This window comes from Haemaphysalis longicornis, unplaced genomic scaffold (assembly GCF_048455015.1).
Source record: "Haemaphysalis longicornis isolate Haplotype H1 unplaced genomic scaffold, Haemaphysalis longicornis Haplotype H1 scaffold_7, whole genome shotgun sequence".
NCBI classification, from domain to species: Eukaryota; Metazoa; Arthropoda; class Arachnida; order Ixodida; family Ixodidae; genus Haemaphysalis; species Haemaphysalis longicornis.
This window is the reverse complement of record NW_027526422.1, coordinates 147,379,358-147,451,446: the sequence shown is the minus strand read 5'-3', so window position 1 is coordinate 147,451,446 and position 72,089 is coordinate 147,379,358. Positions and strand designations below refer to the sequence as shown.

Below are 72,089 nucleotides of genomic sequence, written 5' to 3'. Positions count from 1 at the left end.
AATCCACCCAATTACATGAGGCACAACTCAGTTTTAAGCTTGTTAACGTGAACAGTCCATAATGGGTGCGAAACCTGTCTAAGTAAAATACCTTCATATTTTGCATCGATGTCCTTGCAGTCTAGTTTACTTACTGGTTGAAAAATGATATACATAGTTGGTTTTGGGTGTGTTAAGGCTCAAGTCATCCTGCTGTAGCCAATACGACAATTTCAGAAGATAATCGTTAGCTGTTTTTTCTAAGCATTGTTTTGTTTGTTCCGAGAAAGTAAAATGTTGGTGTCATCAGCATACATTACATGTATATAAGCGCCTGTTATTTTCGCAATATCATTAATATAAACAAGAAATAACACTGATCCTAAAATGGAGCCTTTGGGAACGCCGTATTGTATTTTCAGTTTGGAGGAGGTTACATTGCCTATCTGAACATATTGGCATCGGTTTGTGGTGCAATCCCTAAGTAAGGTTATAGCTATGCCTCGTATGCCTATTGGCTGAAGTGTTCTTAATAAAATGTCATGTTGAACAGTGTCAATGGCTTTTCGCAAATCCAAAAACAGTCCGAGCGTTAGTAGTTTATTTTCAATACTTTCGATTATTGGAGGATCATCATCATCGTACCGCGGAGAGCAGTCGCACTTATACATGGGCTCCTGCATTTCTACGCAATTTTTTGGGCTATGTATATCTAACAACCGGTCAAGTGACATCACCAGAACCGCCAAGTGAAACGGAACACGTGGACACCAGGCTTTGACCGGTACGTGGACGCTGCTGATAAGAATCGCTGCTGGAAGTCATCAGCGAGTGGCGAAGGTCGCTAGGCCTGGTCGGAAACATACCCCCAGCTGCTGCGCAAGGCGCAAGGCGCACGTGTCTACGTGTCGCCCGATCGTGCACTAAGCGGTGGTGGGCGGAGAGGACTATGACCGGCAATGAAGAGCACGCAATGGAACAAGAAATCCAGGAGATGACAGTTCAAAATGCGAACACCAACACCCAGGTCGTCCATGAAGCGCATACTGGAGAAGAAGAAGAAGAGATGCGAGAAGAAGCCGCGGAGACCATGATCCAAAGCGGGAATAACACCACCCATGTGAGCTATGACGCAGACAGCGGAAGAACAATATATCATTCATTGTGGATGAAGGAGGTTAACCGAAGGAGCGCTGCCAAGAAGAAAAAAGAACAGGAGGGAATGACCGCAGCTGCTGCCCAGGACAAGGAACTTCCAGAGGGGAGCACTTCACCTGGCAACAACATGAAGGAGCAAACAACAAGGAAGAAGAAACCCATGGGCCTCAGGTCACCGGCGCTGCCGGAGACGGACTACAAGATCGTGTATCGGCCCCAAAACGGGTTACACCTAGCAAAATGGAAAGACTCGGACGCTGCTATTGCCATGTCGCAGGCAATGAACATGCCCCTACGAGACTTTGTGAGCAAGATCACTGTCCAAGTACAGTGGACCCAGAACCTGCTTGTAGTCAGCACGGCCCATGAGGAGCTGATCAACCAACTCACACCAATCCGCCAACTACAGGTGGGCCCGAACATTCACAATTTCACTCCATATCTCAAACCATTGCCAGACACGAGTGCGGGAGTAGTAGTAGGGATCACCGATTGGCTGACCAATGAAAACATTATGGAATACATTGCGGCAGAACGTCACGAAATTGTATCAGCAAGACGCCTGGGAAACTCGACGGCAGCGGTAATACATTTCAAGGGACCGCACGTGCCCTTTTATGTAAAGGTATTGGGGACAATAGCCCGTTGCCGCCCGTACCGCAAATCCATTCAGTACTGTAAGGCATGCGGTGATATTGGCCACAGACAGGACGTATGCCCATCACCCAAACCGGACGTATGCACCAAATGTGGCACTAAAACAGCCGCTGCAGATCATACGTGCAACCCGAAATGTAAGCTATGCAATCTAGCTCACGAGACGGCCAGTAAGGAGTGCAAGAGGCGTCTGAAACCAGCCCCACCACCGTTGCACGTCAGACAGGCTTGGGCACAGAAGAGGGACAATGCGCCGTGGTCGACACCCTCCTCAGACCGCAGCTTTACCAGTTCAAAGAGCAGCGTAAGCTCCGAGCCGTTGCCTCTGAGCATTCTAAAGGCAACCACTAATGGCTCGCCTACTTTCTTAACCTCGGGGCGCAGATCGCGATCCCGTTCAAAGTCGGGGACCAGAAGAAACTCGAGGTCCAGGTCGCGGTCGATTTTAAGAAGGGACTGCAGTAGAGGTGATGAGCAGAACACTAACAAAGTTGTGTTCTCGGATAAACATTTCCCGCCTCTGTCTTCTGCTACATCCTGCACTGCAAATAACATCAAAGGAGGGAAAGACACGCCTGACTGGCTAGCCCCTTTTGAAGCACTCCGGCGTTCCATGGAAGAGAATACGCGAACAACCAAAGAATTGATCAAGGACAACGTTACGACGAGGAAGTACTTAGAAGAAATAATGAAAGATATTCAACAAATCAAAATAGAACAAGCCCGACAAGATAAAGAAATTGCACACATGAAACAAGATCAGGCCCAAACGAAGCAATGCCACGCCGAATTTCAACAAGCGGTCTTAGAAACTTTCCAAAATATCCAAACGCAGATCCAGAGCATAAACGAGTCTCTGAAGCAAACCCATGAAACGCAACAGAAACTACAGGAAACTATGGCAGCAATAGTGACGAGGATATCGGAGCTAGACAAACGAGTCACCGCTACCGAGGAGAGAGACAAAGTTCGCAAGAAGCCCAAGAACTACCCAAGCAGAGAAGCAAGGATGGAAGAGATGCTCGAAAGTGATGAGTAACAACTCCCAGAAAAAGAGAAACAAAGCAAATCAGGAGCATAGGCTCAAAATTTGGCAATGGAATTGCAGGACCATTAAACAGAAGCGACAAAATTTGTTACAATTCAGCGAGAAAGAGAAACCGGACATTCTGGCCCTGCAGGAAACCCAAACAAAAACCCTTAACTTCAGAGGTTACGATACCCACATTGCCGAAGGCAAGACCCGCACTGCCATCCTCACCTCGAAGAGCCTAACGACGCAACAGCACCTAATTCAACACAGGATGGAACACACGCTCGTTGAAATAATACCAGCGAAGAAAAATCTACAGAGCCTCTTTCTACTCAACATATACAGTCCACCCGCCGACAACTTGGGAGACTTGAATGGATTCTTTCGTACGGTCCTCAAAGTGACCAAAGGACATAGAATTGTTGTTCTGGGCGATTTTAACGCTCCTCACGTAGCGTGGGGATATTGTAGAACACTAAAGAAAGGAGAGCAAGTCCACAACTTTGCCCAGCAACACCACCTGACCCTTTGGAATGATGTCCAGTGCCCGACAAGAATCGGCAACAGTGTGTCTAGAGACACTACTCCAGACCTGACATTTTCGAGGCGAATTCCCTACATAGAGTGGATGAGGTTGGATGAAACCCTGGGAAGTGATCATTATATTATCCAACTAAGCATTGACCACCACCATACCCGGACAATTACCAGGGTGGGGAAGGCACGAATCACGAATTGGAAAGCCTTCAGAGAAGAAGAAAAGGAGGTAGAAGAAGACGATCAGTTATTTGATCTCGAAGACTGGACCAGACGATTGGTTGAAAACGCCAACAAACACACAAAAGAAATTCAACTTACGACAGATAATCCTAACGCGGATCCCCACCTCTTACACCTTTGGGAGGCTCGACGAAGCCTTACCCGAAGGTGGAAGAAACAAAAATGCAACAAGAAATTGCAACGTCGCATCGCCCTATTATCAAAAGAAGCTGCAGAGTACGCCAATCAATTAGAAAAACAAAATTGGAATCAACTGTGTGATAAACTACAAGGAACCCTGAGCACTCGGGGAACATGGAACATTTTGAGGTCGCTCATTCCATACAATTCGGAGTCAAAGTCCACGACCCGAAAAAACTTAGAGCGACTTATTCACAATTTTCCGGGAAAAGAGAAAGATGTCCTTGAAGCGGCAAAGAAGAAATTTTTGGGGGAAACCACGTTAACAGCCGTCACCCACCCGGACTACAATGGAAACCCCAACCCAGAACTTGATCAGCCATTCACGCGGGCAGAACTTGATGCTGCACTGGCCAAGCTCACGAGAAACACCTCCCCGGGAAAAGACAAAATAACAAACAAGATGCTACGCAATACGAGCGAAAATATGAAGGTTGATCTCTTGGGGAAAATAAACCTGATTTGGGACAGCGGCAGGCTTCCGGCCATGTGGAAACACGCAGATGTCACCATGCTTCCAAAACCCAACAAACCCTTGGCCATATCGAACCTTAGGCCGATATCTCTGACTTCGTGCGCGGGCAAACTAATGGAACACATGGTGCTAGACAGGCTTACATCTCACATGGAGGAACCAGCAGAGGGACGAAAAGGATTCCCTGACACCATGTATGGATTCCGCCCCAACTTGTCCACTCAGGACATCCTCTTACAAATTAAAGAAGAGGTTATCGACAACCTAAGCACCTCACAAACAAGCGCCATCCTCGCCTTGGACGTCAAAGGGGCTTTTGACAACGTGTCGCACGCGGCCATACTTGAAACCCTGGGGACTACCCATTGCGGAGAGAAAGCCTATAATTACATCAGGGATTTCCTCTCGCATCGCACGGCAACCGTGGGACTTGGCAAATTACGGAGCGACAAATTCGACGTCACCGCGAAGGGCACTCCGCAGGGCTCCGTCATCTCGCCATTACTATTCAATTTATCAATGATGCACCTAACTGACCAGCTAAATGCTATCCCAGGTCTCAGGCATGCCATCTACGCCGACGACCTGACCTTTTGGACTACCAAAGGTCCAGCAGGCATACAACAGGACGCCCTGCAGGAAGCCGTTAACTGTACGGAAACCTATCTGAAAAGATGTGGGCCCTCTATTGCACCGGAAAAATCTGAACTTCTCATACTCAAGAAGCGAACAAGAGGTAGACCCCCCGCCGAGACCCCCGACCCAGAAGTGACGCTACATGGCGCTACCATCCCAAAGGTCGATACACTCCGAGTATTGGGTCTGACGTTTCAAAAAGACGGGGCAGGGGCTGCCACCCTTCAGAAACTACAAAACACTGTCACCCAGTTAACCCATTTAATCAGGCGAGTAACAAGCAAAAAACACGGGTTGAAAGAAGAGGACACAATCAGAATGGTACAGGCCCTGGTAATTAGCAGAATCACCTACGGTACCCCTTACTTGGGGCTCAAAATTGCTGAAATAAAGAAACTGGACATTTTAATTCGTCAAATCTACAAATTAGCACTGGGACTACCAGCCAAGACCTCCACAGAGAAACTTTTTCACCTAGGAATTCACAACACATGGCAAGAACTCACCGAGGCGCATAAAGCCAGCCAAATGGAGCGACTCAAGCTTACCCCGACCGGCCGAGCTACCTTGTACCGCCTCGGTTACGAGCCAAGCGTGGGACCTCAAAACCAAAAACGACGCATCCCCCATGCCTTGAGGGAATACATCATGGTTGAAAACATCCCACGCAACATGCACCCGGTTCACCACAAGGGGCGAAGGGAAGCCAGGGTTAAGGCCTTGCGAAAAGCCTACAGCAAGGACAGCTCAACAAGATACGTCGACGCTGCGAGGTACCCGGCACGAACCAAGTGGGCGTACGCGGTTAGTGTGACAAGCAGTAAAGGAGATGAGTTGTGCTCAGCAACGGTCAATACAGATGACACCGACTCTGCGGAGGAGACAGCTGTCGTGCTTGCCACCACCACAGTACCAGATACCCAAGGCCGGGTGACAGTCATCACCGACTCGCAAGCGGCCTGCCGTAATTTTCAAAAGGGCCGTATCTCAGCGATGGCACTTGATCTACTACATAAGGCTTCAAAAGCACGGAAAACCCCACTGGACATTTATGTCATTTGGACACCAGGACACGAGTCCTTAGAGGGTAATGAAGCGGCAGATACCGCAGCCCGAGGCCACTCACACCGGGCTTCAACCCTCATAGGCACTCAGCACTCTGCCGACAACCACCCGTCCATCCCCAAGCGCAGCAGAGACATATTAGAGCACTACAGGTTATCAAGAAGACGATACCCGCCACCCCACCCGAAGCTAACCAAAGAAGAAGCCACACAATTCCGGAGACTGCAGACAAATTCATTTCCGCACGCCACACAGCTGTCCAAAATACACCCCACGCTCTTCAGCTACGACTGCAACTTCTGCTCTGGGACACCCAACACCCTGTACCACATGGTGTGGGAGTGTAGAGGCGTCACCGAACTACCTAAAGTCATCGCACCGACACAGGAGCAGTGGGAGGTCCTGCTGAGTAGCGATGTCCTGGAAAACCAGCGTGGCCTGGTTACCAGGGCCATTAGCGCTGCAGCTGGCCATGGCATCCCGGACTAGGGACGCCACCCACCATGGATGACCGACAACCAACCCGCGCTCCTTTCTTCCCGTTCAATGGGAGCAATAAACGTTTTTTCCTCCTCCTTTCGATTATTTCTTTCTTTACGCGCACGAGAGCTAATTCAGTACACTTAATTTGCTGGAAGCGATATGGGGATTAGCTTATTACTTGGTTTTCTTGAAATAGAACGGGCTATCATTATTAACCTCTCAAATATTTTTTTCAAAAAACGGGAAGATTTCATTTATTGTGGCGTTTAGAGGAGTACTGACACTAAAGTAGTGACACTTTTGTGTTACGCTTTTTTCGCTGCTATGGGTGCCTATTAGCCCACTAATCATAAAATGGCACATTAAACGGTCTATAGCTGTGTAAACAATGATTAACGGCGTCGTTTATTCATGTCAGTTTCGGTTTCGACAAAACGACCACCGAGCGGCCGCCATGACAGCAGGTAGCACCTGACGTCACCATTCTTGTCGCCCCGCTGCCGGTCTAGACGCGCGCGCGAGCGAGCGACGCGCTCGCCCAAACAGGCCGATGTCTGCACTAGTGTCACTGGATAAGGTTGCAGAGTATCGGCACTCTTTTCGCCTATTGTTCCGTGCCGCCGTCGGTATCATTGGTCAGTCCGCATCACGTGATATTTGTTTACACTGCGGCGGTTCATGGGCACCACCATTTTGTTGCTTTCTGCGTTTTCTGTCGGTCAACGGAGATAGTCTCAGCTTGTCCTCCCTGCTCTGCGGCTGCGCGAGACTGGCGTCGTTCCGAATGCGAATCAAAGATAGCGAGCCTCGCAGCAGTTTAGCTGTACAAGTGTGTCCAGAGATGCCGTGTTGCTGCGTCTTCGGCAGTGTTGAAGCGGCAATCTGGCAGCACTGATAAACACCAAAATGGCCGCCGTTGCCCCCTTCCGTGCCTCCGTGACGGTTTTCTGTATCTTATCTAGTGACACCATAGAGTTTCATACTAATATATACTAGAGGGAAATCTGGCGCCACTGTCTAGGGGAGCCGCGCTTCAGCGAGCGTGCCGTCATGTACCGGGCGGGCACGTTCCACTTGTCCTTGGCATGCCTCACGAACAGGCTGAAAAGTTGTCTTTGGCTGCGAAAATGCAACAATATTACTGCAGAAGATTAATCAAATTTGTTTTGTTATTATAAAATTAAAGCTCCAGAAAGATGTATTTGTCAGGGATTATTTAGAAGCCTTATGGAAGATAAACAAAAAAACAATGGTACCCCTTTTGACTTCAAGACGAAAAAGAAGCCATATGGCTAACCAAGCCAAGGAGGCGAGGAACGTGGCTAGCTGCAATGGCGCCGCCCACGGCGGCCCGCGAATGCCGCGCCAGATTTCCCTCTAGTATATATTAGTATGAAACTCTATGAGTGACACTAGTCTGCACCATCCCCGCCCGCCCAGGCAGCATGACGCCAGTCCCGAAACCATGACGCGTACACACGGTGTAGCAGCGCGCGCCAACCGTAGCCAGCGCGTCGCCTACGTCACGGGAGCCCCGACGTCAGCAGTTTGGGGCAAGTACCAGATGATGCCATGCTGACCCACTCTGGGCTTTCTTGTGCGGGCAGAGATTAAAATGGATTTAAAATATCTTATACTGAACGGCTACTGTTGAAACTTGTTGGGAGATATCTCCTGATAAAAAGGAAGAATTTACATAGTTATCTCAGCTTTGAAATTTCGTGTCACTACTCCTTTAACGCGCCGACGCTTCACAGGCGATGAGGCGCGCCGTAGTGGAGGGCTCTGGAGTAATCATAACCGCCTGGGATCCCGAATGTGCGCCCAAATCTCGAACACACGGGCGTTTTTTATTTTTTATTTTCCGCCTCCATCAGAAAAGCGGTCGCCATGGCGGGCAGTAGATCCCACGCCCTCGTGCTCAGCAGCTGAACGATTTAGCCGCTGAGCCACCGCGGCGGGTAAAAAACTGGGAAGAACTGAAATAGGTATATAATATTAATATCGGCTTCTACACCTCCTTCGTGAATGGGTGTGACTTTGGATATCTTTAATTCATCAGGGATGTCGACTGTCACAAGGATGCTGTTTACTATGTGAGTTATTTCCTCGGTAACGATATGGGAGGTATATTTTAAAGGCAGAAATTTTATTACGTCATCTCCAGTGGATTATTGAGCCTCTCAATTATTTTATCAATATCCGAGAACCTAGCTGGTGAAAGAAAAATTGACCCTTAAGGCTTAGTGGATTTACTGGGTAATTTCTGCTTTAATTTTTTCACAATGTTTCCCCACACTTATTAAGTGTCTGTTCGTTGTGTCAGCGAGTTTTTCCCCAGTGACATGCCGGGAATCTATACTTATTTCTTGCCCAGAACATGCTGTTGCTCCCCGTTCAATAAATCGTTAACGCTATTCCGCAATTTTTTATGCACCTCACGTACATTTAAAAATTTGCTTTGATAGTAATCGCTCTTCGCCTTTTGTAGATCAAAATTTACCTTATTCCGGACTTTCTTTAAATTCACACAATAGTGCAGGATCAGCGTTTAAAAGAAACTATGAAACACCGCATTTTTTTGTTCTTTTATACAGTTCTAAAGGTCTCCACGGCTTCCTAATCTTATCTGTTGTGCTTTGTAATCTTTAGGACAGAAAGCAGAGTTATAACATTCCTAAAATTTTGTAAAGAATTATTTGTATGCACGTTTTGGATAATCGTCTGCACATACACGACACCATTTTACTTGCAGTATGAGGCGAGCGAATTGCGTCAATTTAAGTATTCCTCGTTTATGGTTCGAAATAAAAACTTTGCCAGTTTTTTTTGAAGGACTATTTTTGATTGTCAAGCAGCCCATGCAGAACTTTGGTAGGTTATCCCAAATATCATTTAGCAGAACACCAGGTGAAACATTCTCAACGTCTAAATTAGTTATGCAAATATCAACACATGCAGCAGTGTTAGTGCTGATTCTAGTTGGTATGTTGATCGCGTTATTAAAGGCATGTGCGTTGACAAAATCTTTAAACGCCCTTGCCAAATGGCTTTCCGATATGCCATCAATATTTTTATGTTCAAGAACCATAAACAGATCAATCATAATTTGTACACAACGAAATGCACTTTCAAGAAATCGAATGAATTCACACACACTTCACGCGGTCGACCTCGACAAAGCGCCAACAACAATATAAATGTTATAATAAGCAGCTTTTGACAGTTTCATTTCTTTTGATTACATCATGAATAACTGATATTGTAGATTACATTTCAGGTATATCACTACACCACAACCTCTTTGATTCAATCTGCTGCATCTTTTGAGGTGGGGGTGTGAGGTCGGCATCTGCCTGCCGAGTCTCCCTATGAACAATTGCATCAAACTCCGTAGTGGAAGAATTCAATCACAGTTCCAGTTCATGCTTATTTGTTATACTTCGTATGTTTAAATGCAGTGCCTGGAAACCTGATTTGTCATCAAATCTGTCGTTGAAAGCCTTGTGATCATAATAGCAACAACCTGTTTCTACTGTGGCCATTCTAGGAAGAGTACCCTATACGGGTATTTATTCTTGCTCAGTTTGTCACCTTTTCAATGTAGCCCAGGCGTGCGTTCCAGAGCGCACGTGAGTCCTCATTGTTTTTAGCACTTTTTAGCACAGATTTTTCCCCCAGCGGTATAGACAAACGTCCAGCGGAGAGTTTTTTCTCTTAGATACTGCTTCACTGAGCAGCTTAGTCGATTGGGTAAGGTGTTCGTTCACATGCACTGCTGCCGTGCTTTTAACGCCAGTCAAGATCTGTCATTGTGACTTTCTGCTTTCTGCATGTCTGAACGAAGCAATCTCGCTTCGATCGCTGAATAAAGCGAACGATTACATTCTTATCAGTCGGTCGAAAAGTCGGGACACCGTGGCGAACGTCTATATCAGAGTCAACTATCGGCTCGTGTACTGGCTTCCGATTCTTTTGGGCACATCTATTACGTCTCCATCGTCAGGCACTGTCTTTATTGTTAGGTCATCAGCTCGCGAGTACTCCTCGAGTTTTTCGATTCTTGCATTGAGCTTGCTGTTTTCTGGGAAAAGTTCTTCACTTTGCTGTGAGAGCGTTTGCAGTTCTTTTCGGAGCTTCTTTAGTTCCGTTCTAATTTCGTTTACAGAATCACAAGTCTTACTGCAGCGCTTTACACTGCCCTTTAAGGTTCTAAGGTCAGCCCTTAACTCTCCTTAGTGGTGATAAAGCGCCTTTTGTAGTTTCTTCGTTCCTTGCTCATCGTACCCAGAATACCAAAGTTCCAAACACGGAAGCACAACCTCAACAACATTTAAATATCACGAATAGATCAAGTCAGTGCTGGGTTCGGCAGCAATGAGCTCAAATTCGTCGCAGTCACTACACTATTAGTACTGTGACCTGCAAAGCGCGCAGGAATCAGTGCCGCGTTCAAAATGCACCGCTGCCAAACAAGGGGCTGGGCCGTCCCAGGTCCTCCTTTTGTAGTAGATTCCGGTCGTATTCGCCGCATGATCGACATATAGTAGGCGACAGCGTCGTGCTGCTAGTCTGGATGCTCCGCTGAGCGGCCCGAGAGAATGCACGCTGTGGGCGCGCTTCGTGCCTTTTTCGCGCCGTATGTGAGCGTGAAAGGCGCAAACTAGAGTGGTATGCTGTATCTCGGTTCCTGAACGTTCAATGTATGGCGTGGAAGCGGCAAAAATCTTGCACCACTACATCAAAAAAGCGGCGATCCATTGGGAATGTCAGAACGGCCGAAACAATGACAATGAACATGTACGCCGTGGCTCATAGCAAGCTCGATTCTTCCAGACTATGGCCTTAAGCCTTGAATAAAATCATAAATACAAACAAATCAGGAAGCCTCGATCTCTAGAATTCAGTTTACAACGGAAGTTTCACTCGCTTTCATTGGTATCATGACGCATTCTTCATTTGTGAGATGCCCTGAAATGGCAACACCACGTACGTTCCCCGACATTTTTTCTTAGAGCGTACGATATTTTTTGTTATTTCGAAAAGCAACATAAAATTACTCAATTTAACCTGCGCAGAGATATAAATGCAGCCGTTCTAACGGGTCTTTTGCGCGCAGCTTCAGTTTAGTTTGCCCGCAGCTTTAACTTTACCTTAGTTTAATTAGTGGCATTTCAGCGACTGTTAAGGCAGGTTTGGTGAATAACGGTGTCGGATCCCTTATTTAATGCTTTTGTCACAATGAACCTGTGAATGAAGGTGGCAACGCGCGCAGTACAATCAACATCTCATGTTCAGCTAGACTCGCATAGTGACAAGCGGGTATACAGTGTGTAAACCAAGCTTCTGGGACCTCTTTCTGTTAGGGCTGCACTGTTGACCATTTGCGTTCCTTTTAAAATCTAACAGGTGCCTCGAAAAACGAGATGTGTCTGCATTCTTGCGTAATGTCACTTACGAACCATAGAGATGGCAAATGAAGTTGCTCTGTTGCAGATGTGATCAAAGGTTCTTTTTATTTCTCGTTACGAAACAGCGCAACGGGTTCCCGGTAACTGCTCTGTGTTGTAAACTGAACCTCGCGTTTGTCTCGGCATATAATCTTTGAGGATTGGTTAAAAAAGGCACGGATAAAAGTTGTGTGCATTTCGTATTTTTTTTAGTTTGGGGGGGGGGGCGTAAAGGGGGGATGGAAGGGGGGGTTTCGGCCAACGTTCCAAATGCAGCGAGAAGAAAACGCATGTAACGCGAAAGGTCAAACGTTAGCTATTAGTAATAATCGCTACTGACAGTACGCTAACCGCCGTATTCCGTAGCGGTGAAAAAGCAGTACTTCGACAAGTAGACGCCAGTATTTTCAGAACTGATTAGCCCCCCTTTTGGCCCAACGTTGTCCAGGAATTGTGGCTCGGCCTTTTCAAAATAATGTTTAAAGCCAGCATTGTGGGAAAAATAAAAATCCTAGCGAGTCGTGGCACTCATCCTCCACACATTTGGGCAACAACGGGCATTATATTACGCGATTTTTCCTCCTTTAAACTTAGGTCCACCTTACGAGGTTAAGACGTGAGCATATCAGGCATTCGGTTATGCTGAGCGAAACACATTTTTGTACAAAGTGATTCATGTCGTGATTTCAAAATGGGATACATAAAATTGAAACATAAAATGCCGCATGACAGACGCAAACTCACAAGTGCTTAATTGTACCGAGAAATCACCCTGAAATGCTCTTGCGCATCCGCAGAAACGTATTTGCAACGACTGTCTAAAAATGGTATTTATTTTCGAAAAGGTACGGGAAGAATTCGATCACAGAGGCGCTTGCTGGTGTAAAATATGGCGCCGGTAATGTATGGGCGATAGCGCACTGGTCGTGTGCAGTGTAATTGTTTTTGTTTGTTTCTTTTTTCCAAAAGTACACAGCGCAATTTTACAAGGGTGTGGCAAATGCACGGCTATGCACAGGTCCTGCCGCTTCTTACCCGTTTCATGTGGTGAACTTTTATCCTTTAAATAACCACCACGCTACATCCGAAAAGCAGCCTTTGACGTTCCCGAAACGGCAGACGGCTGCATTCATCAATCAGATAAGTGCAATGTGTGGAAGAAATGTTTATAACACGTTTCACACTCAAGTGGTGACAAGGGCTACGATGTTTCGTGGAACTAAACTAGCGCATTATCTCGCACCGGCCGCTGGTTATTGCGCTTCTAGATAAAATCCGCAAGCAGAGGTAAGTATGCCACTGCTTAGTGCCAAACAGGTGCAGATATTTGTTATTTATCGTGCGCAGCACGCGTCTTGCGCGGCGCGCAACGTGAACGACTAGACGATACCATAGAGTTCCATACAACAACTAGAGAGGAATCTGGCGCGGCGATCTTACGCCTCAATGGGCGTGATGGCTAGTTTTGGATTCGGATTGGTGCTCGATGGCTTGTGGAAGTTACTATGGATTGCAGGCAGTTTCGTTCTCGTTTTGGATTTACATGAACGCATTTGCCTACGCGGGGTGTTGCAAGAAGCTATCAAAAATACGTTTCTCCTTGAACTGCATGCCGCGAGCGCACTGACGCTGCCCTGAGTGGAATGTTTTATAACCAGAGTTGCGAATTGGGTGGGTTATCTAATCATTGCCGGCACAGCGAGCACGAAAACATAAATGACGGCGCTCTGCGCGGCGAAGTTGTCCGCGAATTAGGAGTTGTGGCGCTGCTCATTCGGCAGAGCAATGTATTGTCGAAGCTGACGACGGTTGCGAATCGCTTGGAACAGCCACACCTTCCGTGCGAACGCCGGCTCCTACGGCGTAGACCAGCAGTACTGGCGGCTGATAAGAACGCAGCTTGATGAATGTCACTAATTCAGTGAAGAATAACTTCCCCAAAAGTATTCGGTTTTTTTTATGAGCACAAAACTTTTCTCTTCTTATTACAAACCACCAGCGCCGACACTTTTACAAGTATTTTTTAAGGAAGTCCGCGTCCTGCTGTAGTTGGCGGCAAATGGCAAACCTGCTCCACAAACCTCCTCGACTCCGCGTCTGCCTCCATGGCGTGTGCTTTTTATTTAAATGGGCCGTTTTGTTTCGTACAAGACCGGTTTTTCATCACTAACTTTCTTGTTAGCCATGTAATTTGTAAACGGAGAACCGGGCAACAAGAGTTTTTTTGTCAAAAAACACAATTTGCGCAGCCAGAGGTCTGTTTCGATCCTACGGAATCCGGTTCCAGAACTACCCATCATTCCCATTGAAGCGTTAGCGCCGCTGCCATGTTCGCGTTGAAACTAGCGCCAGTTTTCCCTCTAGTTATTATTGTATGAAACTCTATGGACGATACGAGAGCGCCATCCACACTAGGAGCGGTTCGTCTCGCTGCTGCCAGGGGCCGACTGTGTTGGATCTCGGGGCGAATAGTGGTGCCTGTGTCCTGTCCTGCGAGTCGTGCTTGTGGCATTCCGTGCTTTTCGCTCCGTTGATAAGGCGATGTTGAACGGGCGTCAGCCCGGTCTTGCCAGCGGAAAAAGGTCACGTGTTGCGGAAAGGGGCAACGTGGTGCAGGAACTGCAAAGAGCGCCAGAATCCCTGCCGTGCTCAAAGTGCATCGCTTCCGAACAGACATGTTCAAAGTGTGTCTGTAGTACGTTTTTTTTATTTTCCTTACCACATTGTGCAGGTCATATGACCGCTTCCTCAATTAATTTGTATGTTCCTTCATTTACACAGATAGAGCTTGCAATAAACTTGTTTTGCATTAATGTGATGTTTGCACCATTTTTCACCTGTCTACATCTGCATGCGCGCTTCCAACATCTCAGATAATACTCCGCAATTCTATAAGCACGGGCACGCAAGTTTGTTTTAAATGTAATTTTGTTTTAATAGAAGAACATAGATTGAACTTTCCTTTCTCGCTCTCTACGTAGGTCTGCTAGTCAGCCTGCTGTAAGGAAGACTGCCTCTTTACCATATCATGATCGTAGGGTGTGCACTAAACTCTGCCTCCCTGGTTGCCTCGGCATTTGTACCCAACATTACTTGGATAACCATTACCGCCGGCATCATCAGTGGTAAGTGCGCGTTTCCATGATGCATATTATTCAGAAATTATCTCAGGACTACACAATCAGGTAAAATCAATTATAGTTTGACCTAGGGCTGCAGAGATTCCGCTTCAATTTGTGTACAATACCGTTGGGAAGCAAACTACATGCCGATAAAGGAAACTTGAGCGTTGACCATTAAAGACCAAATGAAGTATGTACTCGTTGCTCTTGGGCCTTAAATTTGTTGGCCCGTTGCTTGTCACCACCGACACGTTTACTTATTTGTTGACGACCGCATTGTAGCAGCTGCTAAACCTTAAGGGCATTCGCCGCAATATCAGGTCATTTTGTGGGTTCCTGTGGTATACTCTGGCGATATCTTGCTAGTTACGTTGGAATTACTTTACTTTACGAACGTGGTCTACGCGCCACATCGCTTAACTCGCTGCCGACGCTGTGGCCACTTCTTGTTCGCATAGCCCCCAATATCGGTATATGCATTCGGTGCCAGGTCGTTACCAGAGCTCATAAGGAGTGCTTAGGTGTTCTCAGACTTCATGCGTGGTTCCAGATATTACCACAATGGCCACATTAGGACAAAATGATTTTATGGCATCAACTTTATCATGAACATTTGTAACATCAAGTATACTGCCATCCTTGAGTATGGGTTCCGGAGTGGCATGAAATGCAAGGAAGGATATTCAACACCCGTTTCTCTCATGTATCCCTAAGGCACGCTTTTTGATCAGTGGCACTTCCTTTACTTACCATACGTTCTATTCTGTGCAAGCTTTTTGTACGTGCAGTTTATATTAGCGCAATTTAAAATAATTTCTACAAATTAACAAAAATTACAGTTCGACAAAAGTGAGAAACGATTCGGTGCAGCATATAAACGGGAATGTAAAAAAAATTGTGTTGTGCGCGCCGAAACTACAAGTTGTATATACAGGGTGATCAAAGTTAAGTGTACAGGTTTTTTTTTTTAATTGTGCGCTGAGATGTACGTGAAAACTGCCTCTACAGTGAGCTTATGAGCCAAGGGAGTCACAAAATGATGGGGTAATTATTGATGTTGTTAGATTAGTTAACTAAAATTGAATAATTCACTTTCAGTGGCTTCAGCAGGCAGGCATGTTTGTATTAAAAAGTTCGTCGCAATCGTGTTTCTACGCAGTTTCATTTGGCAGAATTCGTCTAGCGCATCCGTACTCTGAGATATCGAACTGCAAAATTTAATTGCCGTTCACATGATTATGCATGCAAGGCAGGGAGGACCGGCACTTGCACTATTATCACTTCTACTGTTCACATTCGCAATATTCGTAATACAGTATTTTGGAATGTAAGGCTCTAAAAACCCTTGTACATGGACACCTCTTGTATATTACCGATTATTTCTCCGAAACCAAGAAATGAGGCGGATTCAAAGACATTCTTAAGTGCTTTTTTATCCCTCCAACTCTCGCAACAATGCCCTAATTTCATTTGTGTAGCCTTACCGCGAGTTGCTTCACAACCACGTCTTATGGTCCTGCCGGAACATAAATCTCCGAAAACTCGGGAGCTTCCATTTGCTTGTTAGAAAAACACTGATCAGATTTATCCCTGTTCCACCAATTTCAGGGAAGTCTGGAAATAAATCTGACCAGAATCGTTTTCCGACATAACTGTTTTAGCAAAAGAGCTGTCTAGGCTCTTGGTTGCGCCGTCCATGAACAGAAATAATACCACAAAAACTAACGAGTACACTTGAGTGTGCGTCCCGTGAGGAGCGCCCAGCGTCGCCCAGGTTTGTGCGTAGCTTGTCCCACGTGAGGGGCTCGCAAAAAGAAAGAAAATGCCGAGCTCACGTGAGCTTGCTCCTCGTGACAAGCGCCTGGCATCGTCCAACTCTACCATGGAGAACACTCTGCCCAGTGTTCATAGCGTGATCTCTCGCGTGCTCTTCTCTTCACCGGTTCACGCCGAGTTCGCGAAGCCGGTGGCCACCGGTTCTAGCGCGCGCTAACACGACCCACTTTAGGAGAGATGTTAAAGCCTGCCCTGAAAACGATCCGGGCCTACCTGTCATGGGGACCTGTCAGCGGCAAGTTCGGAAATACATGTCAGGTGCAACAGCCGGGTCTCCGGCGAAGGGAGAGGGGCGGCCACCTATGCCGTTTCTCCAACCTTGCACCATTAGAGGAAGCTGCGCCAATTTTTTTACTCAAAATAAAATACACGGCTTGGCCAAAAGTCTTAATCTAGTAAACACAGCCATCGTTATATTTTTAACTGCAATACAATTTCCAACGCAATATTTAAATCTTTATCAATGATTCACAGAAATGTACTAGTGGGTGACCTGATAAATTCTTGGCCTTGAGACAGCACTGTATTTAGTGAGATGAGTCTTACCGAATATATATTTGCTTAGAAAAAATATTCCACCCAGCGATACGCAGCTTTCAAGAAGATGAATGAGATTGCTGTACATGCGTGACCACACCCTTCCCAAAACGCTGGTTATAAGAAAATGACTGTGTTGAAATTGCGACTTTACTGAAAACTGCACACGGATTCAACTGAAGTGTTTTGTACGTAGTACATAGGTCTCTAGTTGCAGCTCAAAATGCGGAGTACATTTCGTGCTCACCGAAACGACAATCACTTGTGGTGGGTCGTGACGGAAAACCAAGGGGAAGAACTTAACTATGCGGAATACAATATAGCAAAAACGCCTAAAAGAAAAACCTCTAGAATTGAAAACTTAATTCCTATGAGGAATGAAGCGCCATATCCCACTGGTGTTTGGTTTGTTGTCGCAGTGGCGTTGTTTAATTCATATCGAACCATTTTATTCTAGCCCGTATTTTAAACAAAACTTGAAGGTAGAGGAAAGGAATTACTTCGAAATGGTGGAAAAAATTAATGCCCGCTCGTATAGCAGACCATCACTGCTAATAAATAAACTGTACCTTGCTTGCTATAGAGTGACACAGTAGCGAGCATCAACCGATTAGATTTCAGCTCTAACTCTTTCAGGCCTTCGAGTTTGAATGGGTTTCTGTCTTTGTCCCTCTTTGCCATGGTGTATTTTGACAAGTATCGGGCTACTGCGAGCGGATATAAATACGCCGGCTCAGGGTTGGTGCCCCGGGTTCTTCCTCTGGCAATACCCGCTGTTCTTCAGGAGTATGGCCTCCCAGGTACAATGGCCCTTCTAGCCGCTGTCACCCTAAACTTGATTCCAATATCCATGCTTATGAAGACGCCCAAACCGATGTCACTTAGCTGCAAAAGAGAGGCTGGGAAGTCACGAAACGCAAGTGATGGCTCAAGCTACCGTATCAAGACAGTCGCTGATGCGAAGAATTGCAGGCCACAAGTACCACATGTCTTCGCTATCAGCAGCCACATTGCCGCTGTTATCGGAGTTGAAGGTGCTGTGAAAGTAAAAATCGGTCATGAAAGTACCATCATCCCAATGTCATGGATTCTAACTGGAAGCACACTGCTATCAAGGGAGTTTTTTTCGTTCGTGTAGTTCCGGAGCGGCTATACCAGGGAATACAAGTGTGTCTTACGTAGAAAAGGGTGCGGACAAATATTCTTGTTGAACTGAACGCATAGATGAAAAGAGTGATTTCAAAGAAATCACTTTGTTTGAGCCACGTTGTCAAAAGGGATCAAAGAAATGTATCCGTCTAGAATGCAACTTTAATGCATGCAGCCGAAACAGCGAGCAAACTTCGGCGATAGAAAGCACACCTTACAAAAATGAAGGCAGCGTCCTGAGTCTTTTCAAAACTCCCGCTTTCTACCTGCTCGTGATTACATTTACAGTAGCAGAGTACACACTCCAGACTTTTGAAACGACTGTTTTTGATTGCGCCATGGACAAAGACATTGAAAGAAGTCAAGGGGAGTCGTTCGTAACATACGTGGCTGCGGCTCAAATTCTTGGACAACTCACTCTGCCGTTCCTGTGGGAGCGCGCCGGCCTCCACCGCAGCATAATGGCGGCACTGTGTCTTTCAGTAGAAGCAGTGTTTTTCACGGCCATGCCGCATGCCAGTACCTTTTGGCAGTTCCTTGCAACAACCATGGTGTCGAGCTTTCCGATGGGCTGCCTGCTCCTGTTAAAGCCCGCGCTGCTGAGTGACCACTTGGGTGTCCGGAGACAGTCCGCCTGCTGGGGCATCGCTGAAATTGCCATGAAGCCGTTTGCGTGCGGTATGCTTCTTCTAATAGGTAAGGCTGCCAGAATTTACACGTTTTATGAGAGAAATCTCAGTTACTGAATAAGCATTAAAAACTGTTATAACATATCCCCATAATTATGCCTAATTGTCTACATTAGTGCGACTTTTTGCATTTGAATATAAATTTCAGTCATAAAATTGGTGCCGTTGTAAAATTCATAAAATTCACAAAATTTATGAATTGATAAATTTCGCAACTAATAAAATTGCTGCCACTGGTGCAAAATGGTTTTAAATCGCATCAAAGTGACTTTCCATTCTTCTGAAGTGTAAAGAGCGGGTTGAGAACTGTAACAGGTTGCAGTAAGAATAAGAAGACGGGACATCTCCGCTTTTGTGGTGTATGTTGTTGCCGCGAGAGAGTGCGGTTGCTTTGTGTTACTGAGTTTGTAGCGATATCATTGGAGGCATATTATCAGTGCAGCCTGCTGGCGCGCCCTCCTTTCCACACTTTCACTAGATTTCAGCTTGAGGCGGGTCATTGCTTTTGTCGACCGCTTTGTCGTTTCTGGAGTGGGGAGATGGCGCCCTTCTCTGGACACGTGATGAGCTCAGCTGTTAGCGCGCAGCTGGTGCTAAAAAATAAAATCTCTGAATGAGCCTTGGACCGCACTCACGCCAATAAATATGCTCCTTGTGAGGTCTAAACTAGTCGCCTAAAACACCAGCATTGTAACTAGATCATCTTTTTGATGTTGCAAGGACCCGATTTTTTTTGTCGTGGTGCTCCATCCGTGTGTTTGACCTCTTCCTAGGCATACTTGCGTTGGCATCCGTGTCCCTCTGGAACCGCTAGGTAGATACTACAGATTCTATCAATGACGAGTGAAAAGTGCGATGCAAGAATAAACGCACTCTCTATAAGCGGTGAGTGCGCTGATAGAGAGAGAGAGAGAGAGAAAAAAAGAGAGAAAAGAACAATGCTTTACTTATGGGCACAAGTGCTGATTGCAGGGCGCTCGCCCGGTGAACAGAGTCCCTACTGCCGAGTAACAAGACGACGGCTTGCTGGTCAGGCCCGTTTCACCAAGGTTTTCAGCGGTCGAAGATCGGTGTCGGCCAGAAGAGTCATCCAATGCTTTTAAGAGGAGGAGCTTATGAAAAGTAGTTTACTTGTTTATTAGCGCTCCCATACACGGTTGTATGGGGTACCGGCCGGGCGTGGGACATAAATTGCGAAAGGAGGGAGATTGACTCGGGTAGAGAGTATGGGGGAGAACATTGTGGGGATAGCCATTCGTGTGCAGCCTCCAGAATGGGGTGGCTGCTTTGTAGATAGCGCTGGATCAGATGCGGGAATGTTTGTCTGCTGTATCTATAGTGTGCCAGGAAATCTCTCTATTGAGAAAGCTGTTACGTTTTGGTGGCAGCATTGAGCGTTGGCTGCCCCTCTAGGGTGGGAGGGGCAGCCCAGTGTATGCATGCGTGGGTTGCAGAGTGAGCCGCCTCTTTACCGTCAAGAGATCCATGTCCATGTCCCCAGACAATGTGCATTGAGGGTAGCTCTTGGATAGCCCGACGGATATTCAACGTTAGACTGATGCGTCCTCGTTTCGGCACGACGCTTGCAAATCGCTCAATATTGTGATGGCGTCCTCGGTAGTAGCTGCGGCCAGAGCAATGGCAGCCTATTCTAGTAATTCTTTTGAAGTTGTATGCACTGCCAGTGTGGTAATCGTCACTTGTCCTTGTGCGTTAGCAACGCAGACGACGTGTGCTGAATTATGCGAACATGAGGCGGCGTCACCGTGTCATGTCGTTTTGTGATTCCGGAGATGGTGTTATTGACCTTAACCATTGTGATTTGGTGACCGCTGTTATACAGTGGGTGCATATGTAGGGCTATCGGCACTATATCAATGTGCTGCTTAACTTGTAATGGAACACGTATCTTGTGGTCTTTCATGGGTGGGGTTGCATATACCAGCGTTTTTCGGGCAGTTCATCCCGTGGGAATTGGTTTTAGTCGCTCTGGTGGGGAAGAGTGATGTGCCTTCATTATCTCCGTTCAGGTATAATGCAATCCCAGTTGCAGATTTTTCTGTTCATGCCTGGCAAAGAGAGGTCTTTTAAGCATGTCAAAAGGCGGCATCAATCTTGCTTTTTCTGTTGCTCTAATGACCAAATAATGGCCAAATTCATGGGCCAAATCTCAACGCCACCTTGGACCCGTCTTATGAGTATTGCGCGTGTGACACTTACGGTATTCGATTCCTCCAGGCAAAATATGCTATTCGATACACAATGTATAAAATGCCAGTGTCGCCGCCAAAAGGGAATTGGTTAATCGGCCATGACCTTTGGACGACAATTGTCATTGCCACTGGTAGTGTGAGTACTGTGAGTACTGGTTTACCGCCAATGAGAATCTTTGAATCATGGAAGGCTCAGGGGACGCTCGGTTTTTGGAGAACAGGCTTTTTAGGGGATCCAATCAAAAATCTACTCTGAGAAAGTATAGCATGTATTTAAATATCTCAACCTTGAAAGGCGTACGGCGACATAGAACAGTTGCCAGGTGCCCCTTTGCTATAATTACCGCAACAAGTTGTACTTCTTCGGTCCATTATGCGGGCAGCACAAAGGTCATTAATGCCTTAATGTCCAGACATACTGGAACAGTACGTCTTTTTGGGATGGGTAGACATCCAGTAATTCAACATCAGCATCAACAATGGCGGCGGATACTGCTCCGCCTTATGGATACCATACTCTATCACGAAGGGCCTCTGAGTAGCCTCCTCCTACTAGCTCTGCTCTGTAATAACAGCATGAGTGCGGAGACAAGCTTAGCTGTAGGAAGGCCGTGAGGGCATATCCCCCCTCTGTCTGTTGCTCCGTGTGCTTATGACGTCGATAACATTTTACACACTATGGCGACCAGAACTTGGAGGGAACAAACTAGTTTGTTATCACCGGACACAACGCGGCTCACCCGCTAGACATCAGACAAGGGAAGATAACATCTTTAATTCCGAGCACATTGGTGCGCGATGGTGGTAAATAATGAGGTAAACACCCAAACATTGCATCATTGGATTTTCTGCAAAGGAGCGATTTCCATCCCCTGGTGGTACTTAAGCGAGTTACAATAATCCGTAAGAAATGGTAACCTCCACTGTTAATTATAAGGTGACATCTGAACCCTTACTGGGGTATTAATTTGCGGCATTCTTTGACGGGTAGCCCCACAGCCAAAACTGTGTAATGCCCTGCACTTCCAAAACATGCAGATTTGGGGGAAGTATCAGCTTTAATCGTTGTTATAGCGTAAATCAACATGATTGGTCAGACGGAATTAAAAAAAACCAAAAATGAGAAAATTACAAAAATAAATATTTAACAGAAATAGTGTGACAAAATCAAAATATGCATCTTATACATCTCCCCCCGAAACCGGAGAATAAACGAAGAAAATCTGCAGAAAAACGTTCACAATATGAATGAAAAATTGCGAAAATGAGTGAACTTTGAAACGCCTTGCATTTCCACACAAATGTACATTTTGCGGAAGTAACACATTTAACCGTTACAATAGCGTAAATGAGGATAGTTGGTCTGATGAAATTTTGGAAAACCAAAAAATAACAAATTTCGCACATATCTATTTTCCACAAAAATGATCTGACAAAACCAAAAATATGCATTTAAACCGTCTCCCCAAACAACCGATGACTTTACAAAAAAGGGCCGCAGAGAAACGTTAGAAATACGCAAAAAATATAGCGCAAACGAACCAACTCTGCATCTTCGGGTAAGAAACGTATTAAGCGCAATAAAGGCACTTTATTGCTATAACGGAAGAAATTTATATCATTGGTGAAAGAAACAAGAAAAAGCTTAAAAATAACAAAATAATCCAAGGCCTTTCGCTACTAATAGCCATATTTTGCCGCAAAGGAGTCACACTGTATAAAAGCGGCATAAGAATGCTACGCATCACTAGACAATTCCCTGAATTTCTGCAGATTTTCTTTATAGTTTGAAATACACGAATTCCACAAACGGTGATGGAGGACGCCAGGGATGTACAGTAGAACGCCGCTGATACGTTTAAAAAAAAAACGGGAGGGGGAAATATACTGTGATGAATGCACACGCGACAGATTGGCCGCGCGACTGAGCCCCGAAAAACGACAAGAACGGGGAGCCGCGCGGAAAGTTATCGCTCAGGCATTACTTTCTCCATTGAAAATCAACATTTCGACAATCATAAAATGCCTTGTGAGGTCCCTCCAGCGCCTCTAACTTCCGATAATATTTTTACCAATAACGCCAGAATGATTTCGTGAAGATTACTCACATGACTACTGAACGACCACTTAGCGAGCTTGAATGATTATGTAATAGAGGCAACAGATGCATCGGAAAGTGAGGAGAGGGCAGGTGTGGGAATTTTTAGTCCATAGATTAACTGGTCAGTCCCGCTGCGTTTACCAGATTTCACTCCAATATTTCAAGCCGAATTCCAAACGGTATAATTGGCCTTGCCAGAAGTACCTCCGCAGCACTTTAGTATAACTATAATAACACTCACTAACCGTCTGTTCCATTTTCTCATCATCCGCAAATTCACCCCTGATTCGTGCATTCAACTTTCTAGGGCCTTTCCCTTTGTGGGACATCTGCCTCATTTGGGTTCCCGAGCACAACGGTTTACTACTTAATTAAGAGTCAGGTCTCCTTGGCGCAATCGTCTTTGGATGGTGCTTCGGTTGGCCTTTGCCCTGTTCCGGTTATTCTAGCAGGAGCGAGGTTCCGTAGGTATCAACGCCTGATGAGAACGCAGGAAGGCGTCATCACTAATTCTGAAGTGTATGCCCATTAAAAGCATAATTGGAATTCCCTTTTTTCTGAATCTCGTCAATGCGAGGTCGCATTAACCAGCTTCATATGTAGGCTTCCCCTGCTGAACTTCTATATTCACAGGTCTGGTATCGCCTCCTCCGCACTGTATGCTCTTTGCGGTGAACAAGAGAAACTAGAGCACTTACTATTACATTGCCGTGGTTTTTCAACGGTAGGAGAACGTCACCTTGCCAGGCTATTACAACGAATTGGACTTCCTATTTCCATGCACGACTTTCGCTTGGGTCACATCACTGGGATATTCCCACAGAGGGGTGGCTACAGCTATGCATGCATGCGTGCCCTAGAGCGGGCGTCTGCCCTGTTAGCTAGCTTTGATTATTGCGCGTACGTTTTGTCAATTTCAACCCCAATTTCAATTTTTAACCAATTTTGTCTTGTAATAATGCGCTGTTTCTGGGTGTCAATGGTTAGTTATCTAATTTTCACTTGTAAGCGGGCGCATTAACCCCCTTCATGCTCGATTCCTGGCAAGTCCTTCGCGTTGGTGTGCGCTATGGGACAAGGAACAGCAATGTAGCAACACCATCACAATCGTAATCATCAGCGCCAGAATCATCATCAGCGGTGCCTGCCCAGCGTCAGGACTGCCACGCGAGAGATCGAACATGACCGTGCAGTTGGGCGGTAGCTCGTCTTCGCCGCTCCCTACATGTTGTGACCCGGGAGTTCCGCGCCTGTTACCCTGCCAGCGGCACACCGACATGGTGACGTGGGGGGACCCGCCAATACCGGCGTTCGAGCCACGCTACCTCAGAGGTTGGTTCTTCAAGTGCGAGGCTGCCCTCTGGCTCAACCACGTCAGCATACAGCCTCTGAAGCACTCCATGCTCTGGGACACGCTTCCGCTATAGCTCCGCCGCATCCTCGCCACCCCCTACGACGACCTTCGTGCTGCCGTGCTCGCGCACTACGGCTTCAGCGACAACCGCTGTCGGCGCGCAGCAGAAGAGGTACACGCACGCTCTGCGCACGCTCCACCGCCGCCCATTTCACCCTCTGCGCCATCGCCTTCGTCTGCGGTCATTAGTGCCGGCCCCCTAGACGCCATCTCCAGCGCGGAAGCCGCACCTTCATTGACAAGACTTGCAGCCGACGACATCGCGGACGCCCACCAGCCACAGCCCACCTCGGCCGCTTCTAAAGCCTCATGCGAGGGCTCTGGTAAGGGAATTTGCAGTGGGACCACCAGTAGGCGTTTACATGTTAATTTACGGATACTTCCTGCAGCAGTTTTAAAGCAAAGCTTTCTTGCTCTACCAGCCGAAGGTTTTTCGGGGCGTGCGGTACAACAAATTCCCAACGCGGCGGAGGCGGTGGCGGGGGGTTCGGGGGGTCGGAGGGTATCAGTCACGTTTTTGCTCGGGTTCGTGACAACCCGTGAGGGGACACTGGGACTCCTTGCAGGACGGAAAGCTGTCTCGCTGTTTATTCACCACACGCTGGCTTCCTCTACGACACACCGCAAAGGTTGCACACTTCACTTGCAAACTCTTTCGGCCACATGCCCGGTTTTCTGTCTCAAAACGCCGGACCACCTCACTCGTCGGCGTCCGGCTCTGAACTCCTCGCTCCGGCGACCCCAGCCCGTTGCGTCTTCCCCACCCCCTTAGAACAAAACAAACACAACAAGCCTATGAACGGTGGCAACCCCGAGCGAGACTGTTTCTAAGAATTTCGGTGGTGCCTCGACCTTCACCCGCGGGCCAAGGCCGGCCGGAAGCCTCTGAGTTATTGCATTCCCCGTCTCCGGGGCCACTCCTACGCCGCCCCCCTGTCGCCATGGCGTCCTGGCAGGCGAGACCTCGACACCTTCCCCTTTCATCCTTTTTTCTCCCTTTTTTTCTTTTTTTTGAATCACTCCCCTTTCCTTTCCTTGAGTTTCTTGAGGTAACACGCGTACACAGTTGCAACACTTGAAAAGAGAAAAATGCACATTGAAAACACATGACCCTAGTAATCATAGCATCCAAAAACTGCCAAAGCACTGGCCGACGAAAAACAAGGGTTACATACATGCACGACACAACAAATAACGCGAAGAACAAAAATACTATACAGAGCAAGTGAACGACGCTGCTCCGTTGGAGCGGCCGATTGCCCCGCGCACTCAGGTCGCTATGCGGGATAAAGCGTCGGCAAGTATGTTTTGGGCCCCCTTCACATGCTGCACGGTAATATTGTATTTTTGCAGGGACAAAGCCCATCTGGTTAGCCGTGCGGTGCTCGAGGCAGCCGTTGCAACATACTGAAGTGGGTTGTTGTCCGTTCTCACAATTACCTGAGCTCCAAAGGCCCATGTGCTGATTTGGTCAAGCGCCCAAATCACAGCGAAAGCCTCTTTCTCAATGGTGGACCACCTAATCTGAGATTCAGTAAGCTTTTTACTGAGAAATGCCAGAGGGTGTTCAGTTCCGTCCATCTCCTCAGCCAGACAGGCCCCCACCGCTTCCTGCGATGCATCGGTCGACAAAATGAAAGACCGTGAAAAATCTGGAGCATAGAGAACTGCATCTGTCTTGAGCGCCCGCTTCATCTCTAGAAATGCTCTCTCCTAGTCTTCCCCCCATTGCAGTAGCCTTTCCCCATGGCTCCCTTTCGTTAGGCTAGTCAGAGGTAACATAGTCTTGGCGTAGTCCTGCACGTAGTTTCGATAGTAGTTGAGCACACCCAACACACTTTTCAGTTCGGACTTTGTTTGTGGCCGTTTCATTCCTTCAATCGCGCTTATTCTCTCAGGGTCGGGAAAGTGCCGCCCTGAGCCCACGACATGCCCCAAGTACTTTATACTAGGTTCGGCAAAACGGCACTTTGTGGGGTTCACCGTCAGCCCAACAGAGCGCAGTGTTTCGAGCAGCAACGTTAAGTGTCGCTTATGCTCGGCCACATTCCGAGAGAACACTGCAATATCGTCAATATACACGCATGCGTACTCGCGGTGCTCATACAAAACCTCGTTCATGGTCCTTTGGAAGGTCGCGGCTGAGTTCCTCAATCCATAAGGCATGACTCTCCATGCGTATTGTCCACTGTCGGTTACAAAAGCGGTCAATCTCTGGCTCTCTTCATCCAACGGTATTTGCCAGTAGCCTCGAGTAAGGTCCAGAACCGTTATACACTCAGCCTTGGCCACGGTTGCGAGCAAATCATGGATTTTATTCATTGGGAACGCGTCTACCTCTGTTACGGAGTTGAGAAACCTGTAATCAACACAGAGCCTGATGCTTCCATCGCTCTTAACTACACACACCACTGGATGGGCACACGGTGATTCTACAGGGTAAATCAGGCCCTGACACAACAACTCCCGTATCTGCCTCTCTACCTCAGCTCTCATTTTGATAGGAACCCCGTACTGGTAACGAGGTGCTGGCCGACTTCCCGGAACCATTCTGATCTTATGCCTTCCAACTTTGCTCAATCCTGGCCTCTCCGAAAAAACCTCTCTGAACTGCTGGACACATTCGTGAACCCCAGAAACATCCTTTCTTTCCCTGCTGGTGGCAGCGCCCATGTCAGGCATCTCCTCTACGTCCCCAAACTCTTTGTCGTCGAAAACGACACCAACAAGGTTCACGCCTACGACGTACGGTTTCAGGCTGTTGGCGTGGAGCCACCTTTTTGATCCATCTTCCATCTCAACCACGTAGCTATCTTTCGTTTCCTCTCTAGTATTTTGAGTGGCCCTTTCCATGGGTATTGGCACTTAGCTCGGTCCTCATTCCGCATTAGCACGAGGTCACCACAGCGGAAGCTTTTTGGCCTCGCTCTCAAGTTGTACAGAGTGGCATACGCCCGTTGGTTTGCCTCGGATGCTCCTTTTGCTATCTCCTCCACTGCAGCCAGGCGTTTGCGCAGTTCGAGCAGATAATTCTCCGCTGGCCGGTTAAGCGCAATGGGAAGCGACCACTCTCCCGTCCAACTCTTCTCCAGTATGGCCAGCGGCCCCGTGGGTTGGCGTCCGTACAACAGTTCGAAAGGTGCCACTCCCGTTGTCTCGTTAGACACCTCGCGATCAGCCCAAAGAAGACACGGCACCATCTTATCCCAGCCCCGCTTGTGTTCGTCTATTACGTGTCTCAACATTTGTTTAGAGGTGCCATTCCATCTTTCCACGAGTCCGTTGCTCTCTGGATGACCCGGAGTAGAGAACCTGGTCGACGCGCCCAGCCGAGAGACAAGTTCCTGAGTTAACTTGGCCGTAAAGTTTGTGCCCTGGTCAGACGAAATTGTCTCTGGAACACCCACCCTAGAAAATATTTCTACGAGGGCATCACACACAGCTTTTGCTGTTAGAGACCTAAGGCACACCACCTCTGGCCACCTAGTGCACACATCCATCAAGCAAAGAGCGTATTTGTGCCCTCTTGACGATGGGGGTTCTATTGGGCCAACGCAATCCATGACGACGACTTGGAAAGGCTCCGCCCGCCTTGTCAGGGGTTTTATCGGCACGCGGTCCAATTTCCTTGGGATCGCATTTCTTTGACACCTGTCGCACTCTCGACAGTATTTTCGGATGTCCGCATCCATCCCCGGCCAATAAAATGAGTTCTTAATGCGCTGTCGTGTCTTCTTTGTTCCCAAGTGGCCGCCAACCTCTCTGTCATGTGCCACCTGCAGAACGGTGCCCCTTCTTTCCCTCGGCAGTACCAACTGGGTGACCATTTTCCCATTAATTTTGTCACTGTGGAACAACAGGCCATCTCTACTCTTCATTCCATGACTCCCCGTTTTCGCATGCTGCCAGGAGACCGCCAGACTCTCATCTCCCAACTGCTCTGTTCGAAAGCTTATGCGAGTATCACCTCGATTTGTTTCTTCCTCGCCATCACTCTCTTCCTCAACCACCGCTGCTACACTCATCGCTGGCTTCTCCGCTGCTACACTCATCACTGGCTTCTCAGTAACGAGCCGCCGTTCTTCCTCAGCTTCCTTCTCCCTCTGCTTAACCAGCAGGTCGTGTCACTGACTGTTAGCAAGCACTCCACCTCACCGGTCAATTTATCGGTCACCGCACAAAGTAAGGAAACATGTGACCCTTGCCTGTCTAGCCTGAATGGCACATACGCGAGCTCTGCCTCGATGCTGTGCCCAAAAGCTCCCTTTAGGATCACTTTCCCCCGGGGCTCGATGCATTGCATCGGAAGCAAGGATCTCCTGACCACCGTTATGTCCGCGCCTGAGTCTAGGCGGGCCCAAATGTGCGACCTTTCTGATGTTAGCCACACATCTCCAGTTGGGGCTGGAGCCGCCTGCCGCACCTCAGACTTAAGGTTATCAACGCGCGTCGCGAGGTCCACCGGGGGGACCGGGCTCTCTACTACCCTAAAGGCCATTTTTGGATCTGTGTCAGGGCACTCTCTTATCAGGTGACCGCGTCGGCCGCAGCGAAAGCATTGGCGTGTGTCTCGGGCCTTATCGTCCGCATGGACACCATCGGGACCCATGCAGTCTCGGGCGAGGTGACCCACTCGTCCGCAAACAAAACACTCACGCGAAGTGGTGTCCACCTCGCGGGGCGGAGGTTTACTGTCAGGGGCACCATACTTTCTATCACCTGCTTCAACACTGCTTTGTGGTGTCCCGCCAGGTCCCTGTCCTGTTCCTCGCCATCCCTTCGGAGCATTAGAATTCGGCGGCAGAAACGGTGTACGTGGCTCCCGTCGACTTCCTTCTACCGCCTCCGCGACCTGTGCAAGATCCTCGAGACGCAACCATTCTTTGCTCTCTTGAAGTGCAACCTGCCGCTGAGCGTCTTGGGGGAGTGCAGCTTTCAATTTGTCGGCCACAACCAGCTCCTTCAGATCGTCTAACTTCTGGATACCTCTACTATTAATATAATAGGAAAAGTAGTTGTGGAGCCGCCGTCCAAACTGACGCCAAGACTCGTTACAGCCCTTTTTTGCTGTCTCAAACATCTTTCTATACTCGGCGGGGCACAAACGCAGTTCCCTTAGCACCAATGACTTTAACTGGTTATAAGGCAACATCTCCTTCATGCCGCTTGCCATTATCAACGCCCTGACTCTATCAGTCAAGTACGGCATCAGTGTTACCGACCTGACCTCGTCGGGAACCTTGAGCGAGCTGAACAGCATTTCAACTGCGTCGAACCATCCCGGTACCAACCCTTCATCCTTGGGCATGTGTGGCAAGACATTGCTTAACAATTTGGAGACGCCCGCGACACCAGACTGGGTCTCCCTGTCGGTGTCCAGCGCCACGCCCTGAGATCGTAATTTGAGCATCTCCAGCTCCACCTTGGCCCGTTCCAGTTTCGTTTGCTCGATTTCGAGCAACATTTTTGCATCTGACTTTCCTGCCGTCACACCTTCGCTGATCGTCCCCGCATCTGCTCCTAACGGAGTGGCGCTTGCAGGGGGTGTACTCATGTCGGAAATTTTAGATTCGCGCAAGCACTGTGTTTTCGACCTCGTAAGCATACAGGGCAATGGGCAAAGCAAAGTCGTCGTTCACTCACCCATTTGTTGCCGACCGCTCCCGTAGCAAAAGACACAGTGAGGAATTCCTACTGTACACTTGTAGCACACATATTGGTCCTCCAAATGTTCAACCGTTCGCAACACAATGCGGTACCTTGTTTAGTTCACACGCACCCCTCCCAACACCAACTCCAACCTTGTTTAGTTCACGCGCACCCCTCCCAACACCAACTCCAAGTCAGCCTACACTGGCAATGTCTCCAACGTCCTCCCCCGTTCCCGTCCACCCTCGTCAGCGCTCCGTCTTCGTTTCTTCCTGGTGGACGCCAATACACATCTTCCGCGCTCACTTTTCAAAGCTTCAGCGGCATCGGCGATCCCCTTCTCCAAAATTTCCTCCTCTTCTTAGATTTCTTTCGAAATTCGGCTACTCCTCACTTTTCAAAGCTTCATGCAGAATCGGCGATCCCCTTCTCCAACATTTCCTCCTCTTCTTCCAGATTCGTCTTTTGCATCAACATTTTCTTCCTCCCCTTGCGGGAAAACTTTCTCAGCCCGCTCAAAAGACCGGGAGCTCTGATTCTTCACCACTTGCCTTTTCGTTCACGATTGGGGTCCAGCTCCACCGTCTGCTGCGACGTCGTTCGTGGTCGTCGTCCCGCAGTCGCTGCGTGTCCCAGATGTCCCTCCGTCGAACTCCTGTCGAGGCTGCGCCAGTCACGTTTTTGCTCGGGTTCGTGACAACCCGTGAGGGGACACTGGGACTCCTTGCAGGACGGAAGGCTGTCTCGCTGTTTATTCACCACACGCTGGCTTCCTCTACGACACACCGCAAAGGTTGCACACTTCACTTGCAAACGCTTTCGGCCACATGCCCGGTTTTCTGTCTCAAAACGCCGGACCACCTCACTTGTCGGCGTCCGGCTCTGAACTCCTCGCTCCGGCGACCCCAGCCCGTTGCGTCTTCCCCACCCCCTTAGAACAAAACAAACACAACAAGCCCATGAGCGGTGGCAACCCCGAGCGAGACTGTTTCTAAGAATTTCGGTGGTGCCTCGACCTTCACCCGCGGGCCAAGGCCGGCCGGAAGCCTCTGAGTTATTGCATTCCCCGTCTCCGGGGCCACTCCTACGCCGCCCCCCTGTCGCCATGGCGTCCTGGCAGGCGAGACCTCGACAGTATCACTCACGGAGCACAATGGAGATGGCGCGGCGAATTTACCAAGCGTTCCCCGCGCGGAAGTGCCTGCTCGTCGGCGTCGGCGGTACGGCTTTGTCATCTGCTTTAGCGATGGTTGTTTTCGGCCTGTTTTGGCGCAGCTTCGCGTCCATTGCGTGCTTACTTCGCACGGCTTGATTGACGTATTCGACAGCACCTCCTGATTAACCCAGACCCGACTGAATTAAGTGGTCGTACGGCAAAGATACGTTAAGGACCGGTTTGTAGGGCGGGAAAAGAAAACGTAGAGAACACTTTCTGACATCTGGCCGCTAGAGAAACGCCACTTTTTGCGCATTGCTTGTCACGAATGAGACTGCGTTTTCTAAATTGGTGAATACCAAATCGGTTTTGTTTAAAGAAGTACTACAAAAGGCGAAGGTAGCAACTTGTTTTCGTAAATAGCTATTATAAAAGTTCCCTCAGCTTTCTCGCAATTCTCAAACTTACCAAACTACTAGTTTAAATTGGTTTAAACGGGAATCTCTAAGCTCACATCCCGAACTGTTTTGGTGTCTGCGCTTGTGTCGCGTGGTGGTGTAGCCCCAAGCTAGCACATGAGGATGGCTAGGATACGCTGTCTCCCTTGTTCTGTCTCCCGACTCACGGCCGGGCTAGAGAGGCGGCGTCCGCCACTCTAGCCCGGCCATGGCCGACAGTGCTGCTGCGTTCGGGACGCTGCCCCCGCGAATTATAGGGAACGGCTGGCAGAATCTCTGCTTTCACTCATTGTAGAGCCACGTGTATGAGTTCAAGTGACGTCGCATTGGCAATTGTTGTGCATAGGTGTCGTTTAAAGCTTTGCTTTCCAACCACCTGCACGGCGTGGATTAGAGCCATTTTTTTTTTTTTCATTCGCGTCAAGTGACAAGGACTGTGGGAATTCCAACTTCTGGCATTTGTTTTTTCATTCTGTTTCCGGTACGCATTCCATCTCACGCATGACAGCCTGAAAGAGCCGATGTATGTGAGCCGTTGTATTCAGTGTGTACTGGTGTACGGTTAATTTGTGCCCATGGCAAGGACCCGTGGTTTTCTTGCGGTAACTCACTACCCGTGTTCTGTTTGTGAAGTCAAACAATCCTCATCAAGGAATGCCTGACCTATGCGGAGATTCCTGACTGTTTTAGTACCCGCGATTCGCCTCACAGCTGCACCTGCGGTTCTTGTCATTTTTCGCATACCTTTGTGGCTGCTATCCCTTTGTTGTCATTTATATTTCTTTGCTGGACGCGTTCCGTGCAAAAAAAGCTGCTGTACGCCTCCTACGGAAATCTGTATTCTTCCGCAGATGCTGAGGCAAGGTAAGTAGAGCGCAAGATTCTAGTAATCACATGGGTACCTGTTACGCGCTTATTCCCTTTGTATGACCATGATTGTTCTATTGAGTGTCGAGTACAGTGAAGAAAGTATGAAAGTGTCATGTACGGCGGATCAAATTTAAACAGGAGAGCTGTCGAAATTGATTAACCGAAGTGAAACGAACGAGAGAGAGAGAGACAGAGAGAGAGAGAGAAAATACTTTTTAGTGGGTTCAAAAGTGAGAGTGGAACCCTAGTCCGGGAATCCATGCATTGCCTTAAACGAACGACATGCGCCTGTACAGCATCGCAGTGATAGAGGAAACTCGTGAAATTGGCGGAACTTTAAAAGCATTTAAGATGAAGTTGGCTGCTGGCAAAGATATAATGTACGCACTCAGAGATGAGCAAGGTAATGTTAAGCACAAAGTAGCAGAACGATTCCACACAAGGCTATATGCCAGCAACGGTAGGCCAGAAGAAACTACTGAGCGTACGAGCTTAGCTTGCGATGTCCCACTAGTAAGTTAAGAGGAATTAAAAAAAGCTATAAATTGCACGAAAAGAGGAAACTCTGCAGGCGACGGCGGCATAACTACGAATCCTTCAAAGCAGGGAGAAGATAAGGTGCTGGAAAGCTTGCTACACTATTTTGAGAATACATAAGAACTCTAAAAGTGACCATAGCATGGAAAAACGCTAACATAATTCTGATTCACAAAACGGGAGATACCAAAAACCTCACTAATTACTGGCAAATCAACCAACCCTCAGTTGTACACATGCTGTTTACTAAACTAGTAGTTAACCGCAAGAAGTGTCAGCCTGTATTCCCAAGAATCGAGAGCGCACGCTCGGTTTAGGAAAAGATACTCAATAGCGGATCACGTCTATGTGGTCACTCAAGTAACGGAAGAATCCGGAGAGTAAACTAAACCCCTTTCAATGACATTAACAAGCTCTAAAAACCAGTTTGATTTAATAGACTCAGAAGCACAGTTGAAACCGCTAAAGGACCAAGGAATGGACGAGACGTACTTAAGACCTATAGACGACGTACATGAGGTATGTACGGGGAGGGTAATGCTTCACGAGCAAAGCGGGATGTTCCCGTTCCGACAGGCAGTAAGACAGGGCGATAAAATCTCACCAAAATTGTCCACAGCGTGCCTTGAGGTCGTATTCAGTTAGCTTGACTAGGAAAACGCAGGGTTGCGGATAAATGGGAATACTTGAACCATTTGAGGTCTGCGAACGACATATTCTTGCTAAGTAAAGATGCAGAACTGCAAGAAATAGTTCTTGAGAAGTTCTTCATAACTACGAACCTATAATCCGAATGCTTAGACGACGGGCTAAAAATAAATAGGAATAAATGTGAAGTAATGAGCAACAATTTGCGGAATTTACCCTCTTGAGCGTAAGGAACGAAACTCTGGAACAAGTAGAAGAATATAAATATCTTGGCCAGATGGGCAATGTTGATCCCAACCACGAAAAAGAAATCAGGCGCAGAACAGGAAATGGGATGGTCTACATTCGGCCAGCACTCGCAAATAACAAAGTGTAAGTTCTCTTCATGCCTGAAAAGAATAGTATGCAACGAATACATGCTCCCGGTGGTGATGTATGGAGCGGAAACGTGGCGCCATAACAAAACAACTGGAAAACAACGGCAATATAGGAAATGTTTAAAGGGCTCTATTTAAAACGAAGCCGTGGAAGCCGGAGAAAGGGTGTGTGCTACTTACACATTCAATGTTGTCGATATTGGGTGTGCATGGCACTACGCGACTTTGTGCACTTTTTTTTTTTCTCGTCAATATTACGACTCCAAATGAGCGCTTCTTATTACCGCGACTCAGTTGAAACCCATACGAATGCACATCCCATATTTACACTACATTACGACCAGGACGGTGGCGTTTGTCTGGAAGCTCACGCGACGATCAAAAGAACACCTTACGATTAAGGACAACATAGCCGAAAGCGGCCCTTTGGCAAGGCTAACTCATAAACGGAAGTTCTCCGGTTAGGGATAAAATGGTTTGTCCTCTATCGCACTCTGTATACGCAGTTTTATTTACTCCGCTATGAGGGAGTATTGTAGAAACTCCCCTATGGGAGGGAGTTTTTTCAGGTATTTATCGCAGTATTTTTAGGGGCGAAGCCCCTTAGAGGATGGGGCTGTTCGGGTCTCTTGTCGTCGTCGTAATCGTCGTCTCATGTAGTCACGGTACTAAAACACCGAGAAACTCGTTTACGCCTCGCGCTAGAACGCAACGCGTACTAAAAAACACCGGGGCACTCGTTTACGCCTCGGGCTAGAGAGCTTCGTGCTTCAAAGACAAGATACTTTTTAGCAAAGCTGTAACCTCTACCCCAAAGGTTTCATCTCCGTTGGCAATAACGCCAAGGCGCCAAGAATACACTTATACACTGCATCCTTCGCCATTCCTCAGGTTTCAGGTTAGTGGAGATGGCCCGGGATTTTGTGTTCTGTATTTCCTCGCTGAGGAGCAATCTTTGGGGCATTTAGCAGAGTATTTTGTGCTGTCCATTACTCCGCTGCGGAGGAGAGTTATTTGGAGCATTTAGCGGAGTATTTCATGCACCTACAGCTCCCCCACAAATACGAGTGTTTTCGAATATCTAGTGAAGTATTTTGTGTTTTTCCGATCCGCTCTGTGCAGGGCAGTACTGAGACTGGCAAAGACCAAAACAGACATTTATTTCATTGTCCCAGTAGGGGGCACGTCAACTTCAGAATAGAACAAGATATTTGCGTTCAAAAATACATCAGCTTATAGGGACCGGGCAGCCGTTGTATTGCACCACCGTTGCTTCAGCGAACAGCGCCGCTGGTGGCGAACCGTTCGTCAGTGGAATGCCGGTGGCGGTCAGCGCAGCGTTGTTGTGCATGGCTATCTGTCGTTCTGCTACGGTGCGACGTGCAAAGCGTAGATAACCACAAATACTTTTTAGATGCGACGCTGAGAGCATCTCTTGTCGGCGGCCCTGTCCTTCCTGCTGTGCGTCCGTCGTCGTCGGCGTCCGCACTCTCCTCCGCTCACCCCCTCTCCTCTCAGATAGCGAACACTCTCTCGCGAGGGGCATTGGATTGGATTCGACTGGATTGGCTTGGCTTGGCTTGGCTTGGATTGGATTTGGATTGGATTGGAATAAAGTGGATTGTGTTGGATTGTGTTGCGTCATAGCCGCGGCAGACGCACTGGCGCCGGCGCGCGCCCAGGTGAGAGCGAACACTCTCTCTCAACATCTGCGGGTGTGCGGCCCAGCGCGCTCTCACTCCGCCGGTGGGCGGCGCTGCGCGCGGTGCTGCGCATGTGCAGTACTCTCTCTCCGCGGTCTCCTCTCCTTCGGGCGCGCTGCGCATATAACCGGTGTGCCGCTCTCCGGCGGCCTTTCGGTCGACGGTTGCTCTCCGTTGCGCTTGAACCCCCCTCAGCGTCGCATCACACCAGGGTTCCCGCGAGGGGAGGTGGGCGTAATTTTTCATACCGGTAAATCTTGAGCGCGGTGGTGAACTTTACCAGGCATGCAATGTGTGTGCTTTACGCCCATACTCAGTAATTACAAATAGCAGACGACGCTCAATGCGCCAAGCTGGAAGTAACCTGAAAGTGCAAGTCCGTTCCGTCGTGCAAATTGTTCAAGTCTGCATGAAGTCTGGCGTATCGAGGAATATATTACAGCTAAATTCTCCTACAAAGCCGGTGTGTGCGGCCGATCCAGGAATGCTGCGGCGCTGGCCTTTGGCAGTTGATGACGACATGGCGTCATGCGCAAGCGAAAGACAAAGTTGGCGGCTGCTCTCTAAGATTTACTTCAAAACAGAAATTGTGATTAACGACGTTTCCGTAATTTCATTACTACGATAGAAACGTATTTATTTCACAAAAATACGCTTACTGCAGTAATGGGGAATCTTTTACAGAATAAATAACGCATTATAGTAGAAAGTTATTGCTCGTCGTGGAACAGCATTGGTTTACAAGAATTGAAATGGTTGCTGGCTAGTTGGTTAATGGTTTTTCAAAAAATAATTCATGTGTGGTTGAAGGACGAGAGACAGCAGGGGGTCGAAAACCTGTAGTCAGTTTCACAACTGAATGCTCCGGTCGTTTTAGAAGCTGCCACCTACGCTTGAAAAATCATACTCTCCTCCGTCTAACGAGGATAAATGTTTATCGGAAAGCTTTCTTGTGTGGGTTTCCTTGGTTGCCTTCTTGATTTAGACTTTCACTACTTGAGCTTTGAATTTGACCAACACAAAGTTTGGTATTTTGATCGCAGCGTCTTTGTCTTTGACCATTCGCCATTCAATTTCGCACGCAGAAAGCTTCACGGTCAACCATCGTCGTCGTTAAACGGTGGGCTGGATGATTTTGCTGTTTAATTTTGCACTTCCCCGCACCCCTCTCTAAACCCTAACTGCTTTCAGCGTGTCGGAAGTGCACCTGTGCTGGAGGACTCTGGCTGATGCTCCCCATTTTGCGGCGAGTAGTCGCGCGTATTTGGTTTCTTCACTAGGCATTACAACATTTTTAGGTACTCGGTAACGGATACTTCAGCATTAAAACACACACGCTGACGTTAACACTACCACGTTGTTTAACTGCCGGTGCCAGGCTTTTTTCCACGAAGGTGATAAAACGGGAAGCGAAGGAGGGATGGTTTGTGGCTTGGGATGTTCGGTGGTTGAATAACACCAAGCTACTTTGGCTGCGTTGTGGCACTTCGTTTGCGAGGCAGCCATGGCTGGACATTATTAACCCCCTCCCTTAAGCCTGCGGCCTCGAGCCATCTAAATGAAAACATTTGTCTGTCTGCGCAACAGAGCCAATACGCGATATATCTCTCAACTCACCTCACAAGTCAACCAAACTATTGGCCTCATCCGTCGCATAACAGCTCGAAACAAAGGAATGACGGAATTTGAGCGCCTCCGGCTGGTTCAAGCATTCGTGCTCAGTCGCCTGACATACGCCCTCCCGTACCTTAACTCAAGTAAAACGGAGCTGTCTAAAATCAACTGCCTCATACGAAAAATATACAAAGCGGCGCTTTTACTCCCTCAAAGTACTTCCACTGCCAAACTGGAACGCCTCGGCATTTACAACACAGCTGAAGAGCTCATAGAAGCTCATTCTGGGAGTCAACTTTCCCGCCTTTCTACCACTTCTACTGGCAGATACATCCTAGAGTCGCTCGGGCTTCACGCACCGATTGTTACTGACTCCAGAGTCTACATCCCACCCGACTTGCAAAATCTCCTGCTTGTGCTGCCGATTCCCCGCAATATGCACCCGGAGCACAATATTAAACGCCGTGAACATCGCGCACGCGTTCTAGCCCGCAAATACCCCATGGGCCAGTCCACCGCCTATGTGGACGCCGCGAGTTATACCCATCACAACGCCTACGCAGTCACCGCCATCTTTGATCCAAACGCAACCTCTTACCATTCACTCACTATCCGAACGCGCTCCCCTGCCACGGCGGAAGAGGCGGCTATTGCACTAGCGCTGACTCATCGGCCTACCCCAACAACTGTTATCTCCGATTCGAAAACGGCCATTCGAAATTTCGCCCGGGGGATTATTTCCCCGCAGGCTCTCAAAATTCTCCTTCAAAATCCTCCCACTTCCCATGCGGAGTTGGTTTGGACTCCTGCCCATGCGGGGCTGGAAGGAAACGAAGCGGCTAGCCTTGCAGCTCGAGAGCTAACCCACCGAGTTGCGCCAGGTCGCACCCCTTCCCATGGAGCCCAATCAACCCGCGACAGCCTTCTGACTTTCCATGAAATTACCTGCCACTACCGCCTCTCTCGCCGGCGCTACCCTCCACCCCATTGGTCACTCTCTATTACCGAGGAACGGTACTGGCGCCTTCTCCAAACCAATACCCTCCCCTGTCGCACCAGACTACATGCAATTTATCCATCTGTATTTCCCTCTCCCCAATGTCCCGACTGTGGAACCCACGAAACAGTTGCTCATATAATTTGGCAATGCCCTCAAAACTCATTCCCTCTCATCTCTTGTGTGGAGCACTGGGAGGCGGCGTTAGGCAGCTCGGATCCGCGAGTCCAGCAAGGACTCGTTGAACGAGCAGCCCAGGTCACCGGCGCCCTCCAAGCGCTGGTCACCACTCGCCGTTGACCCAACAGCTCCAGAATAAAGTTCTTTCTCTCTCTTTCTCTCTGTTGAGTAACCTTGGCTCTTGAAAAAATGACCACCGCAAACGTGGAAGTTCCACTTCGGCTTTCATGCTCCCATGCTGTCACAGTGTCGCTCACTTAAACCCAAGGCACAAAGCCCACGGTTACAGAAAGAAAGTGTAAACTGCCACGACGTTCCCACGGCTACACGGTAATAGATCTCGTACGTAAAGGCCCTTCTACTCAAAGCACACGAATCGAGGTATCCCGGCGTTAAAGCTGGCGTGGAAACCGTAGTCCCTGAAACCAGCGAAGATAATTTAAAATGGTTGAAATTATTACTAATATTAATACTTTTATTTCTACTTAGATCGCGCGGAGCCTGGAGCAGACCGATGCAAAAAGCGCTCATGTAAATGTAGCGTATTCCAAAACTTAGAGCCGTCGAACAAGTTACCGTAGCCGTTAGTGCATTTAGGAAGAAATGAATACTAATAATAGTAGGTATATTTGTACTGAGAACGTGTGGAGCCAACCGCACATCGCCGCAAAAAGCGCTCATGTGATTGTAGCCCATGCCCAACTGTAGAAGCGTTCGACACGCTCACATCGGCGTTATTGCATCTAAGAACCCAACACATCTGTCTAGACTTTGTTTCACCGCACATATCCGCTCACAACACCACCAAAACGTACGAAGCACAGAAGCAAACACGGGAAAAACAACGGGAGGCTGCGTAGTCCAATGCACCGGCTCATTCCACTAACGACGGGAGCGCCGAGTGGTGGCGCCACCCGTCCAGCTGCCCGGTCCCTATACTCAAACATATAAGTATAACAAATAAATACGATGATAGAGACGAAGGCACACCGAAAAATAAATCGCCTCAAAGTCACATCAAATGCCAATCATTGAACACGCATAAAACATGACAGAAAATATATGCGGCGACAATATACGCGGTGACCTAGTGGGGTAGTGCTACTGAGGCCAAGGATGCTGGTTCGATACCCTCCACGGCGGGCGTTTTTTCTGTAAACGCAAAGACCGAAAAATGCTCGGGTGTCGATAGTTTCGCCCCTGAAAGACCCCCAGGGAGCCAGAATTCCTCTATCACGGCGCGCCTGATTGCCATGGTAGCTTGGGCTCGTCGAAAGCCCCGAAATATTTTATATGTAGCTCCGAAAGAAGCCCATGACATGTGCATTTACTTGACACAACTCATTAGCGCGAATTCCAAAGAGACTAGACGTAGTAACGCGGAAGTTACATCTGTTGCCTCTTTAAACCGCGTGATTTGTTTAAAACAGAAATCAAATGGGAAATCAGCACCATATTTGGCCAGTGTCATTATTAGCAAGTTTGTAACAGAGTTTATAAGGATGCTATGACTAGCCACTTCAGAAAAAGAACACATCTACAGGAAAGCCACGCCACTCGCATACGACGTCTCCAAAACAAAAAAACCCACGTCTAACCAAAAGAAAAAAAGCAGGGTATTCAGAGCTGACCGAAACGACAAAAATAGCCCGAAGGCCGAAGACAAGAAAGAGAAACTTAATTACGACAACGTACACAAGATGACGAAATTGGAATGCGCGAAGGAACCTGCGTAAAGGGCACATGTTTTCGGTGCCAGACGACTTGCTCTGTGTTGTTATATCCTTCCTCCTTTTACCGCTTTGCGGAACTGCCTCGGTGTGAACGGTACAACGTTCGTGAACGTCTTCCGAAAACGATGAGGAAATTATCTCTCCGCGCAACCGGCTGCGAAGCGGGCGACATCTGCTTGAAGCAATAACTTCGCGACGCGTTTGGGGCGCATTTCGAACTTTTCTAGCACTGGAAGCTCATGGATAAGTGACTTGTATCGGCGAGCGTCGCAGAATCGAATGGCCCGGCGTCCGCACTGCAGGCTTTTAAATGCATAGCATTTTAGTAACTCACAATGTCACGCGGCGTTCGGCCTAGTCCGCAGCCAGGCCACTACACTATAAAAGAAACAACAGTTTCCGGCGCCCGGATTCGAACCCATGACGGCGCGGGCGGAACGGCAAGTGCCGGGCGCACTACCGATTGAGCCACGCAACCAACACGGATTTCGATGCACCGATAGCGCCTTATATCCTTCACTCATTTATGGTTTGTTTCGAAAGCGCCATAAGTTGTCACGCGCCTCCGCAAGATGGCGACACAGGTTCCGCGATCGAGACTATGATCGAGAGACCCGCCATAAGTTGTCACGCGCCTCCGCAAGATGGCGACACAGGTCCCGCGATCGAGACTATGATCGAGAGACCAGCAGCGCTGGTCGCGTCTCGTGCTGCCGGGACGCCCCGCTGTAGCCCACCGCAAATTTGATGACGTGCAGCGTGTAACAAGAAAACCAACAACCAATACGTAATCCATACGACTTGCCGGCGCACCCCCTCGGAAATGCTGTGCATTTGATCGTGTTTATCTTTCGGCGCGCGTGGTTCTCGAAACGTCGATTCACATCGAGAACATAGTAGATCCAAGAAGATTATTCTGGGCTGTTCACGTTAGATCGGAATGCTCTCCCTATCACAACAGATAACACATGCGGCACACAAAGAAAGAATGGAACACGCGCTTCCCTTGGCGCAGAGATAACACAGACCGGCGCAGCCGGGCGGTAAAAGTAAAACACAAATAAACAAACCCAATGTATGGTTCGCGGCAATCACGGAGCAAGATATAAAGAGGAGCGCCGACTGTGGCCCAGAAAAAATCTTTTGCTCGGGCCGATAATGCGCCGCCGGCCGCCCAGCTTTCCCTTTGCTCTCTTCCTCCTTCGTTCGCCCTCTCGTCGCTGTGCCTCTGTACATGGCTCTTCCCTTCTTCGCTCTCCCCAGAGGCATCTTGTCTTGCGGAGCGACGTCTGTCTTATGCCTGTCCTACTATGCAGGAGGCATGCGTGCATGCGCGGAATTTAAACACCCGTGCGCGGCCGCAATAGACGGCGCAGATAATCGCACGCCGCCGCATACATGGCGATCGCTTATTCCCAGAACGTTTAGTCTGACATTATGAATATCCACTAAAAATATTGTACTAACCCAGCACATGTAAGACGCAACTGAACGACGACGACTTCAGAATCACCAAAGAATGAGCAAGAGTAATATGAAACGCCACAACATAGTCTAGCGTGATTCTGCTTACGACGAATCGATGCAGCGCAAAGGTTACCCTCTGTTGTTATCCCGCTGTCCGGCCGCGTGCTTAATTATTTATGCCGCTTCTGCGCACGAACAACGCTTACGAGGGTCGCCCGGAGACTCCATCGGCAAACGGCAATGATGCACATTTCTGTGCCAATGACTGAATTGGACGGCTGCCCTGTTGTATCAAGTGTACAAAAACACTGTCAGCTTGATAAGGAACCCAAGAATATCAAACGAATACTTCATTTTAACTCATGCCGCAACTTACTGCCGGATGTTCACTGTCGCTCTACGGTCGTGTTATCTCGTCGAAAACAGCGCGGTCTCCAAATAAAATGCTGCGATTTGTATGGCTGCAATTTTTTGGCCAACCAGGGTTCCCGGCGTTTTTTTTTTTTTTTGTTAAGAGGCTGACCAGCAAAACAACCGGGTCGTTAAACCTTTTCTTTCGGCGAGTTATCGCGAAATGAAGGCTTGTGAAAAGACCGCACTGTCAGGGACTTGATCTTGAGCAGATTGCTACGTCGCGGGCAGTCGCGGGTGATGTTATCGCATTTCTGTTCTTTTCTGATGAGCGTGTAAGTGCCTACCCGTGTTCTAGGCGCACTCTGTTTTGGACGCAAGTTGCAGAACTGCGAGAAAGCTGAGGGAACTTTTATAATCGCCAGTGATCAGAACCAGTTGCTCCTTTCGCCTTTTGTAAAACCTGTTAAAACACAGCCAAATTGGTATTCCCAAATTTACAAAACGGAGCTACATTTTCGGCAAGCACCGCGCAAAAGGTAGTGTTTGTATAGCAGCCATATGTTTGTATGTGGTCTCTATAGTTTGTTTTCCCGCCATGCAAACCAATCCTTAACGTATCTTTGACGTACGGCCACTCAATTCCTTCGGGTCCGGGTTACCCGGAAGGTGCTGTCGAACAAGTTAATCAACTGTGCGAAGGAGGCGCGCAATGAACGCGAAGCGGCGCCAAAGCAGGCCCAAAGCAGTCCGTGCCCAAAACTACCGTCGCCGAAGCAGACGACAGAGCCGGCGGAATGCGTTCCGCCAACTCGCCCGCCGGCGCACGGGGAACGCCGGCCGCTTAGCCGCCGCCGGCTAAGGTCCCTTTCGCTGCGCCATCTACATTGCGCTCCGCGAGTTATGGACATTAAGAGCCCGCCGGAGAGAGCGAAGTCGGCGCTCCTGTTTATCTTGCTCCGTGGCGGCAATATAAAGCGGAGAACGAACTTTAAGCTAAGCAAACAAATGAAAATAAACATGTAGAGCTACTTTGTGCAATAATGCGATGTTTAGAAAAAACCCTTAAAGACTGGAAGCGATGGGGCTATAGCATAAAAGGCTAGCTTCTCTTTGACTGACTCTTTTCTGGTTTAAATCAATGTGCAGCTCCTGGAATATTTGTTTATCAGGAATGAAGCCATTAGGCGGGTCGCTTTTAACAAATGATTGCACCCAGACAAAAACACGTTCACTTTCACGCCACCACCACCGCCTCACAGTCCGCGATGCTTCCATCTTTAAATCAAAATTGAAATTCCAATCTTGAAACTCCAATACCATCAAAGCGATAGCTAAATATATCGAGTACGTGCCTACCGAAGTGTGAAGTACCGGGCAGGAAACCTCCCTAGCGTTTTCAACATCCCCCTAGCTGTGTAGGAAGATTGGTTGCTTTCACAGAGTAACACTTCTATGCGTCCACGAGTCCTACGCTGGTTGTTGATCCGATCAGCACCTCAAGTATCCTGTTAGCGCTCCCGCACGCACAAACCACCACATTCCACCACCGTGAAGCGAACGCGCCCACCACAAAATGCGTCGGGAACAGTTTTGGTTGATCTTGCTGCTACAGTCCTTTTTTGTATGCCATATAAACATCAAGGTCATCCCTTGTTGGAAGATGCACGCCACAGGACACGTTTTCTATGTCGGAGGTTGCTGTCTCCCTGCACACCCACCGGGAGCAGCGGCCATCTTGACGGCGGCCCTGTCGTTTGCGCCGAGATCTCCCGAAAGGCTCGGCCTTCAACTCCGCTCATAGAAGGAGCTTTCCTCAGCCGGAGTTTTCTTGGAGGTTATGTGCTTACCTCTTTCCTCGGTAGGATCAATGACAGGTTATCGCTTCGTATTTACACCGTCACTTGGTTGGCGGAGTGCTAAAACGTATACTGCTTTATACACGCCGCAGTGCGGAGTAAACGCTGTAATTCTGGATAATGTACCGGAACATACACCCAATGAAGCTCCCCATGCCGTTTTTTTTATTTACTGCGTCTCGGTGACTAACGGAGCAAAACTCAATGTCACAGACACAGTTGCCAGTGAAGGCTCCACTAGCAGCTGCTTAAGGTATTAATCAGAGCATATGTATGAAGAACCACGTGTGTCACAACAGGTTCACGCAGGATTTTCCCGAAAACAAAAAGTGTGGCTGGTGATTACGATACTTCGTCATGCAAAATTTGTGCGCAGTTAAGCCGAGTCTTAGGAAGTGAACTCACATATTGGCTGAGTCAGCACTCACTCGTGGGTTCTCTTTACAGCACCGATGGTGAGCCTCTGCCTAGGCGGCGCGAAGTGCGTCTCAGGAAGGAAGCGCGAACTGCATCCGAGAAAGTGAACGCATATCATCGTCACGCGCACACCTACTCCTCCCCCTTTCGCCAAGCGTCGCACACAGTGTTGTCATCGCTGGGCGTCAGACCTCCGCTAAAAAGCAATGATAAATCCGCCAGATACCCCTAGATTCTAAAAAATATCCGCTCAATTTTCCGTTAGGGCCTATTTTATTTAAAAGCAGTGCAATTTCGTATGATAAATACCTTGATCATTCTTAAAAGCTCCCCAAAACTACAAGAGCTGAAATAACATATAAAAAAGTCTTCCAAGGAGTCTAACTAGAACACTTGAGGCTTCAGTGCTGCGGTGGTCGTCATTGGTCAACCTCATCACAGATGAGGCTAGAAGTTAAAAATGTTCACACTGATAAAAAAAAAAGAACTCACAGGTCAACGAAAAACACATCAAGGTCTTCGTCGCCGCTGTCGTCATCTGACACCATCTCCACAGGACCGCTGGTACTTGTCGAGAGACCAGAAAAGGTGACTTGGTTGCACATAGGTTGCATATGCCCCCATTGCACTAACAACTGCCGCGGGAAGTTCGTAATCAAAACAGCTTTTCTGGTGCCGCTTCAGCCCCGCTCTTACGACGAGGGTGGCGTTTGTTGTTTCAGGCTTCAGCTTGTTCCTCAGCTTGGATTTTGCTATGTTAAGCTGACTAAACGTCCCCTCTACTTCGGCATTTGAATACGGCAGCACGAGCATCGACATGGCAAATGCGGCCAGCTCGGCGAACGGGTTTTCCCCGCAGGCGTCCTTATAGGAGTGAACTTCACACCAGAACGACTGCGTCGACGATATTTTCTTCCAGTCCAAGAGGGTGATTTTGCTCCACTGGTTTTGAATTTTTTAATTGTCTTAGGGGGCACTGCCATTGCTTCCACCAGAGGAATCAATGGCTCCTTCACTTCGCACAAAGCGTTTTCCACCGATAAGAGTGATGTTTTCTGGAGAACTGTGATGCTGTCGGGTAGTCGCTGTCTCATTTGATCTACTAGCGTGGTAATAAACCTTATACAGCTTTCTCGCATCACAGCTTCATCTGCGAGAGAGAACCCGTCGGTCTTTTGAGCTTTCACGTTGTCAACGTTCGTCTCAAACAGGTAGCCCAGATATGGCTTGGGGTTCAAGTGGTCCTCAAGTCTGGACATCAGAACGTCAATCGGCTCTGCCGGAATTACGACTTCTTTAACCAAGCTTGAAAACAAAGTCATGAGGTCTTTCAGCAGCTTTGTTTGATCCGCATCTTTCGCCTCGAATGCCTTGTTAACCTACTGAACATCTGCTAAAATCGGTCTCAAAAAAAGCAAGAACCCCAGATTGGTCTGGTTTTCGTACATACCGTAGAGCACCTCGGCCACATAGCATTTTTCAGTCCGCCTCGCCATCTCGAAGTGCGCCTTATATTCGGTTCACTGGTCTACGATCCTCGACACGGCTATTTCGAGGGATAGCCACCGCGTGCTGCACGCTTGCACAATCTTCAGTGGTTCATCGCCATCATTCATCAGACCGTAGAGCTCCTTGTACGCAATTTTCCGGGAGGGGATCTTGCGAACCAGTTGTAGGTTTCGCTTATTAGATAATCCAAGTTTCTCAGCAATTCTTCCGCTGTAGCAGCCGACGTGGCTAGCTTCAAAGAGTGGCAGACGCAGCGGATCAGTACAAGGTGGCGAGCCTAAGCTTTCATCTTCCGATGAACGCCATAATTGATCCCCGTCATAACGCTCGCGTTGTCTGTCCCAACACCTCTCGTTCTTTCCAGTTTAAGACAGTACTCCATCAGAGTGGATTTCACGGCCGCCACAATTCCATCTGCTATGCAAACTTCTAAGGTGCACAAGTTAAGGCATGTGGTCATGATCCCACTGTGATAGATGATAGAAATTGCAAGGAATTTTGTGGCACTGATGTCGGTCGACTCATCAATGGTTACGCTGTAATAGCTGCTTTCAATGTCCTGTGCAAGATCCGCCTTGAAGTGTGGGCCAAGAACGTCCTTAATCAGGGAAGCGCACTTGGAGCGGCGCATCTGATGCGTTCTTGCAGCTTCGCTGCCAGGAAACGACTTCTTATAGAGATGGCACAAGTGACCGGCAGTCATAATTGCAGAATGTTCGGCGATAAATAGAGAAGTTCTGCCCTCAGCGGCATTCCCTGGTTGGACTTGCCTTTTTGTAGTGAAGTTCAGTTGCTTATGGATTGAAGAACTGCCAGCCAGTTCCCTATGCTTCTTCCTGTTCGCATGAGCTTTCAGGTCTGAATATATGCTGCCTAGTTGACAGCCGCAGTGCTTGCACGCTGCAACTTGTTTTCCGTCAGCAGACGCTTTGCATTGTAGCCATTTGCTGAGCAAGGGATCCTTCAACTACTCCGTCCTGAACTTCTGCGAATATACCACTTTCGGCATAACTCAAGAGGAAAAGGAGTCTGGGTACACGGAGAATAAACAGAACCTATTTTCGACACAAAGCAGTCGGACGTCTTCCTTTGTTCTCTGCAACTTCGGACGCAAAAACAAAAGGTGGGTGGCTGCTTCGCCAATCGCCTCGCTTCCCACCGGGACTACAGGTACTGCAGGCGCCCCCTGCCGCTTGCGGTGCAAACAGCGAGCCCGCTGCCTGCACGATAGCGGACTCATTGTTCGCACGGCAAGCGGCAGGGGGCGCGCAGAGCAAGCTTGTCTTCAAGGGCCGCCTGCTGTTTATAAACCGTGAACGCTGGGCGCGCCGTGTCTTCGAGTACCAGGCGGCGACGTGCCTGCGCTCCAGGTGGACGCGTCGAATGTACAGGCTGGAGCAAAAGTATGGCCTCTCCCGAAAGCCTGTGGAGGCGAAGTCGGCAACCTTGTGGACGCGAGAAGTGGGGCAGAGAGTGTGTGATGCGGAAGGGGAGGAGTGGCGCCGTGGTTGCTCCGAAAAATCTTCTTTGGCACTCTACAGGGCCCACAAGCGCGCGATCAGCTGGGTACGGCTGTATGACAACAGCCTCGGCAGCACAGTCCTTTTTGAGGCTCGGGCGGGGGCACTTCGTACACGAGTGTGGCAGAAGAGGCTGGACGATTCGGTGGAGGATGGGCTGTGTCGTGCGTGTGTGCATGAGGAGGAAACGGTTGAACATGTGGACCTCCAGTGTGATCGGCTTGGACCAGACTGCAAGGGCATGGGGAGTGACGGCAACCCTCCCCTGCATGTTGCTCTCGGGTTCGAGGAGGGTGGCTCAGTGGACATGCGCGCTGTGGCGCGGGCAAAGTGCCGCTCTGAAATGTGAAACAGGGCGACCCTTGGCAAACAGTAGTATGGGTCGTGGTGTGGCGTAGGACTAGGACGGTGGGTTCGGGTTCTTCGGCCACTGGGCCTTCACGGGTCCTGAGCTCTTGTACATAGAGTGCGTGCGTAGTGTTGAACTTTTTTTTCCTTTTCTTTTCTTTTAATGGTTAGGGTAGAGGTCTCTCACCTGCCCGCTGTAAAGGGTATAACCGCAAGAGCATCATCATCATCATTGGTGTAGTGTTACTTAGAAAGCGATCGCCGCTTTCAAACCTCACGGATTTGTTTGTCTGAGATAGGTGGAGCAAGTGAGTGTGGGCCCTCCTACCCTCTGAAGTTAAACAGTTTCTGCATTTTTAGAGGACACGGAAATGGATTCTTGCGGGGCGATTTTGAATCGGTGCACTGCGTGCGGTATCCGCCAGAAATCCGCTATGTATGAAAATGGCCCGTCAAAAAATCCACTAGCCGCTAGACTAAATTTTTCCCCGTCAGAATAAAACAAAATCCGCCAGATTTAGCGGAAAATCCGCTAAATTGGAATCAATCACACACACCAGGGTCTCGTGCGGGCACAGCATGCTGCCTTTTCCCGAACCCTTTCACCACACTTTCCTCCGTAGTTTTCTTTCTGTAGTCCCTCGCTCGGTTACAACGCCTTCACCGTGCCCGTTGCCGCCGCCATCGCCGCCGCCAAACTGCAGTAGCTGCGGCCAAACTGCTGCTCAATAAAAAACTTCAACACTATATTGAAGGCATTTGTATATTAACAGTGCATGTTTCCTGGACCATCATTATTGATTGGAAGGCTAAGTACGAGGATATGTTCACGAACAATGTGCATTAGTCTCCCGCGCAGTAAAATACGGACGTTAGTGAGGCATGTTCTATCGGCCTCACGCATGGTTTTGGGCTGCTTTAGACACGACAAAAAAGGCTGCACAGATATCCATTTCTGAAATGTGCGGGCCTTCGAAAATGCATACGTAACCGCGTAATTGAGAAGCATGGTTAAAACTAGCTTCGTTCAAACAATTCAACTGCATGGCCATATACCATACGCCCAAGTATCACGTACTACCGAACCTTTGAGGCCTTGCACCAGTAATGAAGATAACTTGTTTTTTCTTGACTTGGCGAGTTCTCATTAAGCAGTTACGCTTGTCTTATATCATAAAGCAGCCGATACGCAACTCAAATACTCACTTACGACCCGGAACGATGCTGTTTCTTCGCACACCGCTGACTAAAAGTGTCTTTAATTCCCGCAAAATACGATTATTTGCCAACCCGACCATACGTCTACACACGCAGAGCGATGGTTTGAGCGCCGTCTCTAGTATGTGCTGTTGGCTAATAATAATAAACATTTTGTTATCAGCTGTCGTGTCGCCTTCAGCTTCTGCTGTACACACTGATTTGCTTCTGCAACCAAGGCACTTCAAGATGCCTGTTGGAGAATTAGGCGACGCAATGTCTGCATAGAATTTGGGAGTTTTATACCAATTCCCTTTCACACAGATGGTTTGGGAACACGTCTGAAATGTATGCTGCGCTTTGAATTCGCTGATGGAAATTGCACAACTTTGCCCTTTTTTGTAATCCCATGGCAATACCTTTTTTATATTTACGTTTTCGACGTTTGAAGTATTCCAAGCGCTAGCTTACCTGTGCTTGAAAATCCTATGAGCACCCTATGATAATATTTCAAACGAGCTGACATTCTGGCCAAAACCTTTACCATCATGTTGAATTCCCGTCCGCGAAATTAGCATCAAGCGCATGTTTCATGTAATCTCTGTGAATTACAAAAAAATTGTGCGGGATGAATTAGAGTAAATTTACAGTTGGACGTGTGGTTTTTTTTCTTCTCATTTTTGGTCTCACCTCGAAAGATTCTCACTTCCGTGGCAATGGCGGTAAAGGAACGCCGAGAGTGCCAGCCCGTCATTGTAGACCGTTGCTGGAGTCTACTTCCGCTGTCACTGATTTCGGCAGTGATCGCCGCTATTTTCTTCAAGAACGCCGCCCTCTTCTATGTCGCCTTCATGGAGGAGTTCAACATCAGCCATCAGAGCGCCATCTGGCCGTCTAACCTGACATCAATGACGCAACACTCGGCAGGTAGGTTGAAGCAATATTTCGTCTGCCGGCTGCAAAGACAAGTTCAAAGGTGCAATGGGCTACAAATTGTTTCTTCCAATTTTCACGACTGGAGGGTCCTAAGTTTTCACTCCACAGTTCACTCTGTTGGTGCTGAAGGCTCTTTTCCGTCGGCCTTGTGCAACTTGCAGCACGCTGGAACGAATTTGGAACGTGCTGCCCGAGAGTACTGTTTGTTTTTTGCTATTTTAAGCGATTCTCGCGAAACCTACTTTTGCCTTTCCATTTATACTAGACAACATACCATGTTGGGGGACTTGGAGCATTTGGAGAAAAACATTACCTTATCAACCACGCCAATTCGGTAGCTTTCAAAGATACATTCCGGACACCACCATTGAACAGGTAGTCCGCATAGCTTAAGACCAGTGTACACGCTACCCCCAGGCAAAGAGTTACGTTGGGTGGACTTACACAACTGCTCGAACGTATTCTGGAATTGTTCATGCCAGGCCCATACACGATGCCTACGTAATCATCACCCACGTTTTGATGCGGAGAGGCCAGAATAAAATTTTGCGGGGTAAGTACAATATTATTGAGAACCACATGCATGCAGTGTTGTACACGTTTCTCTAAAATAGGAACGAAAGCTTGTTCCTCGTTCCTCCCCAATTTTGAAACGAGTTCCCGTTACAACGCGTTCCAGTTCCACTTCGAAAATTGGAACGTGTCATTACATTAACGTTACAAATAGGTATTTAAATTAAAATATAAGGTCGGATAACCCTGGAGCAAAATTAAGTGAGAAATTTAAAACTCACATCCAACTACGTATATTATACGACTATTAAATCCGCCGGCAGCAGATTATCGAAATATCTGGAGATAAAAATGATCAAAAGAAACGATCCTAGGCGAATTTTTTCAGGGAGCACCGGACAAACTCCATACGGCTCTAGGACATTTTGGTGCAGGATGTTTCGGTGCGGAAATTCGGGTGTACGGACATATCGGTGTACGGGCATTTCTGTGCACGGACATTGCAGCGCAAACTTTTCGGGAACCAAATTATCTGGTGCTTGCCTGTTTGCGACAGCCATTATATTTTTATTTCCGCTTAACGTGGGTTATGGACAGCAATGTGGAGCAGTGAAGTTGGCCGCACTGTTTCATATTGTGCACAAGGCAAAAGAACGGAAGACATACTCGGCGTCGGCACGATTCCCATTTCCTCATGGCGCGTTTCGTAGCACGAGGATAACAAAAACGCAAAAAAAAAACAAGTGTGCTTCAGATATTCCACCCGCATCCTTGGCTGGCCCTCCGCTTCAGTGTAGGCAGTCTCGCAGCAGCACGGATTGTGATTCTGGAAAAAGAAGGCGTAGTGAGCGTGACGCCGTGTTTGTAGCTTATAGCTGTCATCGGCAGGCGGCTCGGCGACAAACCGTGCCAAAATAAACGCTTTTGCGAAATAATGTGCTGAAAGATCCTCCAGCATTTTTGCATTGTACTTTTGCATCGTACCTCCAGTACGCGATCATATTTGCTGTGTGCAGCTGAGCCAGGCCGACAGCCGCTCGGCAAAAACCATTTCTGTATACGAGCAGGTTCCCATCACTTCGGTACGGGGGCCGTGACTCAAAAAGATAACCCGAACATAATTCTGGTTGTAACCGAGGCGTTGACCGGGCACGGCTGTAATGAAAACTTTTCCGTTTGTCGGGCTTGTAAGCCACCGCCCGGGAGCTGCTACAAGTGTGGCGCCAGTTATGGTGAAAATGCCGCAGTCGTTGAGAACTTTCCATCGATTACTGCTTCCTTCACTGAAAAAAACGTTCTGTTTTCGAGCGAGCATCGCGACACTTCCGCGCACAGAGCGGCCCTATTGCAGCTGCTTTATACAAATTCAGGCCTTCCTTTTGAACATGTGCACGTGCATAAACGAGCGTCATGGAAATAGACTGCCTCTCGAAGTAAAGCCAATGTCGATAAAGTCTCCCGCTGTTTAAATAAACGAAAAGGCCCCAAAAAATAATGCTAGTAGAGAAGGCAGATATGCTATCGGTGTGTTTTACTTTACCTCAAAGTTTCCATAGCTAAGAAATGGGTCTATACTGAACCGTATATTCTGCATGCAGGCAGTAATATACGTACTCACGGAAACGATCACTATAGATTGGTTCAACCGCTACCTTTTATCCCAGCAGCCGCCGGTCGCACTGCAAGCCAAGCGAAGCTTGTGAAGCTAGGGAATAAATTTAACACGGTTTGACCAATCGCTCCTACCTTACACAGCAGCCTTTTGACACGCTGGCAACCATTGTAGGTCGCTATCTATAAAGATGGTTGCGGTAGAAACTTAGCCTTCGCTGGAAAGAAAAGTGTGCGACATGACTCATGACCGTAGCAAATACTCCGTCACAGAAAGCGTTTGTTCAAAATCATAATCTGGTAGAAAAACAATCTGTTAACACAATCTGTGTTTTCAAAATGCTAGTGAACCTGACTGACCAGTTATAGGTGTTTCTGCACTGTGTTGTTTTTACCGTTTTCACACCCTTTTCTTGCGAAGCGCATCGGGCCTCTCTCTGTTTGATGAATTCCTTTTTTATTTCAACAGATAAAGCTTTGGTAAAACATTATGACGCGTTAAAGGGGCGTTTGCACTACATCTTTCACCAGCCGTCATCAAAGCTTTCTGCGATATATATATATATATATATATATATATATATATATATATATATATATATATATATATATATATATATATATATAGCGAATCAGAATAGGGAATGAGGGGCTCGTTGAAAATAAGACAGAAATAAGAATTGGCTGTCAAGAATACCTCGCAAAGCAAAGGGGAGGATGTAGTAGCTCAAGATAAAGAATTTGGAAAATAAGAAAGTGGAGAAAAAATGCCCGCCAGGTGGGATCCGAACCCACCACCTCCAGAATACCGGTCTGATGCGATAATCACGACGCTACCGGCGGGGCTACTTTAGCCTCCACTTTTTAGGGTATTTATGTTCAGGTATTTTTGTTTCCTGCATTTGGGGGTGGTAGCCAGCGCCACTCGGACTACTCGGGGTGAAGGGGACCTTCTTTTTAACCCCCGGGCCGTGACTCGAGCGTCTACGACATGTCGAGAGTGGTCGACCAGCGTTAAACCCTCTTAAGCTCCCTATGGCACCAAGACTGCCAGAACAGAGGCCCTCGCTATGCATGTAGCGAATCAGAATAGGAAATGAGGGGCTCGTTGAAAATAAGACAGAAATAAGAATTGGCAGTCAAGAAGACCTCGAAAAGCAAAGGGGAGGATGTAGTAGCTCAAGATAAAGAATTTGGAAAATAAGAAAGTGGAGAAAAAATGCCCGCCAGGTGGGATCCGAACCCACGACCTCCAGAACACCGGTCTGGTGCGATAACCACTACGCTACCGGCGGGGCTACTTTAGCCTCCACTTTCTGGGGTATTTATGTTCAGGTGTTTTTGTTTCCTGCGCTTGGGGGTGGTAGCCAGCGCCACTCGGACTACTCGGGGTGAAGGGGACCTTCTTTTGGTGCCATAGGGAGCTTAAGAGGGTTCAACGCTGGTCGACCACTCTCGACATGTCGTAGACGCTCGAGTCACGGCCCGGGGGTTAAAAAGAAGGTCCCCTTCACCCCGAGTAGTCCGGGTGGCGCTGGCTACCACCCCAAAGCGCAGGAAAAAAAAACCCTGAACATAAATACCCCAGAAAGTGAAGGCTAAAGTAGCCCCGCCGGTAGAGTAGTGGTTGTCGCACCAGACCGGTATTCTGGAGGTCGCGGGTTCGGATCCCCCCTGGCGGGCATTTTTTCTCAACTCTCTTATTTTTCAAATTCTTTATCTTGATCTACTACATCATCCCCTTTGCTTTCCGAGGTCTTCTTGACTACCAATTCTTATTTCTGTCTTATATATGTATATTTATATATATCCGCAATTCTGGCAGGACGAAGAACTTTGTAGAAAATGTGCTGGGCAACAAATGACAATAACAGCGAGTCCTTTAAATCCTCTCGCTCTATTTTGCGTAGGTCTACTGATAAACCTTCTGCAAAGGAGGCTGTCTCTTTACCATATCATGATCCTGGGATGTTTACTGAACTCTGCCTCCCTTGTGGCCTCTGCTTTCGTCCCAAACATTACATGGATGACCATTACTGCCGGCATCATCAATGGTAAGTGAGGGTGCCGGCAGATCATTTCATCAAATCAAGACCTGCAGATCAAATACAAATCATTTTGACTTTCTGATGAAGAATATGAAGGCTCTAGAGTTCGAATTAAGCTTCTACTGACTCTATAAAGACTCAAGCGGAACTGAATTGAAGCGCAAAATTCAATTTTGTAAGGGGGGCCGACGACGAAGGGAGAGGGGCTGCTATATCCGCTGTCTCGCGAGCCTTGCACCACTAGTTGAAGCTGCTCCAATTTTGTTCTCCCTGCTCAGCCACCCAAAATACTGAATGTAGTAAAATTGCCGTCTTTAAATTGGGCATTTCGCTTTTTTAACTGAACGCAGTCAGAGCCGAAACAATTTAGAAATACATAGGTGTTTGTAGACCTAAAATTGCGAACTATTTTGATGTACAAGAGACGTCATTTACTTTTGGTAAATGAAAACAGAAAACAAACAAAAGAAGCTAATTTCGCAATTTAATTCTGCAGAAACCCGAAATTGAGATCCCCACACTGTCAATATAATATTTCGTGCCTGTGGCATGAAGCGCTACTATCCGTTTTAAATTTAGCCGGAGCCTATTTTACAAGACGGCATTTTTCCAGCAGCAGAGGGTCGATGGCTACGCCGTTGTGATTGCTGGTGAACATGAATCCGATCCTGGCTGTGGTGGCCGTATTTTCTGACTGAGACGAAAAACTGAAAAAGGGTCTGGGGTTTGAGATTTTCGCGCACATAAATATCCACACGAGGTCTAAATGAATCCGGAGCCTGCTACTACGTTGCATTTCAGAGGAAAGGTATTGCTGCGGTACATGAAACCTTTGTTTAGAAGAAATAGACCTTTATTTCAATAAAAATATACCTTGCACATGCTTAAACTGAAAGAAAATCACGAGGTGACGGGAAATAACAACATCCCGCTGTTTTAAGTGGTGCCTATGACAAATAAGACATGCGATGTCAAGGAAGTCTTGCGGGTTTGTGTTCTGCTGTACGTTTATTAAAATGTGTGCACCGTCATCGAGATCCCGTTTCGCGGCTGTATGTGATGGGGCAAAGACGGGGTATGTTCCATAAAAGCTGCTGCAGAATTGTAAACAACAGATTCAGCAAAGTATGTATGTAATAAACAATAACTAGTAAATACCTTAATCGATTTTTCTAGCACAGCATGATATGGCTGTGGCATAACTGAATTACAACTGTGTGTCTCCTCTTTTTCAGGCCTTGGAATAGGAATGGGTGCTCTTTCTCTGTCTCTCTACGCCATGACGTATTTCGACAAGTACCGGGCCACTGCAAGCGGGTATAAATACGCCGGCATGGGGTTGGTGCAGCTAATCTTTCCTCTGGCAATTTCGGCTGCCCTTCGAGAGTACGGTCTTCGAGGTACGCTGCTCTTGCTGGCCGCCGTAACCCTAAACCTGATTCCCATCGCCATTCTCATGAAGACGCCCAAGCCTATGTCACTGAGCTGCAAAAAGCAGGCTCGCACGGACCTCAAAAAAGCTGACAGCCCAAGTTATGATATAGAAATGCACTGTACAAAGAAAAGTGGCCCTCCACAAGCTCCCCCCGCTTTCTCAAACACGAGTATTGCCAGTGCTGACCAGTTTCAACACGTCCAGAAAGCTGAAACCGTGGGTAGCGATACCACCACCTCAATATCAAGCAAGAAAACTGGAAGCCATATGGCATCGACAAGTTGTTCTGCTTTGCCCACTTCTGGAGCGAATATCAAAAACAGGATTCCAACAGAGCTTGCCAATGTCACTTCCGAAGAAAAGCGAGCTGACAAAGATTGTGTTTTCGATAAACACAAAGATGGAAACACTGATTACGCAACAGTGTGTTCGTTGGAGCTGCGTTTCAAAAAGGGACCAGAAGAAAGCACCTGTTTCAAACGCAACCTGGCTATAAACAACCAAAGCAAAGAAGAAACTTTGGTAATAGAGGACACACCCAATCATGTCGAAGGCAGCCTTCTAAATCTTCTTAAAAATCCCACCTTTTATCTACTCATTCTTACATTCACAGTTGCGGAGTACACACAACAGACGTTTGAAACGACGGTGTTTGATTACGCCATGGATAAGGGCATTGCAAGGAGTCAAGCGGAGCCAATCATAACGTACGTGGCCGCAGCTGAGATTCTTGGTCAACTCACACTGCCATTCTTTTGGGACTCCTGCGGCCTTCGGCGTAGCATTTTGGCAGCGTTATGTCTTTTGGCAGAAGCGGTCTGCTTTGTGGCAATGCCGCATGCAAAAAAATCTTGGGAGGTCCTTGTCGCTATCCTGGCTTTGAGCTTTCCTATGGGCTGCCTCCTCCTTTTGAAGCCTGTTCTGCTGAGTGACCACATGGGTGTACGGACGCTCGCCGCCTGCTGGGGCATGGCTGCCATCGCCATGCTACCATTCGCCTTCGGGATGCCGTTCTTGATAGGTAGGTTTCCCGCATGGGTAATCATAGTGAAGGATGTTGATGAAACCTAATATGCATGGTACAGAACCGTGCCGTCACTGTACATGCATAAAGGCCTTCTATAGATGTTGGTATGGTTTTGTAGATTAATACCTGAGTGTGTCGGGAAACGCAGTAAGAAGGTGTAGCCAAATGTGTTTGTTCCTATAACAAGGCCTTCCCGCCTTTAAAAGTACCCCCACAGCCCGTACAGTGTAACGCCCTGCATTTCCACAAAAATGCAAGTTTGGCAAAGTTTGGCAAGTTTGGCAAATGCAAGTTTGGCAAAAGTCTCCAGGCCTTTAATTGTTATAATATAGCAAATGAAGATAATCGGTTGGACATAATTTCTAAAAACCAAGAAATTAAAAAATGGGAAGAATTAAATATTTACAAAAAAATGATCGGACAACATAAAAAATATGCATCTTGCACATTTCGCCCAAAACTTAAAGAAAAACGAAAAAAATCCGCAAAGGGACGCCAGAAATACAAATAAAAATGGCATAAACAGACTAACTCTGAAGTACACCTTGTATCACCGGGAAAGAAATTTGGGAAGCAAAGGCACTTCATCGCTGTAATGGCATTAACTTACATCATTAGGGAAAAGAAACACAATAAATGTTAAAAAGAATAAAATAATATAACGTCACTCGCCACTCATAGCCATATTTGCCTGTTAAGAACTTACACTACACAAGCGGAATAAGAATGTTAAACATTACTATACTATTATCTAGATTTCTGCAGATATTTAAATACGCAAAGGTGATGCGATGTGAAAACAGCTTCCAAAACCGGAACCTGTACACGTACCTGAGGTCCCCCCTTGATATCAGGGGCTTACAAAGGACCCAGACATCTTTCTTCTGAAATAATTCTAAAACTAATGGGTGTTTTTTATACTTCACAACGTTACAATTGAAGTGTAACTGACACAGCAGGAAACGGACAAGTAGCCGTGCTAACAATAGTATTCGCTTGAGGCACGTCTATCTGCCCAGCTCCAACGGTTTCTGTTCCTGATGTATCAACCAATTTTCCATAATTCATACTTGGGATTTAAAAATTATGGTCGCTTTTTTTTCAAAATCTTAAAGAATTCTAAATCATCTGTGACAACCTGAAAATTACAGCTGGCTGGTTGGTACCATGAATAGAAATCATACTTTGTTATTTGTTTTAAATGTAAGTTTTAGTTTTTTTTTTGTTTTAAAGAGCTTCATTTATGGAAAAGTGGCAGCGCATGGGTGGGCAGCAGCAAACAAGCAACAAGCACTTGTAACGGTTATATCTTTGCCCTGTCCCATTTCAGCGCGCTTTCACTTTCATATATATCGATCTGCCCACCTTCAAAACTTGCCTACCTTGTGTTTAGGCCCTACACTCTATGAACACCATCTTATGTAGTGTCTTCACGCTGGGTACACCTTTTTGCGCTCTGTCCTTACCTTTCCCCTTCTTTTTCTGGTATCTTTTTTTCCTGGTATCTTCTTTTTCCATTGTTCCTCTTTCCCTGGTGTAGGGTCACAAACTAGGCCATATCCTGGACAACATTCCTGCCTTTGTTCTACCTCTTTTCTTCCTTCTGTTTAGGCCAAATGTCCCGCAAAAACGTAACCCACGCTGCTTACAATAGGCCTATTATATTGTATCACCTGTAGCGACCTGTACATTGTTGGAAAGAGTCAGCAGTATGCGAGGTGAGGGAATGCATAAAACGTTCACTAGAAGCCAGTAACAATAAAAGAAAAAAAAAAGGTGGGAGGCCTTTTTTTCAATATACAAAGCCGCGAGCTCTGGGCGATGCTCTGGGAGGTGAGCTCGAATCTTCTTTATAGTCAGGCCTCCAGCTCCAGGCCTCCAGCTGGTCATTTCACACTCCCACTGCTCCGGGACGGGGAATTGGCGTTGGATAGTAGGGGAATTTGCCCACATGGCAGTAAGGGGTGGAGGGAGTCTGGCAAAACGGTCAGTTACGAGGGTATTGGGTGGGAGGGATGTGGCATAAAATGGGGGGAACGTAAATTTGGCTTTGGAGTGTGCGCCAAAGGCGGGCGTCATCAGCGTTAGGAGACAAGTGAGGTGGAAGATACTGGAGAGCGACGGAGAGCGATGGAGCTTTATTGAATGCTGAAGAAGTTAGTCCCATGAACAGCAGTACTTGCTACTTCAAAAGGAGTGACCATAGTCAAGCGAAAAAACGGAAGGAAAAAATAGGTAGAAACAATAAATCAGTCACTGCAAAGCCTTACGATAGCGGCATCTGAAAGAACTTGGTCCCCTTCAGCCACAGTGCTACAAGGACTCGATCGACGCCAATATTACAAAAAAGCTGCGCGAGGCTTACCTTTTTTGCACCCTTTTTGAGTCATGCCAATAGGCCAGATGAACTGATCCTTGGGAACTTCCCCTTAAAGACACCCCTCCGAATAGTTCAAGAACCATAATTTTCCCTTTTAACCTCTGCTTTTTTAGCTTTCGTGTCTCTGTTTTTTACCATTTACATTGTACGGCGTGCTTTATTTAGGATAAGCGTATGTAAATTATTCAATAATGATCGGATCGTTGAGAATGTGTTAGGTTGGCCTTCCTCTGCCTCGCAAAAATTAGCGTGGAACCATGCGCTGTACAGGTGTGCATGTGTCATATGGGCCACACGAACGGCAGTTGTACTCGTCCCACCACGCCATAGCACATTCGCTCACGTTCCTGCAATTTTCACTCTATTCTTGATCGGTGTGGTGCAGATCGGACGTTACTGCACAGCGAAAGAACTTGAATATTGGGAGCGGCTGTATCGTTATTGGTGTGACGATTCAGTGTAGACAACCGTAACTGGTTCGATAAGGGGAAGTACGGCTATGTCGCCCACCCTAGATGGCAATGCCGGGAAAATAACGTCACAGACAGCGCCGTCAGCCATCCCAGTGACTGGGAGGAGGCTTGCTTCACAGTCTCTACAATTTGGTTGTAAGGTCGAGCTGGAACTGTTCTAATAATCTCGATGGCGGGGGAGGACTGGCGGCCAGTGAGGTAGTTGGAGCATGCTTACTGACACAGTTATAATCGACACGTAGCAGCCCGTGGCTGCGGTGACCGCTAGCGCAATGGTCGTTTCTTCAGCGGTGGCCGCAGTGGCGTGAGTGGGGGGGCCGGTTGTTCTGAGTGGTTTATGGTAGTCGAAGACGCCGAGTGCGGGGACTGGAAGATTGGTGTAGGTAGGGGCATCATTGTAAGTGCTTGATAACGTTTTAATATTTAAGTAATAGGCATAGGAGCGAAACATTCTTGAGAGCACTTAATTCGGCTGACGTGACAAAAAAGTGAAAACACTTTGGCTTCAGTTGAGATGTTACGATAACATCTATCGATGATGGATGATATGAGCATGGCTTGTTGGCCAACGTTACTTTGCACGCGACGGTCTACTGCAAGGGGGATCATAGTCATCAGCTCGAGCTGTACGGTCGCGTTTCACATGGGTTCCGTGTTCTTCGAGCAAGTATGCGATAATTTCTCCTGACCCTCTAAACCTATGCTGTCATCGAACTCAGCCAGTCAAAATGAGCATCCGGACACCACGTTTGACGCGGTGGATGCGATTTTTGGACATTTAGGGCGCAGAACCACCCGCCAGGCCTACCACGGTAGGTAGGCCTAACTCCCTAGAACGGCATGCAAAGCTCTTTGCGCGATGGTGACGGCACTTCGGACGTACAAGCCCTCCATCCAAACCTGCATGAAGCTATGGAATCTGATATCACGAACCAGGAGGGTCAACAGCCTGTCACTACGAATCAAGATGGCGATTTCATTGAGGGCGTGTCGCGATCTTAACGCCGCTGCCAACGGGGCACCATCACGCCGCCAGCAACCACTGTAGGCGTATCACGAGCCCAAGCGCAAGCAGCCAACCTACTGCAGACACGTCAGCCCACATTTCGCCCTCAGCCACTCCCCCGATGTGATTACAGCTCGTCTTACGCCCGAAAGGTGGTTTACGCCTCCTAAACGTGGAATACGCCGAAGTCGCACTGGCCGTGCTGAACGCGAATAATGCCACGTTGCAAAAACCAAACCTTAGGCTTCGCATCGACTCTATACAGAATACAGCTATCATCAGCACTCCCTCTGCGGAAGCAGCCCGATCCCTCGTTCAAGTCAAGCAGATAACTCTCGGCACCTCCGTTCATCCACTATCACTGTACGGACATGCTCCCGATGATGCCAGGAAGGGTGTAATGCATGGGGTTCCGCTCCCCTTCTCAAATAACAAAATTCTCAGCAAACTCTACCAAACGAAATCTATGCAGTGCGTCGTCTTGGCCAAACCGCGACTGTGATCCTGACCTTTGCAGGGCCGAAGGTCCCATACTTTGTGCACCTCTATGGAGTCGAATACCCTTGCGCGTTGCGCAAGAAGACAGTTCCCGTCTGCATCACGTGCACGACGTAGGACATCGGTCTACGGCCTGCCCTCAGCCCAACGTCCAAGTGTGTCACCACTGCGGCCTTCGAGACCCGGCCCCAGACCATCCCTGATTCCCCACCTGCGGCCTTTGTAGGGGTCCCCATCTCGGGCTCGCCTGGCTCCACGAAGCGCTAAGCCGAACGCTACATCCTGCGGCAACGACGGTTCCGGCAAGTCATTGCGGCCAGCCGGAACAGAGCTCGATACCCGACCCCTTCCCTGTGGCCGGAGAAGGGAGCGGTCTCCTACTCCAAGTTCGAGACGCCGGAGCAGACCCAAAAGGAAGGGGCGTGGCGGAGCACCAACGGGGCCGGTTGCACGCAATAAAGACTCAAAACAAGTAAGCTGGGCTCAGCACGTATCTCGCACTGCTTCACCCCAAGCCCCCTCCCATGCCCAATCACACCAGGCTAACACACAATGCCACGAGTGGTCTCAGTTGCTGCAAATCATTGAACAGCTGAAAATATGATAGCCTCTTTACAATCACGTCTGGGTGCCTTAGAACGCGCTCCCCCCCAGCACTAACCCAGAAAAACGAAAGAAACCCAATCCTGCTTTTCGAACCTATGGCTCACTCATCCACACCCGCTGCAGACCAAAATCACACCTTACAGATTAGAAACCAACTTCCCTCGTCTAAGGACGTCTTTGCTCAACTAGTCAATCACCTTGGAAATTTTAATGAGGAAATCAAAAACCTCCGCTCAGACAATGTCATCCTCAAGCAAGAATTTCAATCCCTCAAGGAAGATCTTGCCCCCCTCCGGCAGGAAACGCAGGCTTCATTCGTCGTCAATTCAGGATGCCTTGCAACCCGTACAGACGCAGGGCCCATTAGACAAAACAGAATCGACAGTTGTGGCTCCCGTCCCCATTACCGCTCAGTACCATACGCTCGAACAGTCGATGGCATGACCTGCCACCCGACTTCAGATGGTCACGACATCCTCTAAGCAACAAGCCACGGCGATCCTTCAATGGAATTGACGTAGCTACAGAGGTAAAGCAGCCTCTCTACAACAGTACATACTTACAATTAGACCCACAAACAGATATTATAGTATTACAGAAAACAAATAGACCCACCGAGCTCCCAGGCTACCTCTAAGATGAAGATCCCTTAAAGAAAGCTGCTGCTACTTTAGTTCGTAACTCTGTTGCAGCCACATAGCATCTCACGCCACAAGCCGGGTGTGAACACATGCTTGTGGAGGTCCTCTCCCTTTTCATCAAACAAGCATCGAATCTATTTATTTTGAACATTTACTGTCGCCCTTCTACCTTGCACCCCGAGATCCAGAGGACAATTGAGGAAGCACTAAACCTCGCTAGGCAGTGTCCACTACTTGTCCTCTGGGACTTAAACGCTCCACACCAGCTTTGGGGGTACAAGTATAACACAAGAAAAGGGCAGAGCGTGGTGTCAGCCATCGAAAACTTCAGCCTCACCCTCCTGAATTATCCCAACACGCCGACCCACACAGGGACTAGCGTTATGTCGTGACACAAGCCCAGACCTCTGTCCTATCGGGACAACTTAATGTTTGATGAAGTAATACTGAAAGAAATCTTCGCTCGGACCACGACATTATCCACCTCCTCCTCCGACACCGGGATTTCAAAGCCCGGACCGGATTCGCCCGTATCACCAATTGGTATGCATTTCGGAAACCCCGCCTAATTCGGTCATCAGACCCTCACCAACTCTTTATGGAATGGATAGAAGACATCAATCGTGATGTTAAGGCTCAGACACAGACTGTAGCCACATCCTACCAAACCCCAAGTGTGGACGCAAAAGCTCATTTGCATATGGGAGGCGCACCACGGCCTTACTCGCAGGTGGAAGCGTCAGCACCATAATAGAAAGCTTCGTAAGAAGATTCACTGCTCTCCCAACAAGCTGCTGAGTACAATCAGAAGTTTAACAGAGAAAACTGGCTCTAGGTGTGCGACAGCTTGCAAGGCATTCTGACTACCCGCAAGACGTGGCACCTATTCCGCCACCTGCTTGATCCCCTCACCAGCAAAGGGGAATCGAACCGAAACATGACCCGCACCATACACGCGTACTCTGGCACACCCGACAAACTCATCCGGGACCCTCTAGACAAATACCTACAAACAGGTACAGCTGACCCTCCGCTACCATACACAGGCACCCCCAACGAGTCCCTCGATCGGAATATCCAGCTCTATGAACTCAGGGCTGGCTTGCAAGGATGCAAGAAACACAGCGCTCCTTGACCCGACCAGGTTACTTACAAGGTCCTCGCCAACCTTGGGGGCGACGCACAAGCGACCCTGTTCCCTCATTTCAAGAAGTTGTGGTCGTCCGGGAAGCTTCTCTCGCAATTGAAGACTGATGAAGTACATTTCATACCCAAGCCAGGTAAATCCCCACATATCGACAACCTCAGACCGATTTGACTCACCTCCTGTATTGGAAAAGTATTGGAGCGCATAATCCTCAAGAGACTCCAGCAGCATTTAGAAGATACGCGACAGATGCCAGACTCCATGTATGGATTTCGTGAACACCTCAGCACCCAAGACGTGCTCCTTCAAGTTAAGGAAGAAATAACTGCACCAGCCACCCGTCAGTCCCCTCGAGCCAACCTTGCCCTGGATCTTAAATGGGCATTTGAAAACGTGACCCATGCGGCGATTCTTGGTCGTCTGAATCAGTCTGGCTGCGGAGAACGAACCTATACCTACATCGCCGATTTTCCCACAGATCGCCGAGCCATCCTGAAACTAGGAATTACCACCTCTAAACCAATTCAACTCGACAGTCGTGGCACGTCCCAGGGATCTGTATTGTCTCCCCTAGTGTTTAACATCACATTCATTGGCCTTCCCGCTGCCCTAGAGCAAATACCGAACCTTTGACATGCCCTATATGCGGATGATATCACCGTGTGGATGGGCACCGATTCCCTCGGGGGCATTCAAGAAACTCCAACGTGCTGCGGACGCAGTGAGCGCGTATGCCCAAGCCAATGGCCTCCGCTGTTCTCCTTAAAAGTCCGAATTAATTATAGTTCATAAGCACAGCCTCAACTCTGACCCTGACAAAATCTTGATTACCCTCGACGGACACACTATCCAACCGGCTAGAACCCTGAAGATCCCGGGTTTTACTATACACGCCAACACTAAAAACGACCAAACACTTTACAAACTTAGTAAAGCGACTGATCAGGTAATAGATATGTTTCGTCGCATCATCAACCGTCGCCAAGGCATGGAAGAAAAAGATACTCTTCGGCTCGTTCAGGCCTTTGTCATCTACCGCCTCACCTGCGTCGCGCGATATATTGTCCCAACTCGAACCGACACCGACAAACTCGATCGCCTCATTCGCAAAGCAACAAAACAAGCTTTGGATCTCCCGATGAGCACGTCTACGGCCAGCCTACTTAGCATGGGGCTCCACAATACCATAGAGGAGCTCATCGAAGGGCACCTTCCCAGTCAACGCCTTCGACTTGCCCAAACCAAAGCAGGCTGCGCGGCCCTTCGAAATATACAATGGTCATGCCCTGACCAGACCCGCCTGGTCACAATCCCCGAGACTTGCCGCCAGTACTTTTTTGTGCACCCCATTCCCAGAAATATTCACCCGGACCTCCACCCTGGTCGTAGAGAAGCCCGAAGCAAAGCCCACGAAAAAATTTACAGCAGCCGATCCGACCTAATCTACACAGATGCGGCCAGTTACGCAGACAACCAAACTAAAATGGCAGTGGTAACATTTAAGAACGCCTCATCACCACCGCTTCCTTCCGGACAACTTCATCCCTGGACACTGAAGAATTAGCTATTGCGCTCGCCCTTACCCAAACCACCTCCAATATTACATTGACTGATTCCAAAGCCGCCTGACGAAGGCTCTTGTCGGGACGTGTGGTCCCCGCCACATGCCGACTTTTGAAGGAACCTCCACCTGCCCATCGGGTGGACCTTGTGTGGACTCCCGCCCACTCTGCACTGATGGGCAACAATTCTGTTCGTCAACAGCCTCAAGACCTCACTCACCGAGCCGCTGAAACCGGGGCTGTTTCCACACCTCTCCTCACCTACCAAGAAATCACCCAATACTACCGAACCACGAGACAGACCTTCCCTAGTCCTCACACATCTTCATATCAAATCAAATCAAATCGTTTATTTTCCTTTCTTTTACAAAAGGAGGGCACAACCGGAAAAAGCCACTGTTACAAGAGGCTTGATGAGGCGGCTGCCCTGGTTTCCGGCAACAGCAGATATAACGACTGTATGCGATATTACTGCATTACACATCTTGTGGATTGGCCGAGGGAAAAAAAGACCCCCCCTACACACACACACAAACACACACAAACACACACACACACACACACACACACACACACACACACACACGCACACGCACACGCACGCACACACACACACACACACACACACACGAGAGAGAAATAAAATAAAGGGAAGACATAATAATGAAATCCAATCACAGTCATGGCCATACTTTGAGGAAGCGGGAATGGTAATAAGTATACAATTGCTACAATATTGGCAAAAGAAGCACTATATACAATAACTTTTTTTCATCAAGTGCAACCAAATTTGTTTTGAAGAAACGCTGTACACATAAAACATCGGAAACAGTCACCAATAATTACGTTGACCAAAAGCCAAGAAATCGCACTCAGACAAATTCAAGGAGGTACTTTTCCCCATCCCATCCGTATTCATTTACTCTTTCCTACCCAGTACTCTGATAAGTGTAAATTCTGCCACGAACCAGGAACTCTAACACATATATTATTCGACTGCACAAAAAACTCGGACCTTCCGCCCCTGAACCTGTCCCCTTCCCCTGAGCAGTGGGAGATACTGCTGTCCAGCTCTCGACCTGAGGACCAGCTCCTGCTTGTGACCAGGGCTACGGCAGCCTGGACAGCACATGGGCTCCTGGACTGAGGAACCACTCTCGCACTGTTGCGTCATAAAGTTGCCTCTCTCTCTCTCTACTGCAATTTTGTTACAACAAGGAAGACGGAGAAAAAACGACGATGTGGACAATTGTGTTCAGCACTGGGCTTCACCATGGCAGACAAAGACGAAGCAGTGCGTTTCTCCAAGCCTTGCTCAGTCTGCCGTGGACGCGTAATTGGAGCATCTACTATTCCGCCACGTAACACCTTTTGTGGAGGTTGCGTCGTTCATCCACATGTTGCTCACCACATTCGTCCGGTCTCGGACACTGAAACAATCTTTTCAAGTCTTTTGTATCGCTTTATCTGCCCGAACCCTGATAACCCATATCAATACCCATTCTTAAGCCCCGTGTCAACGGCGTATGATCAGCCGTGACCAGTGTATACCAGTCGAAATTACCAGCCATAATGAAACTTTACAACAATGCCACCTCCGCTACGTTCCGGGCGTGTCTCCAAGAGCGTTGTGCATTTTCTCACTACTTCGATGCGCATAGCTGCTCCAACTCGCCATCCTCATCTATACCAGAATCGACGTTCTTCATCTTCTTCATTAGGAAATACTCCCCGTCTAGAACTGCTGCATTTATTGCGGATGGAATAGCTGGACGATCGGCATTGACCCGGAGGCTGTGTTACAAGAATAAATGAACAAATCCGCGCAGCACCCTGCGTGCCACCAGAAGAGCACGACGAAGTGGACAAGTTTTTACCGTTCCAAAGTAGTGCATCAGTGAAGAAGGGGAAGCCTTATCGCTTTTACGTTCAAAATACGTAGGCTGTTTTAGATGCCGGAAGAATTTTTCTGAAGTACGCCTATACAGGCACGTCAGTCGCGCACCAATTTTTTGGTTTATTGCTTCTCTGACACCTTTACGTTATTAATTAAGCTACCTCAAAGCCATGGTCGGTGTGGTATCGGCGTACAGGAGTGGCTAATAACCCGCCCCGGTGGCTCAGCGCCTAAGGAGTCGAGATGCTGAGCCCAAGGACGCGTGTTCGATTCCCGGCAGCGGCGGCCGTTTTTCTGATGGAGGTAAAAAAGCAAAACGTCCGTGTATTCGATATTTCGGCGAACGTAAGAGACGCCCATTGGTCAAACTTAATCCGTAGCTCTCTTCTACCGCCCGCCTCATGACCAGTGCAGCGTCCGCGCGTTAAACCCCATATGCTCTCATTCATTCCGAAGTGGTTAATATAATTGCCTGTGTCCGCGCTTCCGTCTTTAATTTCCGTTCCTGCAAAAGTTGTTTTGCTTTTGCGACCGCGGGCGGATTTTTGTTACCATTGGCTGGGCAAGAGCAACAACACCATATTTCCCGATTTATGAGACAAATTTTGCTGTGCCATAGCATTCATACAGTGGCATATTTAAGAGTTTCAATGTTCTTTATACAGTATGTAAAGAGCAAGAAGCAAACTAGCAATGGAAATAGGTTCACAATTTCTTGATCCGGTGAAGTTTACAGAACTTAAAGAAAATAATCGCAATGCGGATTCAGCATACAAGTCTCGTAATAAGCGGTCGAAACATTATCGCCATTTTAAGCTTGGCTTAAGCTTGGGAGTGCCGATTTCTTACCCTTAGATAGGCATGTAAGCACAGTCGAAACCTGCCCAGCGAGCTATCCACAGCTTAAACTCTGCAGCCATGGCTAGCTGACGCCCACTTTTCAAGTGGAATATTTTGCAAGTGGCAGGTCTTACCCTCTCCCGCTACAACAGAAGATATTTCCGAGGCGAAACTGTACGGTAGAAACGTTTATCACCAATGTTACAGAGGAGAGAGACAGGCGTTGCAGCACTGCGCCAGGACCATTTTTGCCAGTAAGAAAGACACAAACCATTCTGTAAGGCTGGCGAGGCATTCGTTTGCTCAGCAGGCCAGCCAGTCTCCCAGTGCCCAGGCGTTCCCTAGAAGGTTAGGCTTTCTATCCTGTGGCGGCTTGGCAGTGATTCGGTTAGGTTGGCTTAAACATAGGATGGGTTTTTGCAAGTGCCGTGTCTAGCAGTCTCGCGCCAATATAAAAACTTCCCCGCCAGGCGCGTAGCCCACAATATAGATTACATTTGTTGCTCATGTTCATACCACCCATAAATATGATACATCCATTGTAGTTGCAAGTAGGACCGGGGGCACTTGGCCGTTCTCACACGGGTCGCTGAGGCGAGGGAGCTCGGCAACACAGGCACCGGCTGAGGCCCACCGCAGAGACTCCGACGCCTTGGCTGCTGGGCCTCCCCAAGTGGCTCAACAGTATAAAAGTTTCCCTCTCTCTCTCTCTCTCTCTCTCTCTGGATATTTCAAACTTCAACACTGTGACGACGATGACGATAGTTATTACGGCGATCAACCGTCGAGAATCTCAGTGACGAAAGTTGGCTTGGTAGACACATTAGAAGTTTCTGTTGACCGTGTGTTTCATTAAGTTGCCATAAAGTGTCACTCCGCTATTTATATTTCGATATTCTCTAGCCTCGTTTATGCGTTCATTACATAGCAAAATAGGGGTGAACATTGGTTGGCACACATATTTATATTCATGTCTTTTATTTCTTTCCAGGCGTGTTCCGAGACACCATGGGATCATACGATAATCTGTATCGCACGATATCAGCTCTCTGCGCCATACTTGGTGTTTTTATGCTCTTCTTCGCCTTTTCTGAGACTCGTTTAAAAAGGCACCCGACGAAAATCACCCCCCACGAAGGTCCGCGTTGATGGCGCCACTAAAAGAATAATGCGGGCCAATAAGAGCTTTCTCAATACTTCGAGGCTGCATGGAGCCTTTCACTTGACTGGGCCACAATCTCCTTCAATAGCATGGCTGGTGCGCTGGGATGTAGGACATTTAATTTATTTTATACCATATAATATGGAGAAAATAAGGTTTGCATGGCGCTCAGTCGAAATGTTGTGCCTGCAGTACCTTGACGATAGTCGTGCCGCCAGAAAGGACGTAGAAATGGGAAGCAGCTTTATTACATATTTTAATTCGGTACATATTCATCGCAATACCTTCGCGCTTTCGAAAGAAAAGGTGTAAAACAGAAATGGGGTGCAGCCTCCTGCAGCTTATTTCTAAGATTCTTAAGAAAATTTAGGTCTTTGCAGAGTAGTTGAAGCGCAGATATTATTACGTGCATAAAAACGAGCAATAAAGAAGTTGGCTACCTAAGCCTGTACTCATCCTGTCGTTCCTTTTCTGAAAACACACCTAGCTAAACAACGCTCCATTACGTATAAAAGGGAGAGAATTCTCCAAAATCTCCCTTATTCCGGTCATGAATGTTAACCTTCAAAATCGTCTTTCGCTCGAGCAACACGCGGGCCGCAAAGTGCGTCATCTACTAAGTGCACCACTTGTTTCGGCCTGGGGAATTCACAAACTAGACATGAAACACAAACTTTGTGAACATCTGGCGCTGGGTACCCTACCCGCACAGACTTACTTTGGGTCATCATGTAAAAATGTCAGCACCAACAAAATGTATTTTTTATTTCACGCACGTTTCCTTCTCTCTGCTTTGAACGAGACGTGAGCTGCAGAGTCATTTTAAACTCCTATCTGTGCAAGAAATCTCTAACTGAAACAAAAACCAACGTTTTTAAGTAAACATGACTAACATTACGATACTCTCTAATGTTAAATTTGAGCGCAGCGTGAACTTCAGGCTCTTCTCGGCAGCGGCGCAAAGCGGCTACTTCGGCGGAGTGCATTTCTGGATTCCGACGTCAGCGGCGCTGTTCCTCTGCTCACCGCACCCGCACCGCCGCCGTACGGCGTACAGGGGCGTGCATCACAGCACCCTAGCTCAAGCAGAACTTCCTTTGTCTCGGAAAGTGATCGTCATCGCCGAACGCACGTGTGCGCGCGCTATTCTGGCGTTATCTCGTAGCGTGTCGCCTCGGACCACGTCTCACTGGGTATCCTCGGCATACCGGCCTGGCTATCACAGTTTCCCCGTACTGACTTTTCTCGCTCTCCTCCTCACTCTGTTTTAGGTGTTCACCTCGTTCTCGCGGTTAAAAAGAGGCGAACGGGCATGGACGCCGCGAAACCAAGGAATGGGCGCTTAAGAGCTGCGCTCTAAAAAGGCGCTCTTACTGTCGGAATAAGACCAACTCCGTTGTACTCACCTTCAATATGGTGTGGTGAGTGTGAGTGATTTATTGGAATGGAGAGTGGAAAAAAGTGGACTGGGGATATTTTGAACTCATTTGGGAGTTAACCAGCATACAACACAGCCCGGGGGAAGGGGAGAGGGGGAATGAAAAGAAATAGGCGAGAACAAGTGGGAACAGAGAAAGAAAGAGATAAGGAGTGCGTAAAGGCTGGCTGGCAGGCATTGTGTTACAGCCGTTTGATGAGGTCGGGCTCCCTAGGAAGGCCAGGACAAGTCGGAAGGCTTCCCGTCGGATGGAGTTTGGGCCCGTCGGGAAAAGCAGGCTGGGCAGCTTGAGACGTTGGAGAGCGGCCCGAAGCTCTGCTCTCGGGGCATCGTGCTGCCGGCAGGAGCAGAGCAGGTGCTCCATGATCCAGGGTCAAGGCCCGAGAGTGTGGTTCCTTTTATGGCGCAGCCCTTGGGCGCGCGTCCCTGGGATGAGCAGCGTCGCCGTCGTCGTTACCGAGAAAAGAACGGTGGCATGACCGAAAAGTGAAAAAAAACTCCCACCTCCCCTCGCGGGAACCCCTGTGTAGATGCGACGCATAGGCGGAGCGGCGAAGGGAACGCGTTTTATAGCGCTCATAACGTTGAGGGGACTGCGTAAGCTGGTCCCAGTCGATGACGACGTTGGCGTACTTGTAAAGCGGCGTGGATGTTGCTTCGCCGGAGAACGGCACACCGGTTATATGCGCAGCGCGCCCGAAGGTGAGGAAACCGCGGGAGAGAGAGTACTGCACATGCGCCGGCCCCAGCGCGTCTGCCGCGGCTATGACGCAACGTGCCGCGGCTATGACGCAACGCAATCCAACACAATCCACTTTAATCCAATCCAATCCAAATCCAATCCAACCGAATCCAAGCCAAGCCAATCCAAGCCAATCCAAGCCAATCCAATCCAATCCAATCCAATCAAATCCAATCCAATGCCCCTCGCGAGAGAGTGTTCGTTATCGGAGAGGAGAGGGGGTGAGTGGCGGAGAGCGCAGCTCGCGCGGCGAGGAGAATGGCAGAGGGGTGGACAACGCCGACGACAACAACGACGACGACGCCGGAGGGACAAGGCGAGTGAATCAGATGCTTTGCATCTAAAAAGCAAAGGAGGAGGCTGTAACGAAATTCAGAGTGGAGGGTGGATCGCCGTGGCAACGCGAGACGCTTCTTCGAAAGTGTGCAGGGGGGATGACAGGAGGTAGTATACTGTGCCTGCACAATGCGCTCAACTGCGCTACACGAGGTTGCAGACATCCTGGCAAAGGGTACTGCTCGCCAGGTAGGGGTCCCAGCCTCCCGGGATGTGGTGTCATTCGGCGCTGCAAGGACTATCC

General features: G+C 48.2%; 1 protein-coding gene across 1 annotated transcript; it reads left to right on the top strand.

Moving 5' to 3' along the window:
• The first annotated feature begins 32,779 nt into the window (after positions 1-32,779).
• Positions 32,780-69,755, top strand: LOC144145282 (monocarboxylate transporter 9-like). Its single transcript, XM_077676833.1, has 5 exons — positions 32,780-33,084; positions 50,246-50,474; positions 54,518-54,661; positions 55,891-57,111; positions 69,159-69,755. Exons 2-5 carry the CDS (start codon positions 50,264-50,266, stop codon positions 69,314-69,316), a joined length of 1,734 nt encoding a protein of 577 aa, XP_077532959.1. The 5' UTR covers positions 32,780-33,084; positions 50,246-50,263; the 3' UTR covers positions 69,317-69,755.
• The last annotated feature ends 2,334 nt before the right edge of the window (positions 69,756-72,089 follow it).

Excerpts from the sequence above, each read along its gene's own strand:
- LOC144145282 (XM_077676833.1), top strand. The coding sequence starts at position 50,264 with ATGGCGGTAAAGGAACGCCGAGAGTGCCAGCCCGTCATTGTAGACCGT. Across the intron at positions 50,475-54,517 it reads AATGACGCAACACTCGGCAG|GTCTACTGATAAACCTTCTG; the intron begins GTAGGTTGAAGC and ends TATTTTGCGTAG. Across the intron at positions 57,112-69,158 it reads CGGGATGCCGTTCTTGATAG|GCGTGTTCCGAGACACCATG; the intron begins GTAGGTTTCCCG and ends ATTTCTTTCCAG.